Raw genomic sequence first — 72,089 nt, forward strand, 5'->3', positions numbered from 1 at the left:
TCTGCTCCCAGGATGATGCGTTCCACACCAGGGCATCTGAAATGTCCTCATTCTTCAGGGAACGGGGGTTCCCCTCCTCCATAGATGAGACTCGCACTAGGGTCTCTTCCATACCCCACAACACTGCTCTCTCTCCCCATCCCCCCACTCGCAACAAGGGCAGAGTCCCCCTAGTCCTCACCTTTCACCCCACCAGCCGTCACATACAACAAGTAATCCTCCGTCAGTTTCGCCACCTCCAACGTGACCTCACCACTCGCCACATCTTCCCATCTCCCCCCATGTCTGCCTTCCGCAAAGACCGCTCCCTCCGCAACTCCCTTTTCAATTCTTCCCTTCCCTCCCGTACCACCCCCTCCCCGGGCACTTTCCGTTGCAACCGCAAGAAATGCAACACCTGTCCCTTTACCTCCCCCCTCGACTCCATTCAAGGACCCAAGCAGTCGTTCCAGGTGCGGCAGAGGTTCACCTGTATCTCCTCCAACCTCATCTACTGCATCCGCTGCTCTAGATGTCAGCTGATCTACATCGGTGAGACTAAGCGGAGGTTGGGCGATCGTTTCGCCGAACACCTCCGCTCGGTCCACAAGAACCAACTCCCCCTCCCATTTCCAATCCGACCTCTCTGTCCTGGGTCTCCATGGCCAGAGTGAGCAACACCAGAAATTGGAGGAACAGCACCTCATATTCCGCTTGGGGAGTCTGCATCCTGCGGGCATGAACATTGAATTCTCCCAATTTTGTTAACCCTTGCTGTCTCCTCCCATCCCTCAACCCTCGGGCTCCCCTCCTCCGTGGCTTTTAACTTCCTTCTCCCACCACCCCCTACCAGTCTGAAGAAGGGTTTCGGCCCAAAACGTTGCCTATTTCCTTCGCTCCATAGATGCTGCTGCACCCGCTGAGCTTCTCCAGCATTTTTGTGTACCTTACTCCAGCATTTCTTCGGTTTAATGTGTAGTACACATAAGATGAATAAGAGAGTACGTGTTTTATTTTTGTTTTAAAATGGGAAAAGAACGGCAGACTGCCACGTGCAGTGCCTTACTTGGATGTGTCTGAAGTCTTGGAGCTTGACTTCCCTACAGTGATCCTACAAATGGTCTTGGAGGTTTAGTCTAGCAGGGAGAGTAGCTACGTCATATACCCTAGACCGGCGGAGCGGTCCTCTTCTAGGGGGCCATCCTCTGCGACCGAGCGCTGGGCTTCGGGAGGGACGCTGTGGAGCTGTGAGGGAAGGGGGACACCCGCCTAGCCAGCCAGATCAGCCGAATCAACCCTAGCGATCAATGGGGTGACAGATGTCGCAGCCAGATCGCCCTCACACCCGAGAAATACTATGTGCTCCATCGCTTTATAAACCACGGATCGTCGAGTCACTTTTAGGCTGTGGTGATGGTTGCTTTCCCGTGAGCCTTCGTGCGTAGGTGGGACGGGCGGCGGCGCTGATTGGTCGGCTCCTGCAACAAGTCTCTGTGTAGCAATGTACTTGCAACCAAAGATCATATAGTGTAGCAACATTGCTTGCAACAGTTGGTGCGGGAGCGACGGAGTGCGGAACACGGTGAGTGTGGGACAGGGTCTACCAGAGAGGGTGGGCATGCACACTTGGGGATCTGCAGTGGTTATAAAACTCTTTCTGTCTGGCCTGATGAGTTGTTGCAATTGCATTTAAATCTTCCTTCCGTCCTGAAAATTATCTGGGACTTTGATTTGATCTCTGGAGCTTGTTTGTGGGTGCATGGGACGTGGTATTTGAAGATGCATTCATCGACCTGACTATGTTTGTGATGCTACCAACTACCATGACTTTACTGTACAAGAAAGAGCTGTAGATGCTGCAAAAATCGAAGGTAGACAAAAATACTGGAGAAACTCAGCGGGTGAGGCAGCATCTTTGGAGCGAAGGAATAGGTGACCCTTCTTCAGACATTGCTACTAATATTTTGCTAGCATGATACTAACAACGAGAATTGGTGGGATCATGGTGGATGAATTTAATGTTAAAGGAGAGAGTGAAAGGCCTGGATAGAGTGGATGTGAAGATATGTTTTCACCAATGGGAGAGTCTAGGAGCAGAGGCAACAGCCTCACAATAAAAGGATGTACCTTCAGGAAGTGGAAAAGGAGACATTTCTTTACTCTGAGTGTGGTGAATCGAAGGAATGCAATGCCAAGTTGAGAACAAGTCAAAGGGTGTTAAGGCAGAGATTGACGTAAGGGTGTAAGGGGCTATGGGGAGAAGACAGAAGAAAGGGGGAAAGATAGATCAGCCATGGTTGAATGGCAGAGTAGATTTGATGGGCCGAATGGCCTAATTCTGCTCCCGTCACTTATGAAGTTTGGTCTGCTGCTGGGCGCCATAGTGAACAATGCTGAGGTTGCTGTCAACTTAGGGATGGTGGGAGGGTCAGCAGCTTCCCGCTTGCTCCTGAGGGTTGCTGCTCAATAAGGCTGAGCCCCTGGGGGCTGGACCCGGCTTGAGGGGCTTGGGGGAAGAAGTCCCAGCTGTTATCAGGCAACTGATCCATTCTACCAACAACGAGAGAGCAGCCCTAACCCGAGTTACTATCTACCTCCTAAGAGACCCTCAGACTATCTTTAATCAGACTTTCCTAGTTTATAAGTTCTATGAGCCAAATTAGTCAGTTGGCCCATCGAGTCTACTCCACCATTCAATCATGGCTGATCTATCTTTCCCTCTCAACCCCATTGTCCAGCCTTCTCCCCATAACCCCCGACACCCGTACTAATCAAGAATCTGCCAATCACTGCCTTGTGCTAAACATTATTCATGCTATTCCCTTTATCATGTTTCTGGCATAATTGTAGTTACATATTGTCTTTGCACTGACTGGTCAGCATGCAACAAGAGAGGTTTTCACTGCACCTCGGTACATGTGACAATAAACTAAACTCAAGCTCAACCCGCCAAGCTATCCATCCACTCCTCTTCCATTGACTCCATCTACACCTCATGCTGCCTCAGCAAGGCCACCAGCATAATCAAGGACCAGTCTCACCCTCTCTTCTCCCTCTTCCATCAGGCAAGAGTTATAGAAGTGTGAAAACACACACCTCCAGATTCAGGGACAGTTTCTTCCCATCTGTTATCAGGCAACTGAGCAATCCTCTCACCAGCTAGATAGGTCCCAACCTCCCACCTACCTCCATTGGAGACTGTCAAGCTATCTATAATCGGACTTTATCTAGCACTAAACATTGTTCCCTTTATCCTGTGTCTGTACACTGTGGACGGCCTGATTGTAATTATGTATAATCTTTCCGCTTGACTGGATAGCACGCAACACATAAATGCTTTTCGCTGCACCTCAGTACACATAACGATAATCTCAATTTACTGCCTCAGGCTTTGTCCCACACCCATCTTCCCCCGTACTAAACATCACATCCTCAGCAGCCAACACTGGTTATTCATTTATTACATAAACCCAACCAAAGATCTTATAGCAGAGTAAGATGGGCTACTCCTGTGAAATGCAATGGACTGACGTGTAGTACGCTATGGAGGGGATCCTGGGCATTTTTCCACGCCCATTTTAGTAACCCGAGCCTACCTGACCTGACCCGACCCGACTCGCAGTGTAATCAATGTTACGGGGCAACAGTTTGTGTGGGTTAGATTCATAAATCTGTCAGTTCATACTTCTTGTCAAGAATAAAATTTGATTCTGGTAAATGCCTTTTTTAATGTTTCTTTTTAAATGGCTCACAAGCAGTGTTTGAGTTGATTTTGTAGTAACCGGAACCGACCCGACCCGACTCGCAGGGTGGTTGACACTGCGGGGGAACTTTTTGTGCGTGATATAGGGTTAGATTCATAATTCTGTTAGTTCATAATTCTGTTAATTCTTGTTAAAGAATAAAATGTTTATAAACACACATACATGAAAATTATATAAATGTATATAATCATATAACACACACAATTATATTTCTTCTGATCCAATAATGAACTTTATTTCAGACTAGACAAGGGACATTAAATAAGAAACATTGTAAACCTCCCGGCAACTTCACACACAGTAGGCCTTATCCCACCCCCCCCCCCCCCCCCCCGGCACTCCCTCGCCTACCCCCTCACTACAATGTCTCCCCCCCTCCTATGCCCCTCTCCCCGCACTCCCTCTCCTCGCCAAAGATCTTATAGCAGAGTAAGATGGGCTACTCCTGCGAAATGCAATGGGCTGACATGTAGTACGCTATGGAGGGGATCCTGGGCATTTTTCCACGCCCATTTTAGTAACCTGAGCCTACCTGACCTGACCCGACCCGACTCGCAGTGTAATCAATGTTGCGGGGCAACAGTTTGTGTGGGTTAGATTCATAAATCTGTCAGTTCATACTTCTTGTCAAGAATAAAATTTGATTCTGGTAATTGTCTTTTTTAATGTTTTTTAAATAATTTCTTTTTAAATGGCTCACAAGCAGTGTTTGAGTTGATTTTGTAGGAACCGGAACCGACCCGACTCGCAGGGTAATTGACATTGCGGGGGAACTTTTTGTGCGTGATATAGGGTTAGATTCATAATTCTGTTAGTTCTTATTAAAGAATAAAATGTTTATAAACACACATACATGAAAATTATATAAATGTATATAATCATATAACACACACAATTATATTTCTTCTGATCCAATAATGAACTTTATTTCAGACTAGGCAAGGGACATTAAATAAGAAACATTGTAAATAAGAAACATTGTAAACCTCCCGGCAACTTCACACACACTAGGCCTTATCCCCCCCCCCCCCCCCCCCCCCGGCACTCCCTCGCCTACCCCCTCACTACAATGTCTCCCCCCCCCCTCCTATGCCCCTCTCCCCCTCTCCTCGCCAAAGATCTTATAGCAGAGTAAGATGGGCTACTCCTGCGAAATGCAATGGGCTGACGTGTAGTACGCTATGGAGGGGATCCTGGGCATTTTTCCACGCCCATTTTAGTAACCTGAGCCTACCTGACCTGACCCGACCCGACTCGCAGTGTAATCAATTTTGTGGGGCAACAGTTTGTGTGGGTTAGATTCATAAATCTGTCAGTTCATACTTCTTGTCAAGAATAAAATTTGATTCTGGTAATTGTCTTTTTTAATGTTTTTTAAATAATTTCTTTTTAAATGGCTCACAAGCAGTGTTTGAGTTGATTTTGTAGAAAGTTCATTTCAAATATCGCTATACATAAGCTCTTAGATACATCTTGTGGTGGGAGATTGCAATCTTCACGTGGTCCGCCCTGTTTCGACGAATGCAATCAACCTGGCGTGCACAATCAAATAGAACAAGTTGTCCTACAATTTTAGAATTTTAGAAGAAGATACATCTTAGATAAGCATCTCAGATACAGTACGTATATAGCTGTGACACTAAGAGCACTATTTTCAAGTCCCAGTTTGTAAGTGCAAGGTTCTATTGAAGGGTCCCAACCTGAAACATCACCTGTCCATATTCTCCAGAGACGCTGCTTGACCTGACGAGTTACTCCAGCATATTGGGTTTTATCTTTGGTATAAACCAGCATCTGCAGTTCGTTTTTATTATGTTATTATTTTCTTCTTATCTCGTCTTCACTGATCTCAAAGTGAAGCCATCTATTATTTTCTGAATAGAATTAAGCGTAGTTGGCCTGGTATGTTCAGAGTCACTCTCCAAGGGGGTCTGCTGACTGTACAATCAGTTTCAAGTTCTATGGGTGGTGCAGCGGTCGAGTTGCTGCCTCATAGCATCTGAGGCCTGGGTTTAATCCTGACCTCGAGTGCTGTCTGTATAGAGTCTGTGCCTTCTCCCCGTCACCACTCTCCCCGTCTCCGGGTGCTCCATTTTCCTCCCACATCCCAAAGACATGCAGGTTTGTAGGTTATTTGGCTTCTGTAAATTGTAAATTGTTCCTAGTGTGCAGGATTGTGTTAGTGTGCATGGTGATTGCTGATAGGCAAGGACTCATACGTGATAGGAGCAGAATTAAATCATTCGGCTCATCAAATCTACTCCGCCATTCAATCATGGCTGATCTATCTCTCCCCTCCCCCTAACCCTGTTCTCCTGCCCTGACTCGGTGGGCCAAAGGGCCTGTTTCCACACAGTATCTCTAAACAAAATTAAATTAAAGTCCTGGGGAGAGAGGCAACCAGAGAGGTGTGACCAGAACTACTCCATAGACATATAGGTTGGTAGCCTAATTGGCTTTGGTAAAATTGTAGACTGTCCCGAGTGTGTAGGATAATGTTAGAGTGTGAGGATTACTGGTCGGCACGGACTTGGTGGGGCGAAGGACCCGTCTCCGTGCTGCATTTCTAAACTAGCAAACATAGATTACGGTGCGATCTGTGTCCCAATGCCCATTTAAAGTACAGACAGGCAAGGGAGGCAGGGTGGGTTGTTGCTGCTGAACTCATTGTCTGTTCTGTTTCCAGGAAAGGATACCACCATGTCGAAGCCCAAGCTGTATTACTTTAATGGAAGAGGAAGAATGGAGTCAGTTCGCTGGCTTTTGGCAGCTGCTGGTGTAGAGGTTGTGTACACGATGATCTGATTTTTACTTAAAGTGGTGTATCCAAGTCAATTCCCATTTCAGCATAATGGCGCAGCTGGTAGAACTAGAGACCAGACACGAGCCCAACTCGCCTATGCCCCATCTAAGCTAGTCCCATTTGCCCATAGTTGGCCCATATCCCTCCAAACTCTTCCTATCCATGTACCTGTCCAAGTGTCTTTTAAATGCCCGGCATCAAATGGCAGTGGAGTTGCTGCCTTACAGCACCAGACGCCAGGGTTTGACATGGACTAGGTGTGCTGTCTACACGGAATTTGTACGTTCTCCCTGTGACTGCGTGGGTTTTCTCTAGCTGCTCCGGTTTCCTCCCACACTCCAAAGACGTACAGTTTAGATTAATCAACTTCGGCAAAATTGAGGATCGCTGGTCAGTGCGGATTCGGTGGGCCGAAGGGCCTGTTTCTGCACTGTATGTCTGAAGTCTAGGCTAAATGTAAATGTGCATGTCTCAGTTACCTCATCTGCAGCTCGTTCCATATAGCCACCATCCAGCTGATCAAGATCCTACTGTAATTTTGGATAAACATCTTCATTGTCTACTATTATACGTTCTTCATTATTATCTGCAAATTTGCTAATTATGCCTCATCTTCTCATCTAAAGGCACGGCCTCACATGGGGTTCAATTGACCTCTGTTGCTGTTTGTGGAGAGTTTGCATGTTCCCCCCTGTGACCAAGTGGGTTTCCTCTGGCAGCATCGGTTTCCTTCCATATCCCAAACATGGCGGCGTAGCGGTACAGTTGCTGACTTACAGCGCCAGAGACCCGGGCTCAATCTCAACCACGGGTGCTGTCTGTACGGCGTTTGTAGCTTCTCCCTGTGACTGTGTAGGTTATCCTCAGAGTGCTCCGGTTTGCAGGTTGGTAAAAGGTGGTAATGAGTAATGTAATGAGTTGGATGATCAGCCATGATCATATTGAATGGCGGTGAATGGCCTACTCCTGCACCTATTTTCTATGTTTCTATGTAAATTGTCCCTAGTGTGTAGGATAGTGCTAGTATACAGGGCGATCGCTGGTCGCCTCGGACTCAGTGGGCCAAAGGGCCTGTTTCTGCGCTGTATTTCTAAACTAAACATGGGTTTGTAGGATAATTGACCTTGTGTGCATAGACTGAATGAGAAAGTGGGATGACATAGAACAAGTGTGAACAGGGGATGGATGTTCGATGTGGACTCAGTGGACCTGTTTCCGTGCTGCACCTTTCAATCAGTGACTAAATGTTAACAAGATGATTGTATTTAAGATAAACTTCATCACTTGCATCAATACAGTCACCAGGCTTTATGGCACTGATTGTCTGCAACTATTATCCCACACAACTTATCTGGGTTCTATTTGGACCATAGAAACAACCATTAAAATGTAACCCATGTTCTCCAGAGATGCTGCCCGACCTATTGAGTCACTCCAGCACTTTGTGCTTTACACAAGATTCCAGCATTTGCAGTTCCATGCATCTCCTTTAACATTAAACTTATGTCCATAGGTTCTAGGAACAAAATACAGCCATTCGGCCGTTCGAGTCTACTCCGCCATTTAACCATGAAAGATCTATCTTTCCCTCATAACCCCATTCTCCTGTCCTCTCTCCATAACACCCTTACTAATCAAGAATTTGTCAGTCTCCACCTTAAAAATAACCATTGACCTCCACAGCCTTCTGTGGCAAAGAATTCTGGATTTGCCACCCTCTAACTAAAGAAATTCCCCTCATTATTCACCTTGATCCCTGTAAGGAAAGAAGAAAAAACAAACCAGCAGCCAGACTTGCAATTACTGTGCAACAAGACTGTGATTGGAAAGTCAACTAAGCAAAAGTCCTTAATTTGCAATTAATTGCCTTCTGATTAGGCTGCTCCCAATCAATACCACCTTGCATTAACTGTTGCAAAGCAAAGGCAGTTCAAATAAGAATTTCTCTCAACTTCAAAATGTCAGATCAGTGCTGTGATGAAATAAGTTTGCAAATATCCGTCATTCTGTACCAGTTGGACTGAGCAAATATTTCATAACTTTCCAGCCCTGATGCACTGTCCTAGGGCAAGAGGTGTTTGAAACAATTGCAGTACATCCGAGGAGATTATCACCCTCCCAGGCAAAGCCAACATTAGTTGTCGAGTTACTGCCTGCATTAAATCCAGGCTGTGCACGCCCTGTACTCCCCTCATCCCTAGCAAAATATAATTACAGTTCTCAAATTGCCAGATGCAGTCAATACTGGCTCTGCTCTCAGATTACGTGGATTAAAGATGCAACAAACACAGAGCCTCTGGTTTGCCCCAATGGAGGTTAATAACCCAAAATCAAGTGGTAAGGTAAAGGCTCACGACTTATCTGTGCAGTCGGTGAAATGAACGCCCACCTCATTGAGGAATCGTTGCAAAGTGTGTTCTCAGTTTGGACTATGAACAAGCTCAATGCACTGTGTTGGTCCCTGAGATGTTACTCTGAGACCCGCTACCATGCGGCTGCAAAATCTCTCATCCCGTGACGTGGCAGAGAACAGTATTGAGATTCAGAACACACTTGCCACACGTCCAGGGCAGCACGGCGGCGAGCGGTAGAGTTGCAGCCTCACAGCGTCAGGGACCCGGGTTCCATCCTGACTACGGGTGCTGTCTGTCCATACGTTCCCCATGTGACCTCGTGGGTTTCCTCCGGGTGCTCCGGTTTCCTCCCACACTCCAAAGACATACAGGTTTGCGGGTCAATTGCCTTCACTAAAAATAAAGCAAATTATCCCTAGTGCGTAGGATCAATGGCGGACTGGCCAGGGTGTCAGCTTGCCCGATGGCAAGTGGGCCCCTGATGAAGTGATGGCAAGTGGGCCCCTGTTAAATGATAGCATTGTGGTTGTGGGTGGGCCCCCTTTGTCTCCTGGCAACCAATATTTTTAGACCCCGTCCGCCACTGCGTAGGTTAATGCTATTGTGGGGATCGCTGGTCGGCATGGACTTGGTGGGTCAAAGGGCCCGTTTCAGTGCTGTATTCCTAAAGTCCACATTTTACAATACATGTTCTCCGTGTGACCGCATGGGTTTCCGCTGAATGCTCCGCTCTCCTCCCACACTCCAAATCATGTGGGTTTGTAGGTTAATTAGTTGCTGTAATGTTTTGGTTCTAATATGTAGAACTAAATGGGATAATATAGAACTAGTGTGATCAATCGTTGACGTGGACTCGCTGGCCCGACAGGCTGTTTACAATGTTAATTTAGGTGGGTTTGTTGGTTAATTGGTCACTGTAAATTTGACTGGAGTGTACAGTGTAGGGGATAATGTAGAACTAAACAGCTTAATGGAAAACTACTGTGATAGATGGCCTACGTGGACTCAATAGGCCAACAGGCTGTATCTCTAAACTAAATATACTACACAAATGCTGTGTCCAGACCTGCACACTCCAAACATCTACCACACCCCCAGTTCCAGGAAGCACAGGTAGGCATGGTTCAAAGAAATAGGGCAATGCAGAGGGGAAAATGCTGACAATTAAGATGTCATCAGTACACTGTAGGAAGGAACTCCAGATGCTGGTGAAATGTCACCTATTCCTTTTCTCCAGAGATGCTACCTGACTCGCTGAGTTACTCCTGCATTTTGTGTCTGTCCAATCTTTCCTTATAGCTAATACCCACTAATCCAGGTAGTACTCCAGTAAACCTTTTTTGCACCAGGTAGTACTCCAGTAAACACTTTTTTTGCACCAGGTAGTACTCCAGTAAACACTTTTTTTGCACCAGGTAGTACTCCAGTAAACCTTTTTTGCGCACCAGGTAGTACTCCAGTAAACCTTTTTTGCGCACCAGGTAGTACTCCAGTAAACCTTTTTTTGCGCACCAGGTAGTACTCCAGTAAACCTTTTTTTGCGCACCAGGTAGTACTCCAGTAAACCTTTTTTGCGCACCAGGTAGTACTCCAGTAAACCTTTTTTGCACCAGGTAGTACTCCAGTAAACCTTTTTTGCACCAGGTAGTACTCCAGTAAACCTTTTTTGCACCATTTCTAAACCTTCCACATCCTTCCTGCCTTGAGCAGACCAGAACTGCCAGGGAACCATAGGCCAGTGAACCGCCCTTCACTGGTAGGGAAACTACTAGAAATAATTTTGAGATAGGATTTACAGTAAACCCTCATTTTTACAACGGCACAGTTGGTGCCTTACAGCACCAGAGACCTGGGTTTTATGTCTATCTTCAGTGTAAACCAGCATCTGCAGTTCCTTCCTACACAAATAGCCCTGCATGCTGTTCAACAACTAACACAAGTGAAACCCGTTTGTAGTTCTTTACCAACAGAGAACATTTACGGACATCCACTGAGCAAAGCAAAGGATTTCCAGCACATAGAAAGCATACAATGAAGGCAACACGATAACTTCACCACATATAAACAGGTTACTTATTCCAAAAATTCCAGCACATAGAAAGCATACAATGAAGGCAACACGATAACTTCACCACATATAAACAGGTTACTTATTCCAAAAAAGCAAATGGACAAGATGGCTGCATATAAATGGTGCAATGAGATTAAATGCTTTACTTACATGAATCCAGTCACCAAGCTTCAGACACTGCACAGTGTGCAGCTGCTTTTCCACACGAGTTGTCTATGCTCTGTAAGGACCCTAGAAGCAGTCATTACAACTCAGTCTGCATCCTCCAGAGATGCTGCCTGACCAATTGAGTTACTCCAGCACCTTGAGCTCCACATAAGAATCTAGCACATGCCGTTCACTGCCTCTCCTTTAACATTGAACTTATCCACCTTGATCCCAAAGAGGAACGACCAAACCCGAGGCCTGGCCTGCAATTACTGTGCAATCAGTTCTAGATTGGAAAGTCAGCTGTGTGGCAAAGGGCCTTAATTTGCAATTAATTAATTTCTGATCAGGCTGTGGTCCCAATCAATGTGTGCAGGAAGGAACTGCAGCAGCTGGTTTAAACCGAAGATAGACACAAAATGCTGGAGTAACTCAGTGGGTCAGGCAGCATCTCTGGAAAAAAAAAAAAAACAACAACAAATATACAATAGGTGATGTTTCAGGTCGAGACTCTTCTTCAGATTGAGAGTGAGGGGAAAGGCATTCGGGTCAAAACCCGTCTTCAGACAAAGGGCCTCAATCCAAAACAACACCTATTCCTTTTCTCCAGAGATGCTGTCTGACCCACTGAGTTAACCCAGCATTTTGTGGTCCACTCCCAATCAATACCACCTTGCATTAACTGTTGCAAAACAAAAGGAGATCAGATAAATATTTATCTTGATGCCAAATAAGTCGGGTCAATGCTGTGATGACATAGGTTTGTGAATGTCCTTCACTCTGAACCTGTTACAGTGAGTAAATATTTCATGACATTCTAGGCCTGTTCATAAGTGATAAAAGCAGAATTAGACCTTACGGCCCACCAAGTCTACTCCACCATTCAATCATGGCAGATCTATCTTTCCTTCTCAACCCCATTCTCCTACCATCTCCCCATAACCCCTGACATTCTTACTAATCAAGAATCTATCTACCTCTGCCTTAAAAATATCCATTGACCTGGCCTCCACAGCCTTCCGTGGCAATGAATTCCACCGATTCACCACCCTCTGACTAAAGAAATTCCTCCTCATCTCATTCCTAAATGCATGTCCTTTTATTCAGAGGCTGTGACCTCTGGTCCTAGACTCTCCCACTAGTGGAAACATCCTCTCCACATCCACTCTATCCAGGCCTTTCACTATTCAGTAGGTTTCAATGAGGTTCTTCTCCCTCATCCTTCTAAACTCCAGCGAGTACAAGCCCAGTGCGGTCAAACGATCATCATATGTGAGCCCACTCGTTCCTGGGATCCTTGTTGCATTGTCGGTTGATAAGATAAGGGCAGAGGAACCGGAATGGTGTGTGAAATGATTGCAGTACATCTGAGGAAATTATCACCCTTCCAGGCATAGTCATTAGTTGTTGAGTTACCTTCATTAAATCAATGCCGTACACGCCCCTGATTCCTATTAAAATGTAATTACAATTCTCAAATTGCCGGATGCAATCAATGCTGGCTCTGCTCTCAGCTTACGTGGGCTAGAGATTCAACGAACACAGAGCCTTTTGTTTGCCCCAATTGAGGTTAATAACCCAATATCAAGTGGCAAGGTGAAGGCTCACGACTCACCAGTACAGTTGGTGAAATGGACACTCTGCTCATTGAAAAAGCTTTGCAAAGTGCGCTCTCAGATAAAATAAGAATTTATCTTAACTCCAAAATGGCAAGTCTGTACTGTCGAGGTAATCCAAGGAACTATAGGCTAGTAAACCTCAATTCGCTGGTAGGGAAACTACTAGAAAGAATTCTACGAGATAGAATTTACAGTAAACCCTCATTTTAACAGATCCCTTTGTAACGGCACAGTGGTGAAGTTGCTGCCTTACAGAACCAGAGACCGGGATTCAATCCTGACTACATGTGCTCTCTGTACAGATTTCTCCAGGTGTTCCGGTTTCTTTCCACACTCCAAAGATGTACAGGTTTGTAGGCTATTTGGCTTTGTTAAAATTAGAAATTGTCCCCAGTGTGTGTAGGATAGTATTAGTGTGTAGGGATCGCTGGGCGGCGCGGCCTAGGTGGGCTAAAGGGCATGTTTCCACGGTGTATCTCTAAACTAAACTGAACTAAAAGGCAATGGGGTTGCTTGGTGAGCAAGCATAGATTTGAAAGGCCAATATTACTTCCTCCTTTGATGAAATGAAATACCACAAGACACAGGAGCAGAGTTAGGCCATGCGACACTTTGAAATATGCATCCAATATTGGTCGCTTATTAGGTAATGTCTTTGCATTAATGGATAAGATTAGATCAACTGACTTCAGACTTTAGAGATACAGCGTGGAAATAGGCCCTTCGGCCTACTGAGTCCATGCCGAACAGCAACCTGTACACTAGCACTAACCTACACACCAGGGACAATTTACAGAAGCCAATTAACCTATAAACCTGAACATGGAATGAAACCGGAGCACCCAGAGAAAACCCACGCAGTCACAGGGAGAATGTACAAACTCCATACACACACACCCGGTCTGAATCGAATTTGGGTCTCTGACGCTGGAAGGCAGCAACTCTACAGCTGCGCCATAGTGTGACCAAATTACTATGGACAAGAAAATATGTCTTTGCAGTTATTGTAGGGGTTGATTCAACATCATTCATTCACTAACAACTAATCTTAGAATTATTCTCCTATGGAATTTTTCATCAGTTTCGTAGTGCATGATCCAGAAGGGGTCCAGAGGAAGAAGTGATTGTTATTCAAACAATGATGTGGTAGCAATTGAAGAATTTTATGATGATGCTGTTTTATGGCTTCTGTGGTTTAGATCAACACCAACAACCTTATACACGTCATCCCCTTTATCATGTATCTGTACACTGTGGATGGCTCGATTGTAGCTCGACTGGTTAGCACGCAAAAAAAGCCTTTCACTGTACCTCAGTACATGTGACAATAAATTAAACTAAATATTAAATTCACTGAAATTTTGAGAGAACATTTATCAGTTTTCGATACTTGGGTGAAAATGTCAAAGTGGTCAATAAATATTCATGTACCTTGGGGAAAGAAGATGTGAAAAACGTTTGGATAAGAGAGGTTTAGAGTGATAAGGGCCAAATATGTTCAAATGGGACAAGCTCATTAAGCATCTTGGTCGGCATGGACGAGTTGGGCCGAAGGGCCTTTTTCCATGCTATATTTCAATGATTCTGTTAAGGAAAAATCTGACCGACCGCATGTTCGATGCATTTTCAACAACTATATTTTGTTGATCTTTCTTTTCAGTTTGATGAAGTATTCCTTAAGACCAGGGAACAGTATCAACAGCTACTGAAAGGTAGGAAGATTCTACTCTGAGTTACTGGGCTGGAAGGGTGTGTACGCTGTGGCTGGTGTTTGGGGATAAGCCGGTTCTGAAACGCTCACTGATTTATAAACATCTGTGCAGCCACTGGATCCGGTCTCACCCCGGTCACTCCCTCTTCTCTCTCTCCATTCATGCAAGAGTGGAAATCATGGAAGTATGAAAACACACACCTCCAGATTCAGCGATAGTTTCTTCCCAGCTGTTTTCAGGCAACTGAACCAACCATTCGCTAACTAGAGAGTGGTCCTGACATCCCATCTACCTCATTGGAGACACTCGGACTATCTTTAATTTGGACTTTACCTTGCACTAAATGTTATTCCCTTTATCCTATATCTGGCCAGCTTGATTGTAATTATGTAGTCTTGCCACTGACTTTATAGCACACTAAGTATTGTACCTTAAGATACGTGACATTAAACTTAACTAAATTCTTATAAAGCTGCATCATGACTTCCCGACTCTTATCTTCAGTGTCCTTCGCAAGGAGTACAATTAAACTAAACTAAACAGCTGGTAAAAGAATGGTCTTGGTCCGAAACGTCACCCATTCCTTCTCTCCAGAGATGCTGCCTGTCCTGCTGAGTTACTCCAGCATTTTGTGTCCACCTTCAGTTTAAACCAGCATCTGCAGTTCCTTCCTGCACAACTGGTAAATTTGCAGGGTCTGGTTCTTCTAGATAATGTGGGTGCCGGGCAAGACCAGCCTCTGCAAAAACCTTGATCTCTGCTTTGTTCAGAGGCCCAGATGAAAATAATTTGAGTGTCCAGGAAGATTTATTTTTTATATAGTTACATTTGATGGATTCACCATTTTGACTCTGAGCCACACTTCAGTTTTCAATTGTATGCCTGTTTCTTATAAATTGTAATTATATTGGCCCTCAAAAACGTACAGTTTTGTTCCTGTTGGCAGATGGAGCTCTACTGTATGAACAAGTCCCAATGGTGGAAGTTGATGGGATGAAACTGGTGCAGACTAATGCCATACTGAATTACCTTGCGGCAAAGCACAATCTTTACGGAAAAGATATCAAAGAAAGAGCATTGTATGTCAACTTTCATCCTTTCCATTCAAGAATCTGATCATTTCATTTTCACTTCAACTTATGAACTTACTCCAGAGGAGGTTTACGAGAATGATCCCGGGAATGGTCCAGAGGAAGTTTACGAGAATGATCCCGGGGATGATTGGGTTAACATATGATGAGCGTTTACCATCACTGAGCCACTGGGCCTCTACTCACAGGAGTTGAGAAGGATGAGGCGGGACTCATTAAAACCTACCGAATAGTGAAAGAGTGGTCTATCCTGGATAGAGTGGACGTGGAGAAGATGTTTCCACTAGTGGGAGAGTCTAGGATCAGAGGACACAGCCTCAAAATAAAAGGACGTGCCTTTAGAAAGGAGATGAGGAGAAATTTCTTTAGTCAGAGGGTCGTGAATCTGTGGAACTCATTGCCACAGACTGCTTTGGAAGCCAAGTTAATGGATATTTTTAAGGCGGAGATTGACAGATTCTTGATTAGTATTGGCGTCAGGGGTAATGGGAAGAAGGCAGGAGAATTGGGCTGAGAAGGAAAGATAGATCAGCTATGATTGAATGACGGTGTAAACTTGATGGGACAGATGGCCCGAATCTGCTACTTTGACATGAACGTGTTCTAGAGCACTTGAAGGGTTGAGAATGCAGAGCAGGCGAATAATCCTTTACAGTCCGTAGTGAGTGGTGCCCTTCATGTTAACATCAAACCGTTCTGCAGTGTCACTTCTTAAAGTTTCCATAAGATTCATCTGATATGAAAGATGTTATTACTATACGATATAATACGATAGAACTTTATTTATCCCAGGAGGGAAACTGAGCTTGGTGATATTTCAAGATGAGTACGGTGAGCATGTTGTAGAACATATTTGGCCATAGCACTCTGAACCTTACTTCTCCACAGTTTAAACCCAAGGCCGGGAGGAGGTGTAAAACAAGCAGGAATTCACCGGCTGGAGAACCACCGAGCTGCTTAATGCTCTCCACTCCCACAACTGGAAGCTCACACCACGTGGTGGGGGGGGTGGATGGGGAGGTATAATGGGGGCCTCGGTCCGTGATAACCAACATCCACTGCACAGAGGTCCGTTATTGGGGATTGCCTGCAAAAATAGACTAATTGCTGACACATTTGACACAGCTAATAATAATAATAATAATATCTTTTATTGGCCTGTCTCCTTTATCATTGTTACTTTTTTGCATATCTTTCATTCATTTGTTCCAGACTCTCTATATCACCATCTATATCTTTTGTTTCCCTTTCCCCTGATTCTCAGCCTGAAGAAGAGTCTCGACCCGAAATGTCACCTATTCCTTTTCTCCAACAGAGTTGCTGTCTGACCCGCTGAGTTACTCCAGCTTTTTTGTGTCTATATTCACATTTGACACCAGCTTAGTTTAGTGCAGAAACAGGCCCTTCGGCCCCTCAAGTCATCACCGACCAGTGATCCCTGCCTACACACACTAGGTAAATTGTAAATTTATACTAAGCCAATTAACCTACAAACCTGTATGTCTTTGGAGTGTAGGAGGAAACCGGAGCGCCCGGAGAAAAACCCACGCGATTACAGGGAGAACGTACAAACTCCGTACAGACAGCGTCCGTAGTCAGGATCGAACTTGGGTCTCTGGCGCTGTAAGGCAGTAGCTCTAACGCTGCTCCACTGTGCCAAACTAGTTGTTTGGCTTCTGGCGACCATAATGATGATTTAATCGAAATCACTGCATAAACTCTTTTGGAATTTGAGGAAGCTCATCTTGGATCATTTGGGCCACCATTAAGCCCCTCCACCCCCCCCCCCCCCTACTCGCTCACCTCTCAGCTGTTTCTTGAGCTGGAAATTGGATGGGTATAAAAGGACCATCCGCCTGCTACCACACAGGTTGAACGTCATCCTTTGGATGATGCTGTCTTATTCACAACATCTTTGGCATCTTCCTAAGTAAGACACTTAGTGCCGGAGTAACTCAGCCGGTCAGGCAGCATCTCTGGAGAATGTGGATAGGTGATGTTTTGGGTCAGGAACCTTTTTCAGACTGAAATATAAAGAGGGGGGGGGCAGCAAAACTGGAGGTGAGAAAACCCCAGAACAGATCAGGGGCGGCAACAAATGACCTCAGGAAGGATGGAGTCACAATGGCCCATTGTTGGCTGGGGAAGATGTGCTAATGAGAAGGACACAAGGTTGCACACAATGGAACTGATCAGACCACTAGGTTGGGGAAGGAATGCAGGAGTTACTTGAAATGAGAGAAATCAACGTTCATATATGCCCTCTCGTCTTTGACATTTCCACTCGGGGGAAAAGGTTCTGAATGTCTATGCCTCTCATAATCTTTATATACTTCTATTAGGTCTTCCTTCAACCTCTGGCATTGCAGAAGAAACAATCCAAGTCTGCCCAACCTCTCCTTTTCCTAATACCCTCCAATCTAGGCTACATTCTGGTTTAATAAAAGAGTAACTCAGTCAGGCAGCATCTCTGGAGTGCAGAAAAAAGACACAAGGTACTGGAGTAACTCAGCAGGTCAGGCATTTTTCTCCAGAGTTGCTGCCCAGCCGGCTGAGTTACTCCAGCACATGATGTCTTTTTTCTTTGTAACCAGCATCCGCAGTTCCTTGTGTCTACATTCTGGTAAATATCTTCTGCACCCTCTCCAAAGTCTCCACATTCTTTCTGTACCTTTTGGGAGGTATGTAGTGATTGGGAAACTCCATGCCATCAGCAGCCAACCTCATTAACAACAAATCATTTGGTCTATCTCAGGCTTGCTTGTCTTCATTCTCCAGACAAGTCTCCACACTATTTACCTGTCCCACCTCAGGCTCTCCCTGTTCCCTCTTTATCACAAGATCTTGCAGGTTCGCAATTAATAATTCTGCCACGGCAAGTCCTGTATTCTAACCTGCCTCTGATCAAAAAAACTTCTGTGATCTCCTTTTGAATTTATTGTCCACCACCTTGTCTTTAGACTTTAGAGATACAGTGCAGAAACAGGCCCTTCGGCCCACCGTGTCCATGCCGACCAACGATCACCCCGTATTATTATGTCCTTTAACCTCCAAACCTGTACGCCTTTGGAGTGTGGGAGAGAACCGGAAAACCCACAGTCACAAAGTCTGTACAGACAGCACCCGTCGTCAGGATCGAACCCGGGTCTCTGGCGCTGTAAGGCAGCAACTATTGTTGTGGCACCGTGCCGGCCCTGAGAGGTGCCTTGATTTTAGTTTTAGTTTAGAGGTGAATTGTCGTCCTACACACTGGAGGCAATTTACAGAAGCCGATTAAACTACACAACCCTGTACATGTGTGGAATGTGGGAGGAAACTGGAGCACCCGGAGAAAACCCACGCGGTGAATGTACAGGGAGAACGGGCAAACTAGGTCAAGATCAAACCCGGGTCTCCGGTGCTGTCGGGCAGCAACTCTACCACTGCACCATCTCTATGGCCTCTACATTTGGAACCTCTCTGTCAAATCAAATCCATTAAAAATCTTTATCTGCATCACCTCACCAATCTTTCCCAACTGCTGCAAGCCACGGATTCTGGTGCCAACATCATAACTTGTTTTGCATGTCGTCGGGATCTGGCACAAACCTCGTGTTCCCTGAATGGGGGACAAACAAGTTTCACACAAGTTCGATTCTTGTGAGTTCTGTGTGCCCAGAATTAAATCCTACTCCTTTGTGCTGTCGGAATGAAATCTAAAGGATATTCGGTAATGAGAGAGAGATACAAGGAACTGCACCTGCCGGCTTACCAAATAAACTCACAAAGTGCTGGAGTAATGCCCCTGTCCCACTTAGGAAACCTGAACGGAAACCTCTGGAGACTTTGCGTCCCACCCATCCGGTGGTTGCCGGAGGTTGCAGGTAGTGGAAGCAGGTAGGGAGACTGACAAAAATCTCCTGGAACCGCATGGAAACCTTGGGTAGGGCGCAAAGTCTCCAGAGGTTTCCGTTCAGGTTTCCTAAGTGGGACAGGGGCATAACTCAGCGAGTCAGGCAACATTTCTGAATAACATGGATTGGTGACGTTTCAAGTTACACTTCTTCTACACCTATTTCTCCCACTATCCCACCCCCTTCCCCCCGCCTCCTGTTCCCTTCCCCCCTTCTGTCCCCTTGGACATTTCACTCCTTTCCTTATCATACACCCTTCTTCATCTCTGGCCTTTGTCCACTCATCTACCAAGCAACCCCCCTCTCACCTGTATCCACCGATCACTTGCCTGGCTTTGACCAGCCACCAGCCTTCACCAGCAGTCAGTCTGAATAGTTCTGATGCAAAACGTCACCTAATTTTTAATTTTAATTTTTCTATGGATGTACAGAAACTTTATTATTTATTTTATTATTTATTTTATGTAAAGCACTTTGGTTTCAATGTGAGTTGATTTAAACGTGCTATATAAATAAAATTTTACTTACTTACTTACCTATCCACGCTGCCTGACCCACTGAGTTACTCCAGCACTTTGTGTCTTTTCAAGACAAGTGAGGGGGATTTGATTTGCAGATGGGAAGTCAAAGGCTAGAGATAAAAAGGAGACAAATGGTGTGTGACAGTGGGGTGAGGGGGGGGGATGGAGGGTAGGAGGAAAGGGGGCAGGATTCGAACAACGGGGGCTGTCTGTACGGGGGTGTTCCGGTTTCCTACCACACTCCAAAGATGTGCAGGTTTGTAGGTTAATTGGCTTCTGTAAATTGTAAATTGTCCCTTGTGTGTGGGATAATACTAGTGTACGGGGATTACTGGTCAGTGCAGACTCAGTGGACTGAAGGGCCTGTTACCGCGCTGTATCTCTAAACTTAAAAAAAGAAGTTAGTACAGCCATAGCACTGAGGGCTGCCTGGACATTCATTGGATTTAATGTTATCCTTTTTATCCCAGGATTGACATGTACTCGGAGGGAGCAAAGGACCTGATGACGTTTGTGATGCGCCACCCATTCCTCCCAGCCGCTGAGAAGGGCGGTAACCTGACCCAGATGGAAAACAAGGCCAAAAACAGATACTTCCCTGCATTTGAGAAGGTATTCCACCATCACAGTACGGGGAGAGTATCGACCAGGGGAGCCCATCCTTCCCCTGACTGTCCCGCAGGGCAGTGCCAAGAAGCATAGAGATTAGATTGGGTGTTAAAGTCACATAGAGTCTTACAGCGGGGAAACAGGCCCATCAGCCCAACTTGCCCACAACGACCAACTTGTCCCATCTACACTAGTTCCACCTGCCTGCATTTGTCTTTTATCCATCTAAAACCAGTCCTATCCATGTACACGTCTAATTGCTTCTTAAACATCTTATGGAGTTGTTAAAACATTTTTGAGGGGACTTAGAGAGGGAGAATGCACAGTCTTTTTTATCCAGGGTAGAGGAATTGTAAACCAGAGGACGTAGGTTTTAGGTGAGAGCGTCAAGATTTAATAGGAGACTGAGAGGCAGTTTTCACTCAGAGAGTGGAGGGTATATGGAATAAGCTGCCACAGGAGGTAATTGCGGCAGGTAATAACAACATTTAAAAGTGACTTGGACAGGTACATGGATAGGAAAGTTTGTGGGATAAGGGCCAAACACTGTCAAATGTGCCTATCTTAGATGGGGCACTTGGTCAGCATGGCCGAGTTGGGCCAAAGGGTCTGTTTCTGTGCCTTATGTCTCGAATTGGCCATAGGGACAAAAGATCAAACCAGCATGAAATAAGTCTAAATAGTGGACATGTAAAAATACTTACCGTCAGAGTTATCTGTAAGGAAATCTTTCCAATTTGCACTTTTAAATATGTCTTTAATACCTATGATTATTTGCTTTACTTTGTAACAACTGCCCAAATCTTGCTCAATCATGACTCAACTGGAACAAAAAAAACACTAGGACTAATCCTACTTGTCTGTTTACAATCATGAAACTATTCTAGCCAGACTGAATTAACCGCTTCAACTGCTTTTCAATATGACCGGCATAAACCTGGGCCACAAGCAAAAGACACAAAGTGCTGGGGTAACTCAAATGGGTCAGGCAGCATCTCTGGGGAACATGCATTGATTGTAAAGCATAGTCTGCAGTTCCTTGTTTTTACATTTCTCTCACAAACCTAGAGAAAACCTTTTCCCCTCTCCCATCAGACAAAAGGTACAGAAGTGTGAACATCCATTCACCCAGATTCAGGGACAGTTTCTAGCCCAGATAACTGGACCATCCTATCACCAACTAGAGAGCAGTCCTGACCTACCATCTACCTCATTGCAGACCCATGGACTATCTTTAATCGGACTTTACCTTGCACTGAACGTTATTCCCTTTATCCTGTACACTGTGGACGGCTTGATTGTAATCATGTTTAATCTTACCGCTGACTGGATAGTATGCACCAAAAAACCCTTTTCGCTGTACCTCAATACACGTAACGATAATAGACTAAAGGCAAGGCAAGGCAACTTTATTTAAATAGCACATTTCATACACGAGGCAGACTCAAAGTGCTTCACATAAAAACATGTCATACAATAAATGAAATAATAAAATGAAATAAAATAGAAGAACTAGAAGAAAAGAAAAACTAAATTAAAAATGCATTATAAAAAGTGCAAAAATTAAAAGTGCAATGTAGTTAAGATTTAGCTGAAAGCTAAAGTAAGCATAAAAGTTTTCAGTCTTGTTTTAAAAGTGGTCAAAGTTGAGGCAAGTCTTAAATCTTCAGGAAGTTTATTCCAGCTATTTGTTGCATAGTAACTAAATCCTGCTTTCCCATGTTTTGTATTTACTCTGGGAATCACTAGCAGATTGGTTTCAGAAGATCTTAGCGGTCTAGAAGGCTTATATAGTGGAAGCATGTCAGTGATATACTTTGGCCCTAAACCATGTAGTGATTTATAGGTGAGCAGCAGGATTTTAAAATCAATTCTCTGACATACAGGGAGCCAATGTAAGGATTTAAGAATTGGTGTAATATGCTCAAATTTTTTGGTCTTTGTTAGAACTCTAGCAACAGCGTTCTGAACAAGCTGTAGCTGCCTGACAGTTTTTTTGGAAGACCTGCAAGGAGACCGTTGCAATAATCTAGCCTACTATTAATAAAGGCATGTACAAGTTTTTCTAAATCTTGAGCTGACATGAGTCCTCTTAATCTCGCTATGTTTTTGAGGTGATAGTAGGCCGATTTTGTTACTGATTTGATGTGACTGTCGAAATTTAAATCTGAATCCATAATGACCCCAAGATTTCTGGCTTTGTTTGAAGTTTTCAGGGACAGAGAGTGAAGGTGTTGGGTTACTTTAAGCCTTTCTTTTTTAGCACCAAAAACAATTATCTCCGTTTTGTCCTTATTTAGTTGGAGAAAATTTTGGCACATCCAGTCTTTGACTTGCTCAATGCACTGGCACAACAGATCTATGGGGCGATAATCATTTGGTGATAGCGCTACATAGATTTGAGTGTCATCGGCATAGCAGTGGTGGTCAATATTATTATATCGCATGATTTGCCCTAGTGGGAGCATGTAGATGTTGAATAAAGAGGGCCCTAAGATCGAACCTTGCGGTACTCCACACGTCACGTTGGTTGGTTCTGATACAAAGTCGCCAATGGAAACAAAATAGTTCCGATCTTGTAAATATGACCTGAACCAACTTAAGACTGTGCCTGAGAGCCCCACCCATTTTTCCAACCTGTCCAAAAGTATTGAGTGATCAACAGTGTCGAATGCAGCACTGAGATCTAATAGCATTAATATTGAAACTTTGCCAGAGTCTGTGTTAAGACGGATGTCGTTTACAACTTTAATAAGAGCGGTCTCGGTGCTATGAAGAGGTCGAAATCCTGACTGGAAGTTGTCGTAGCAGCCAGTTGAAGCCAGGAATTGATTAAGTTGCTGGAGGACAACTTTCTCAATGATTTTACTTATGAAAGATAGGTTTGAAATTGGTCTATAGTTGTTAATAATAGAGGCATCTAGGCTCCGCTTTTTTAAAAGAGGTTTAATAACTGCAGTTTTCAAGGCTTTTGGGAAATTGCCTGATTGAAGAGAGCTGTTAACTATTTGCAGTATGTCTATTGCTAGGCAGTCAAAAACATTCTTAAAGAAGTTGGTAGGTAAAGCATCAAGGCAGCAGGTGGATGGCCTTAGTTGTGTCACCGTTTCCACAAGAGTTTTAGAGTCTATGACATTAAAGCATGTCATCATTGCCACGTTACCTTTGCCTAAACAGGGTGGTGATCCAACATTTTTGTTTGAAGCGGTGATATTGATGGCACGTCTGATGCCTTCAATTTTATCTGTATAGAATAATGCAAACTCATTGCATTTCTGCGTGGAATGGAGTTCAGGTGGTAATTGTGTTGGGGGGTTGGTCAGTCTGTCAACAGTTGCAAATAGGGTTTTTGCCTTATTAGTGTTGTTGTTAATGATATTGGAGAAAAATGTTTCTCTAGCACTTTTTAAGTCTAAATTGTAGGCACGGAGGCTCTCTTTATAGATGTCATGGTGAATATGAAGTTTTGTTTTCCACCAGATGCGCTCAGCTTTCCAGCATTCTCTTTTCTGGGCTGTTACAAAAGCAGCTTTTCTCCAGGGTGCCTTTTGCTTACCAGAAATCGTTTTAACCGTAACAGGTGCAATGACATCTATAACTTTCACAATTTTGGAGTTAAAGTTATCTACAAGATCATCAGCAGAACATGGGTTTAGAGGTGGTAAGAGGGAGATGGCATTTTTAAAGAGTACATTAGAATGTTCATTTATATACCGTTTTTTGACAGTATTTGATTTTGTCTGTATGTCGGAAATAAAAGATATATTAAAGAAAACACAGAAGTGGTCAGACAATGAAGGATCAGTCACGAAAATATCAGAAACAATGAGACCCTTTGTGATAATCAAGTCAAGGGTGTGCCCATTACAATGAGTAGCCTCTTTCACATGTTGAGACAGGTCAAATGTGTCTAAAATAGTTTTAAATTCTTTTGCACCCTTGTCGTTCAAATCATCAGTATGAAAATTAAAATCACCAGTTATAACTAGACAGTCAAAGTCAGTGGAGATGCTAGACAATAATTCTGTAAAGTCATCGAAAAAATTAGCATAATATTTATGAGGCCTGTAAATAATTAATAGGAGAACTCTGGGGGAACATTTCAATACAGCACAAAGGTATTCGAATGATGGAAAATCACCAAGTGACATCTGTTTCCCCTGAAATACATTTTAAAATATAGCAGCAACCCCTCCACCTCTTTTTCCAGATCTGCATACATCAAAAAAGTTATAGTTTGGAGGAGCTGTCTCGATCAGAATGGTTGCACTGTTATTTTGTTCTAGCCATGTTTCAGTTAAAAACATAAAATCCAGTTTAGAGGTGGTAATAAAATCGTTGACTAAAAATGATTTGTTATTAAGAGACCTAACATTAAGCAGACCCATCCTGATGGTATTATTGATAGGCTTTATGGTTGGTTTAGGTTTGGAGGTAATAGGTATTAGGTTTGTTAGGTTAGCAGTGTGTCTAAGTTTCCCTTTGTTTACTCTCTGAGTAGTCACAACAGGAATGCAGAAGGTGCCATAGTTTGACGTAGGCGACCTTGGGTTCAGCTGATTATGCGGAACTTCCTTCGTAATGTGTCTACGGCTGAACCCTTTCTTGTATCAGTAATATTCAGGACTGCTATCAATACAGGAGGGGGGCTGTGGCGCCCTCCGCTTGGTTGTTATCTCCCTGCGGCCGTGACGTGGCGATGGTACTGATATGGGGCGTGGGCTGAGCATCATAGACAGAGATGCAAGTTTAATGCCACCCTTTTCCTGTTTCTTCAATTCATAGGGAAAATCATAATGGGAGGAAACAGTGGAGCTGGTGTTGTTATGGCTATGGGAGAGATGAGGGTGGAGGTCATCGTCGATGGGCGAGTGCAGAGGAGGGTGGTGGCCGTTCCTCTCCAAGCCAGCATCAGCAGTGGGGGATGGTAGGGAGGGTAAGGGCGCGTTGATGGGGATGGGTGGGTGGGGGAGGCTGTTGTCTCTCCTCAACGTCTGTGGTCTGACTGCGGCCTGTGTGTCAGACAGTGGCAGGGTAGATGTGTTCCTAAAAGCTTATCTGCCATGACACATGGCGAGGTTAAGAATGACGTGTTGATATTAGGAATGAGCAATTGGTTATTTTGGCCTTTTCTTTGAGAGGACTTGAGGAGTTCAAATGCTTCGATACAATTACAACAAGTCTTGCTGGGAACGGAAACACAAGGAAGTACAGATGCTGGAATCTTGAACAAAACACAAAGTGCTGGAGTAACTCACAAAGTGAGAAACACAAAGTGCTGGAGGCGCAGCAATGGTGCTGATGCCTTACAGCACTGGAGATGTGTGTTTGATCCTGCCTACGGGTGCTGTCTGTACGGGGTTTGTACCTTCTCCCTGTGACCGAGTGGGTTTTCTCCCAGATCTTCGGTTTCCTCACACACTCCAAAGATGTACAGGTTTGTAGGTTAATTGGCTTGGTAGAAGTGTGAATAGTCCCTAATGTTAATGTGCGGGGATTGCTGGTCAGTGCGGACTCGGTGGGCTGAAGGGTCTGTTTCCACGCTGTATTTCTAAACTAAACTCAAGGGTTCAGACCGCATCCCCGAAGGGAATGGGTAGGCCACGTTTCAGGTCAGGTCCCTTCTTCAGACTGAGAATACTCCTTAAATACTCTGTAGAGTTTCCTTCAAAAATGGATATAGTTTGCACAGAGAGGGTGCAGTGAAGGTTCACTTAACTGACTTCAGGGATTAAGAATTTGCCATATGAGGAAAGAATATAGAACAGTACAGCATGGGAACAGACCCTTTGGCCCACAATGTGTGCTGAACATGAACATGATGCCCAACTGTGGAAACAAAGAAATGCAAATGTGTGTTTATCCTAAAGAATGGGCACAAAGTGCTGGAGTAACTCAACGGGTCAGATAGCATCTCTGGAGAAAGACGTTCGGTGACGTTTCGGACATAAGATGTTCTTCAGACAGACAGGATCGAACCCGGGTCTTTGGCGTTGTGAGGCAGCTGCCCTACTAGCTGCCCAATGATGTTGCCCCTTTATAAGGGAAATGGATGAACAGTTCTTAAAGTCGTAATGAGATGAATGAATGACTTTAATCAAGTGTAATTCTTTGCTTGCTTACCCAAGGTATACAATAGTCGCCACTTATAAAGTTACAAAGTATCCTGTGCCAGGTCTACCTTTGTTCTCTCTCCCCCCCCCCCCCCCCCCTGGTTACCATCCTGTTTGGCAGTACCCAAGAGAAGGGCACATCCCTTTGAACAGAGCAGCTTGTGGGAAGTGGAGGAAGGGAGGTGAAATTCTATTTTTTAAACTATTTCCTGCTCCCAGCACTCAGAAAGCTGCACATCCATCCACTGACGCCAAGGTTTGTAAATAAACTGGTGTGAGGCATGCAACAAAAAATGTCATTTTGTTGAGGTACTTGGTAACAGTTATGAGCATTGTTGAAACATTGAGACAAGATTAAAATGGATACTTAGCAGAGAGGAAGGTTATAATACAGAAAATGTTATCTTTGCAGCATAGTTAGCTTGCCGAGCAGTTTGAGAGTTTGATAATCTTCTGCCTCGAATATAATATATTCGACGTTAACACACAGAACTGACCTGGCTCCTTTCACTTGTCAGAGATGAATATAACAGATATCCAGCATATGATTTCTGGACCAAAAAAATAGACAGTGTTGGAGTAACTCAGCGGGTCAGGCAGCATCTGTGGAGAACATGGATAGGTGACGTTTTGGGTTGGACTGATTGTGTATGGGAGGGTGGGTAGGAAAGCTGGAAGAGAGAAGGTCAGGACAAAGCCTGGCAGTAATAGGTGGACACAGGTGAGGGAGGGAGTTCATAGGCAGATGGTTGGACAAAGGCCAGAGATGAATAGACAGAAGGTGTGAGATAAAAGGATTGAATATTTACAAATTGTAAAGAGTTGCGAATTGTGAAGCTAGAGGAAGGAGGGAAGATTCGTATCAGAAATATAATCAATTCCTTGAGTGTGTTTGGGATAGTTTTTGCAAGAAAAAACAGAGCCCAGGAAGAGTCGGGTTTCTAAATGTCAGAAAAAGCAATGAGCGAGATTTATCATTGGAACTGTGCCGAATTTTACAGTGCTATTATATGCAACATAGTGTCAAAAAGACTCGAGGCTGCTTCTGAGCTGATGGAGAGAAGGAAATCCTACTGCATTGGGAGAGTGTGCTGTAGGATGAGTATATTGGGTAGATAGGAAGTTCATTGGACAGGTACATGGATAGGATAGGTTTTTAGAGGGATGTCATGGAGTGATACAGCGTGGAAACAGGTCCTTCGGCCCAACTTGCCCACACCGGCCAACATGTCCCAGCCACACTAGCCCCACCTGCCTGCGTTTGGTCCATATCCCTCCAAACCTGTCCTATCCATGTACCTGTCTAACTGTTTCTCAAACGTTGGGATAGTCCCAACCTCAACTACCTTCTCAGGCAGCTTGTTCCATCCATCCATCGAGTGAAAAATTTACCCCTCAGATTCCTATTAAATCTTTTACCCTTCACCTTAAACCTATGTCCTTTGATCCTCGATTCACCAACTCTGGGCAAAAGACTCTGTGCATCTACCCAAACTATTCCTCTTATGATTTCATACACCTCCCTCATCCTCCTGTACTCCAAAGAATATAGTCCCAGCCTACTCAACCTCTCCCTTTTGCTCAGACCCTCTAGTCCTGGCAACATCCTCGTAAATCTTCTCCGTACTCTTTCCAGCCTGACAACATCTTTCCTATAAGGGCCAAACGCTTGCAGGTGGGACTAGTGTAAATGGGGTATCTTAGTCAGCGTGGACGAGTTTGGTCAAAGAGCCTGTTTCCATGCTATATGACTCTTATAGAACCAGTTTGTAGTTTAGTTTATTATTGTCAAATGTACTGAGGTGAGGTGAAAAGCTTTTTTGTTGTGTGCTAGCCAGTAAGCAGAAAGACTATGCATCGCTACAATCAAGCCGTCCACAATGTGCAGAAACAGGATAAAGGGAATAGTGATTAGCGCAAGCTAAAGTCCAATAAAGGATACCTGATCGCATGCAACAAAATCCTTCCACTGTACTTCGGTACACATGACAACAGTAATATGCTTAAGAGGCAAGATGTCTCTGGGTCAAAAAGAAAGGCAGCTGTACAAAGGGAAAAAAACTGTACAAAAACTATCACAGTTCCCTGTTACCAAGAGAGGTAAAAAGCCCCGAAGTTTTTATAATAAAGTTCCTGACCCGAAACGTCACCTATCCATATTCTCAGAGATGTTGCCCGAATTACTCCAGCAATTTGTGTCTATCTTTGATATAAAACAGGTTCTACAGTTCTTTGTGTTAATAAAAAAAATCTAGGCGTGTGAATGTGGAGTTGCATATTTAGACTAATTCCCTTTCCTTTCAGTAGATTATGCTTCAGTCTGGTTCTCTGCTGATCCCTGCACTGTGTGTTATTCCAGTTTGGTTGAATTAGCAGAATGCAAATTCCCTGGCAGTCATGAACTACAGGCTTCCACAGGTTTTGTCTCAGTACCACAGTGTCACCACATCCCCTCGGGCTGGAGATGCTTTCCAGTTGGAGCCCGTTTGTGCAAATTCTTAATCTGAGTCTGAAGAAGGGTCCCAACCCAGGATGTGATTTATCCATGTTCCCCAGAGAAGTCGGCTAACCTGCTGAATTACTCCAACATTTTGTGTCCATCCCTTTATGTAAATTCTTTACTTTCAACCACCAGTTCTTCTGCATTTCATGGACCTATCTGCAGTGTGATCTTGGTACAGTGCAGAAGTTTATGTTTTCGGAGCAGAATTGGGTCATTCAGCCCATCAAGTCTACTCCGCCATTCAATCGTGGCTGATCTATCTTTCCCTCTCAACCCCATTCTCCTGCCTTCTCCCCATAACCCTGACACCCGTACCAATCAAGAATCTGTCAATCTCCGCCTTAAAAATATCAATTGATGGCCTCCACAGCCGTCTGTGGCAATGAATTCCGCAGATTCATCAGCCTCTGATTCAAGATTCAAGAGGCATTTATTGTCACCTGCACCAATTGGTACAGTGAAATTTGGGGTCACCCATACAGCAATACCAATTAAAAAAAGAACACAACACACGATAGACTTCAAGAAATTCCTCCTCATCTCCTCCCTAAAGGTATGTCCTTTTATTCTGAGGCTGTGTTCTCTGGTCCTAGACTCTCCCACTAGTGGAAACATCCTCTCCACATCCACTCTATCCAGGCCTTTCACTATTCAGTAAGTTTCAATGAGGTTCCGCCCTCATCCTTGTAAGAAGGCAGGTGTTAGGAAAGACCTTTTTGACACCCACCTTGTAATTGAAACTACCAGCCACGGACGTTTGAAACAGCTTATTCTTGCATGTGTTACAGTACATACACGGTTTCAACACCCACTGCACGCTCTCTGCCGAGACTCCATTCTGCTGCCAGTAGAAGAGATCACACACGCCTGATTGTCAATCCTTTTACAGAATATATTTCTCCCTTCTCAGTCTTGCCGTGATAAACCAACCATTCCTGCCTCCCTGTGACCGCACACCGCTCCGGAGATTGCCAATGCCTGCGGGATATCCCAAACTGCAATCTGAAGAGTTTGGAGAAGGGTCTCGACCCGAAACGTCGCTTATTTATTTTCTCCAGCGCTGCTGCCTGACCTGCTGAGTTACTCCAACATTTTGCATTGATCTGCAATCCAGCAAGATGTGTTACATTGGGAAAGATAGGCATAAAGTGCTGGAGCAACTCAGCGGGTCAGGCAGCATCTCTGGAGAAAAGGGATAGGTGAAGTTTCGGGGCGAGACCCTTCAAACAAAGGCAGACAGAGTCTAAAAATGGGTGTGAAGAAGGGCCCCGACTCAAAAGGACAGGTAACTGTTCGGGGCAGGACCCTTCAGGCTGAAGAAGGTCCCAGGAACATCACCTGTTCATGTTCTCCCAAGATGCTGCCTGACCCGCTGAGTTATTCCAGCACTCTCTACCTTTGTCAATCAGCGCCTCCAGTTCCTTGTATCTGCATGTTACATAGGAATGGAGTTGTTTGTTGAAATAAATCTCTTGATTGGAAGTTTATCCGGAGAGCACTTTGTGTTTTACACTGGCTGCTGTCCCTGGGGAAGGTTAGATCTGATGCATGAACACTGAGTGGGGGGGAGACACTGAGTGGGGGGGAAGACTCAAAGTGCTGGAGTAATTCAGCAGGCCAAAAATGATGGGGATTATTCAGTCTGAAGAATGGTCCCAACCCAAAATGTCACCCATCCATGTTCCCCAAACATGCCACCTGACCTGCTGAGTTAATCCAGCTCTCTGTATCTTCTCTTGATTGTAAATCTATCCATGTTCTCCAGAGATGCAGCCTGACCCACCGAGTTACTCCAGCTCTTTGTGTTTTGTTCCTGATTGTAAGGTTCATTCGCAGTTTAAATAAAATCAAATCTGACCAGGATTTTGTTTTGGGTCTCGCAGAGCGTTAACCAACAAACTGGATACATGGTTGGGGACCAGCTGACTGTTGTTGATCTTCAAGTTCTGGAGGCGATCTTGATGCTGGAAGAGAAGTTTCCACACATCCTGGCGGACTTCTCTATTCTGCAGGTACGGTTCACGTTTCGAGTCTGAAACTTTGCGAGATGGAGGAGATGGGGGTATGAGAAACCAAGCAACTAAAGGCATATAACACTCAAAATGTTCAGCTGTATCAAGGGCAGAGGTAGAGTTGCTGCCTTGCAGCACCAGAGACCCGGGTTCGATCCTGACTACGGGTGCTGTCTGTACGGAGTTTGTATGTTCTCCCCATGTCCACATGGGTTTCCTCCCACATTCCAAAGATGTACAGGTTTGTAGGTTAATTGTCTTTGGTAAATTGTAGATTCTCCCTGGTGTGTAGGATGGTGCTAGTGTATGGGATAATTGCTGGCCAGCATGGACACATTGGGCCGAAGGGTCAGTTTCCACGCTGCTTCTCTAAAGTATCAGGATACTTTCCTACCCTTTTTCTCAAGGTGAAGGTGGATGTGTTCATTTTTGTCTATGTTACTGAATCATCCATTGCAAAGTGCATCCATTTAAATGTTAGAGTTCAGATTATAACACCCAGGTTGTAATGTAGAAACACGGAACTGCAGATGCTGGTTTACACAAAAGGACACAAAGTGCTGGGATTGAAGAACGGTCGCGACCCGAAATTTCACCTATCCACCACGTTCTCCGGAGATGCTGCCTGCCCCGCTGAGCTACTCCAGTCATAGAGTCATGGAGTGATACCGTGTGGAAACAGGCCCTTCGGCTCAACTTGCCCACACCGCCCAACATGTCCCAGCCACACTAGACCCACCTGGTCCATATCCCTCCAAACCTGTCCTATCCACGTACCTGTCAGTTTCTTAAATGTTGGGATAATCCCAGCCTCAACTACCTCGTGTGGCAGCTTGTTCCATACACCCACCACGCTTTGTGTACCCTTCAGATTCCTGTGAAATCTTTTCCCCTTCACCATGAACCTATGTCCTCTGTCCATGATTCCCCTACTCTGGGCAAGGGAGTCTGCATCTACTCGATCTGTTCCTCTCATGCTCTTGGTCAATAGGTTTAAATAAATAACCCAAGCATTTTGATTAATTGCAGAAGTTCAAAGCAAAGATCAGCAGCATCCCGAGCATCCAGAAGTTCTTGCAACCGGGGAGTCCCAGGAAGCCACCACCAGATGACCATTACGTCCAGACGGCAAGAGAGGTCCTCAACTTCTGAAAGGCAAAGTTGTAGGAGGAGTTGCTTGCATCTCAGATGTTTGCAAATGCTGTTTTAGATTCTTATCTCTGAAGCCATAGAGAATATATCAAATATACTTCACAGGTAAGGGGAGGGAGATCACAATAAAACTAATGGATCCAATTAACAACTAATAAGTATTGTCACTCACCTGAGCATTTGTTCTTGCACCCTGTGAGTTATAAAGACATGAAAATGTAACAGAAACAGCAAAACAAAAACTGAGGAAAGTAAAAAAAATAAAAAGCTTCATTGTCATTTCTGTACTTTGACATTCATTGGCATCATTTTGTGATATTAAAACAAATGTAAACAACTTTGAACACTCCGCTGCTTCTCTGCTTGGCTTTTGTTGAAAGCTGCTGATGTCTGATTAGCAGCTACCGCCATAGAAACCATATTTTCGCTGCTTTTACCGAGGCACATCCATGGAGTAGTTTAGTTTAGAGATACAGTTTGGTTTAGAGGCTCAGCACAGACACAGGCCCTTCGGCCCACCGAGTCGGTGCCGGCCTGAGATCCCCGCACACTATCAATATCCTACAAAAGATTAGGGACATTTTATAATATTTTCCAGCCAATAAACCTACATTGTTGTGCGTCTTTGGAGTGTGGGAGGAAACCGGAGCTCCCGGAGAAAATCCATGCAGGTCACAGGGAGAATGTACAGACAGCACCCATAGTCAGGATCAAATCTGAGTCTCTGGCACTGTAGTTTGTGGATGTCTCGTAGCGGCTCGTACGAGTAAAAAATAACAAAAACGTCACGAGTTTACCGGATTTTCCGAGTACCGTTACTCGTACGAGCCGCTACAAGACATCCACAAACTCCTACGGACCCGCTACGGACATTCTCCGAGTTCGAATCAGGGGAAAACTCGGGAGAACTCTTGAATTACCCCGTACAGTGGGACAGGCCCTTAAGGCAGCAACTCCACCGCTGCACTGCCATATTGCCCGAAAAAGTTATGAAGCTCACATGCACACTTTCAATATTGTCGATTTGTTTTCCATTTACTTAAGGATGGCACTTCAGGTGCAAAGTTCCCAGTAGATTTTAGACCATGTGGCAGCATCAATCATGACACCAGATCATAAGTTGTAGAAGCAGAATTAGGCCATTCGGCCCATGAAGTCTCCTCCACCATTCAATCACGGCTGATCTCTTTCCCTCCCAACCCCATTCTCCTGCCTTCTCCCCATAACCCCTGACACCTGTACTGATCAAAAATCTGCCAATCTCTGCCTTAAATGTATCCACGGAATTGGCCTCCACAGTGGGCACAGATTCACCACCCTCAGACTAAAGAAATTCCTCCTCACCACCTTTCTAAAGGGACATCCTTCTATTCTGAGGCTGTGCCCTCTGGTCCGAGACTCTCCCACTAGTGGAAACATCCTCTCCACATTCAATCTATCCAGGCCTCAATTCATCATTAATGAACACGAAACACACACGCACATGCATGCATGTGTGAACTCACCTGATGGACTTGATTTCCAGCAACAAACAAGAGCATCTAGAATCATTACAGCACTCTCCTCTCTCTCCTCTGTTTATAAGGACAAGGATCAGATTTATTGCTCCATTGGCCATGAACCAGATCCGGCCGTGGTTTATTTGCCTGGGGACGGGATCAAAGTGAACCTTAAAGGGTGTAAGAAAGAATTGCAGATGCTGGTTTAAATTGTAGGTTACTGCTGCAGTAACTCAGAGGGTGTGGCAGCATCAAAGGGGACCTTGGACCTTAAAGGGGGATGATGCAACACAACTGCATGTCATTACCAGAATGCTGCCTGGATGAGAAGGGAAGATTGGACACACATTCAATGGAGCTTTTATTGTCACGTGTGCAAATGCACAGTGAAATTATTTTCTTATTATAGAGCACAGTACAGTGTTCCCATACCTAAGCACATTCTCCATCTGCAAGTGTACAGAAATAATCCAATGAACCCGCATGCAAGAGGCTCCATGTTTTTGAGCCATTTTCCAAGCCCAATCCATGCTCTTGGTTTTATGAGTGTTGCCCGATCCAGGAGAGCCCCAGGCTGCTGCAGGGCCTCCAGCCCTCGCCTTCCCTTGTACGTGTGGATCGTCCAGCGATCCGACGTCCCTCTCCTCGCCATGATGTCACAAGTGATAGGAGCAGAATTAGGCCATTCGGCCCATCAAGTTTACTCCACCATTCAATCATGGCTGATCTGTCTCTCCCTCCCAACCCCATTCTCCTCCTTCTCCCCATAACCACCGACAGCTGTGGTAATCAAGAATCTATCTATCTCTGCCACTGACTTGGCCTCCACAGCCTTCTGTGGCAATGAATTCCACAGATTCACCACCCTCGGACTAAAGAAATTCCTCCTCACCTCCTTCCTAAAGGAACGTCCTGTAAGTGCCCGTCCACCTTTCCTGATCTGCAAGTGTACAGAAATAATTAATAAAGAAAGAAATAATAAAGAATGAGCCCGCATGCAAGAGGCTCCATGTTTTTGCGCCATTTTCGAAGTCCAGTCCATGCTGACCATGTAATGAGAGTAGAGAGTGACTTTCCGGACTCCATGGTCATTGTACGGGGGATTTTAACAAGGTTAATCTCAGCCGAGAGCTTCCAAAATATAGACATCACATTACCTACCCCACCAGTGGGGTGAGAACACTTGATCATTGTTATACTACAATCAAGAACGCATATCGTTCTGTTCCCCGTGTGTCTCTGTGACTCTCTGATCATTGTTTAGTTCACCTTATACCGACCTACAGGCCGTGGCATGAATAGGATCAGTTGAGGAAGATATGGGCCAAACAAGGGCAGGTGGGACTAGTGTGGGATGGGACATCTCTGTCGGCAATGACAAATAGACGTGGAATGTTTTCTCTGGAACATCAGATGGAAAATCCAATTGAAGTATATATAATTATGAAAGGCAGAGATAGACAGTCAGAATCTTTTTCTCAGGGTGGAAGTGCCAAAGACTAGTGGTCACAGCTTTAAGGTGAGAGGGGAAAGGTTTAAAGGAGATGTGCGGGGCAAGTTATTTTTTGTTACACAGAGGGTGGTGGGGGCCTGCAACATGCTGCCATGGGCGGTGGTGGAGGCAGATACAATAATGATGTTTAAGAGGCTTTTGGATAGGCACATAGATATGGATCATGTGCAGGCAGAGGATATCAGTCCAATTTGGCATTATGTTAGGCACATGCTTTGTGGGCCGAAGGGTCTGTTCCTATGCTGTACTTTTCCATGTTCTATAACATTTCTTTAGTCGGAGGGTGGTGAATCTGGAATACGCTGCCTCAGAAGGCTGCGGAGGCCAAGTCAATGGATATTTTTAAGGCGGAGATTGATAGATTCTTGATTAGTACGGGTCTCAGAGGTTATGGGGAGTGGGCAGGAGAATGGGGTTGAGAAGGAAAGATAGATCAGCCATGATTGAATGGCAGAGTAGAATTCATGGGTCAAATGGCCTAATTCTGCTCCTAGAACTTATTAACTTGCTTTTAATCTGCACTCTGGTACAGCAAGCAGTGACCCAGGCTTCTATCTGCACTCTGGTACAGCAAGCAGTGACCCCGAACGCAAACTTTAGAGTTGTTCACCAAACAAGCAGAGGCTTGCATTTTGCAGCGCTAAAACTTGCAAAGGTAAAGAGACAAACCGTTCTGAATGGAGTGATTTTAACCAGAACAAGACTTGGCTTTGTGGGAATCAAGCAAAAGGATTCAGACAAAATACAGTGCCCTCCATGTTTGGGACAAAGACCCATCATTTATTTATTTGCCTCTGTACTCCACAATTTATGATTTGTAATAGAAAAAAAATCACATGTGGTTAAAGTGCACATTGTCAGATTATAATAAAGGCCATTTTTATACATTTGGAAACGTTTATTGCTGTTTATCAACATGAGGACCAAAGTTGTGCCAATGAAAGTCAAAGAAGCCATTATGAGACAAAGAAACAAGAATAAAATATCATATCTGCTCAAGTTCAAACAAATGGCTCAAAACTCATTGACCGGCGGTTCATTCCACAGTAAGACAATGATCCCAAACATACTGCTAAAGCAACAAAGAAGTTTTTCAAAGCTAAAAAATGGTCAATTCTTGAGTGGCCAAGTCAATCACCCGATCTGAACCCAATTGAGCATGCCTTTTATATGCTGAAGAGAAAACTGAAGAGGACTAGTCCCCAAAACAAGCATAAGCGAAAGATTAGTCTGAAGAAGGGTTTCGGCCCGAAAAGTTGCCTATTTCCTTCGCTCCATAGATGCTGCTGCACCCGCTGAGTTTCTCCAGCTTTTTTGTGTACCTTCGATTTTCCAGCATCTGCAGTTCCTCCTTGAACACATAAGCTAAAGATGGCTGCAATACATGCCTGGCGGAGCATCACTAGAGAAAACACCCAGCAACTGGTGATGTCCATGAATCACAGACTTCAAGCAGTCATTGCATGCAAAGGATATGCAACAAAATACTAAACATGATACTTTCATTTACATGACATTGCTGTGCCCCAAACATTAAGGTGCCCTGAAATGGGGGGCCTATGTATAAACACTGATGTAACTTCTACATGGTGAAACCAAAATGTATAAAAATAGCCTTTATTAAAATCTGACAATGTGCACTTTAACCACATGTGATTTTTTCTATTACAAATCTCAAATTGTGGAGTACAGAGGCAAATAAATAAATGATGGGTCTTTGTCCCAAACATTATGCAGGGCACTGTATACAGTTTTCAGAATCTTAACATCTTGGATGGGCAGATGGATATGAGTAGGGGCAAGGTTGAGAGAGACAGTAAGTATTTTATTGTCAAATGTCTTGAAACAGGAGCAATGACATTCTTACTTGCAGCAGTGCTGGAGGGTTCTATTGGGGAACAAAGAAGGTGCCCTGTGGGTTAGAAGGAGGATGAAATACTGTAGTAATGAGTGTATTAATCTGTTTAAACTGAGTGGCACTGCTTACCAAAGATCATCTCTATGATCTTTGCTGCTTATCCCAGTGAGACCTGCCACAGGAAATGTCTCAGGAAACCACAGTATATTTTAACAGTTTCCTGTTTTTAGTTTAGAGATACAGATTGGAAACAGGCCGTTCTGCCCACCGTGTCCATGCCAACCAGCGATAACCCCATCACATGAGTCTATTTTATCCCACTTTCACATCCACTCCCTACACACTCGGGACAATTTACAGAAGCCAACTAATCTATCAACCCGCACATCTTTGGAATGTGGGAGTAAACCGGAGCTCCTGAAGAAAAGCCATGCAGTCACAGGGAGAACGTGCAAACACTGTGCAGATAGCACCCATAGTCAGGATCCAATCCAGGTCTTTGCGCCGATGGGTTAGCAATCTTTCACTGTATGATCCTGACCTAGTTAGATTTAGTTTTGTTTGGAGATACTACACGGGAACGGGCCCTTCGACTCACCGAGTCCGCACCAACCAGCGATCACCCCGAACACTGGCACTATCCTACACACACTAGGGACAATTTACAATTTTTACTGAAGCCAAATTAACCTACAAATCTACATCTTTGGAGTGTGGGAGGAAACCTCTGGCACCCGGTGGAAACCCACGCGGTCACGGGGAGAACGTATAAACTACGTACACACAGAACCCGTAGTCAGGATCAAACCCGGGTCTCGGGCACCGTGAGGCAGCAACTCTACCGCTGCGCCATTGTGCCACCCATTACTGTAGTGATGATTGTTTTAATTTTAACTTGTTTAAGTTGAGTGGCACAGCTTACCCCCCGCATTGTGACCCGCCACAGGAAATGTCTCAGGAGGAAGCCTCAGTATTAGCAGCACTTCCCTGGTTCTCTCGCTCTGAAAAGCAGATTGTAATGTGACATGCAAATGGTTCCACTTTGCTGCCACTGTGCATGTTTCAGCAGGCCATCAGGAGTTGCTCAGTCTGAAGAAGGGTCTCCATCCGAAACCACACATATTCCTTTTCTCCAGAGATGCTGCCTGACCCGCTGAGTTAAGGGCCTGTCCCACTTTCACAACCTAATTCATGACCTCTGCCGAGTTTGCCCTTGACTCATACTCGCAGCATGGTCAGCACGAGGTCGTAGGAGGTTGTAAGTAGGTCGTAGGAGGTTGTGATGCTAGTCATAGGTACTCGTGGCATCAAGTAGGTCGGGGCGTTTTTTCTAGCCTGATGAAAAATGTCCGCGAGTAAAAAAGGTGGTGAATTAGGTTGTGAAAGTGGGACAGACCTTTTACTCCAACCCTTTGTGTCTATCTGAGTAGTTGCTCAGGCGCCCATTACTAGAACCGAGTGGGCCTGACCAGGGAACTGAGCACCAGCAATGTTTAGATTCAAAATAAAACTAAGTGCTGGAGTAACTCAGTGAGTCAGGCAGCATCTCTGGAGAACGTGGATAGGTGATGTTTCAGGTCGAGACCTTTCTTCAGACTGTCCAATTCAAAAACGTATACAAGATCTAAACATGTAAAATGGCTGGGAGGTTGAGTAGGCTACGACTCGATACCTTGGAGCGCAGGAGGATGAGGGGTGATCTTACAAAGGTGTACAAGATCATGAGAGGAATAGATCAGGTAAATACTCTTTTCCCAGAGTTGGGGAATCAAGAATCAGAGGATATTGGTTTGAGGTGAGGGGGTAAGATTGAACAAGAATCTGAGGGGTAACTTTTTTGCACAGAGGGTGGTGGGTGTATGGAACGAGCTGCCGGAGGAAGTAGTTGAGACAGATACTATTGCAATGTTTAAGAAACATTTGGACAGATACATAGACAGGATAGGTTTAGAGGGAAATGGGGAAATGCAGGCAGGTAAGACTAGTGTAGATGGGACATGCTAGTCGGTGTGGGCAAGTTGGGCCAAGGGGCCTGTTTCCACACTGTATCACTCCTTGACTCAAGTGATCAGTTTATTGGACAGCAGAGATAGATCACTGATTCAAAACTTTAAAGACAAAAGTACACCAGCAAATGCAAATACTTCTAAAATTGTTCCATTCAGGGGTCCGTATGATTAACTTTGTGAAGGTTACCATCCATGCACATGACAGTGAAGGAATTTGTTTCCATTGTAATCCGACTCAAACCCGGACACATTCAGAAGTACATTGCATGAGACCAATGCAAAGAGCAAGTACTGTTACAATTACCCTTGAGCCTCACATCCGCCATGTCATTAAAACCTCCTTCTTTCATCTCCGCAACATCGCCAAGCTCAGACCCTCTCTCACACCTCCCGCTGCTGAAAGACTCATCCATGCCTTCATCTCCTCCCGACTGGACTATTGCAACTCACTTCTCCTTGGCATCAGCTCCACCTACATCAACCGACTCCAACTGGTCCAGAACGCAGCCGCCCGACTCATCACCCACACCAAATCCTGGCATCACATCACTCCAGTCCTCAAACAACTTCACTGGCTTCCCATCTCCCACCGGATCACCTACAAAATCCTGATCCTCACCTACAAAGCCTTTCCACCATCTGGCCCCCCCATATCTCACTGACCTCCTCTCCCCCTACCAACCCTCACGGTCCCTCAGATCCACATCAGCCGGTCTCCTCTCCATCCACAAGTCCAACCTCCGCAGTTTTGGGGACAGAGCCTTCTCCAGGGCAGCTCCCAGGCTCTGGATCTCCCTCCCCCAACTGATCCGCAATTCCGTGTCCCTCACCATCTTCCAGTCCCGCCTCAAGACCCATCTCTTCACCTCTGCCTATCCTTAGTCCCACGTCCCCCTCCCTTTTCATCTGTGCATTAATTGCCTCATATTGTGTTTTGAATTGTATTCTGTCTTTACTTTGTGTACTAGTCATGTCTCTACTATTTATTTCATTCCCCTTATTTGTAAGGTGTCCTTGAGACTCTTGAAAGGCGCCCATAAATAAAATTTATTATTATTATTATTATTATCCTTATCGGAACTTCTATTTTGCAGCAAGTTTGACAGCAGTTAGAACCTGTTGGAGCAATTCCGAGCTACATTGTAGCGAGCTGATTTAAAGGATCACCATTACTTGCTGCGGAAGTACAGAATAAAGCTACAATGAAGATAAGTAAATAACATATTTGTGGATACATACAGACATTAACAAGGACACCAATTGTAACAAGCTATGTTTCAAAGACCTCTGTTAGCCAAAGAGGTGGGGGAGGAATTGTACTTTGACGGTGTCAATAATTCCTGAGCACTGAATTTATTTGGTGCTCTGTTTATTCCTACAAGACCTTAACTTGGGCCAGTCTAGAGTCACGGAGTTATACAGCACGGAAACAGGGCCTTCAGCCCAACAAGTTCATGCTGACACTGAGCCAGTGCCTGCATCTGGCAAATATCCCTTTTCTGAAGTTTGAGGAAGGGCCCCGACCCAAAACGTCACCTATCCATGTTCTCCAACAATGTGGCCTGTCCTGCTGAGTTACTCCAGCACTTTGTATCCCTTTTCTAACCGTGAGTCTGTCCAACTGTAGCCGTTGTGTCCACCTCTGCCACTTCCTCTGGCAGCTCATTCCATGTACCCATCACCCATGTACAAAACATGCACCCCAGCTTCCCTTTAAATCTTTCCCCTCACCTTAAAACTATGACCTCTAGTTATAGACTCCCCTGAACTGGTGAAAAAGACTGTGACCATCCACTGTTTCCATGCCCCTCGTGAATTGCTAAACCTTTATAAGGCTTCTCGTTCTCTTAGCCAAGAGAGAGAAAGTCAAGAGTGTTTTATTATCATATGTCCCAGACAGAACAACGATATTCTTACTTACAGCAGCGCAACAAAATATGTAAACAGAGTACACTGTAAACAAATAGAATAAACAGGAATATATATATATATATATACAAACACACACACACACACACACATATATATACACACATATACACATACACACACATATACCCACACAAACACACGTATACACAAACACACATACACACACACACACACACACACACACACACACACACACACACACACACACACACACACACACACACACACACACACACACATACAAATACACACACATATACACACACACACACACACACACACACACACAAAACAAATAGAAGTGCATAAAGACAAAATCATTGCAAACAAGTCTATGTAGTTCAGAACTTAATTGGAGGTTTTTGGACCTTCATTTGAGCGAGCAAACTCCCATTTTATCTCATCTCTCATAACTCAAGCCCTCCAATCCAATCAAGCCCTCCAATCTTGGCAACGCCCTTGTGAATGTTTTCTGCACATGTTCGAGCTTAATGACATCCTTCCTATAGCAAGGCAATTAGAATTGCACACATTACTCCATGTGTGATCTCACTGACAATTTGTACAACTCTAACATGATATCCCATCTTGCACTCAGTGCCCAACAGATGGTTAGCATGCCATATGCCTTCTTCACCATCTTGTCTCTGTGTGTCGACATTTTCAGGGAACCATGTACTTGTGCTACCGCCTGGTGTCTCTGTTCTACAACACTCCCCAGGTTTCTGTCTTTCACTGTCTTAAGATAGATACAAAATGCTGGAGGAACTCAGCGGGACAGGCAGCATCTCTGGAGAGAAGGAGTGGGTGACATTTCAGGTTGAGACCCTTCTTCAGACTGAAAATCATGGGAAAGGGAAACGAGAGATATACTGTAGATGACGATTATCGAGAGATATAGAACAAATGAATTAATGATATGCCAAAAAGTACCAATGATAAAGGAAACAGGCCATTGTTAGCTGTAGCTTTGTGAGAACGAAAGCTGGTGACTTGGCTGGGGGAGGGATAGAGAGAGAGGGAATGCTGGGGTTACTTGAAGTTAGTGAAATCAATACTCATGTCACTGCCCAAGTGAAATATGAGATGCTGTTCCTCCAATTTGTGTTTAGCTTCACTCTGACAGAATGTTAGAGACCTAGGACAGAAAGGTCAGTGTGGCTCTGGGAACGGGAAATAAAGTGTTTCGCAGCTGGTCGTAAGTTCTGCCCTGCCTTAACTTTGCAAAATGCATCACTCCAAGATTGTCCAAGTTAAATTTCATCTGCCATTCCTTCACCCCCCAATCTCAGTTGTAACCTTAGACAACCTTCAATGGCGCTTTATTGTACAAAGTACAAATGCACAGTGAAATTATTTTTCAAATTAAAAAAAAAAAAAGTTCAAGGGTGCGGGGGGGAGGGACAAAGAGGGTGCAGGATAAGGCGAGATGTAAGGAGAGATTAAGACTTTTGCCTTCCATGACAGTGAGGAGGTGTCTGGTGAACTCACTGTGGTGGATGTTCAATTTGTGTTTATTGTATGTTTTGTTATTTTCTTACATGTATGACTGCAAGGCAACAAAATTTCTTTCAGACCGAAAGGTCCGAATGACAATAAAGGATACTTTACTTTAAAGCCAGAGGGAGGAATGTTGGTGGAAATGTGAGAGGAGGGGGGGGGGGGGGGGGGGGGATTCTTTGATGGCAAGGACCGAAGCCTGGGTTCAGCAAATCTGTGCCAACATTTTGAATCGAATCACAAAATAACACAACAAATCCTTGTTGGAATGCAAGAAGCTACTACTTAATTTCGGAATAAGCTTTTTGTAATATTCCATCTTTGCATAGGGCGACTTGCATTGAGACTTGGCATTCAGTAGTGAAAAGCAAGCCAACTATGTTACTCTGGAGGTTGTTGAGCCAACAAAGTTGGACTTGTTAGTGATCATTAGACAAGCTGAAATAAAGATTGCTGCAATATTGCTCCTCTTCCTCAAGCACTTTTGGCAGTTTTACGTTGCTGATTCCTTTCTCCTACCTGGTACGGATTTATATAGCCAGAGGCATTAACATGCTTGATAACTCAATTCTTCCATTACTGACAAAGACAACCTTCACCGGCCGAGGCAAAGGCACAAGTGTGTCACATCTGTGACATCACAAGTCAGCCTGGAATTTTCCCCACTTTGGCTGCATGAGGTGGTGAATTTGCAGAATTCATTGCCACAGACCGCTGTCGAGGCCAAATCTTTGAAACATAGAAAATAGGTGCTGTGGTAGGCCATTCGGCCCCTCAAGCCAGCATCGCCATTCAATGTGATCATCTAAAATCAGTACGCCGTTCCTGCTTTTTCCCCATATCCCTTGGTTTCTTTAGCCCAAAGAGCTCTATCTAACTCTCTCTTGAAAACATCACAGTCCTAAATGGCCTACCCCTTATTCTTAAACTGTGCTTCCTGGTTCTGGACTCCCCCTACATCGGGAACATGTTTCCTGCATCTAGCCTGTCAATCCCTTGAGAATTTAATATGTTTCTTTGGGTGCTTTTAAAGTGGCGATTGCCTTGAATAGTAAGGGTGTCAATGCTTACAGGGAGAAGGCAGGAGAATGGGGTTGAGAGGGAAAGATAGATCTGCCATGATAGTTCATGTTCATATGAGCAGAATTAGGCCATTCGGCCCACCAGGTCTACACCACCATTCAATCATGGTTGATCTATCTTTCCCTCCTAACCACTTGAATTGAATGGTAGAGAAGATGTGATGGGCCGAATGGCCTAATTTTGCTCCAATTACATGAGCTTTTGGAGCAAGTTAGAGAGCTCACATTCACCCTTCAATGTTGTTGATTTTTCATTTACTTCAGGATTGTATTTCAGGTGCTGGTTGATTGTTGACTGCAAGTTATTACCAGAACGCTTAGTTTAGTTTAGAGATACAGCACGGAAACACGTCCACTCCGACCAGCGATCCACACACACAAACATATCCTACATGAACAAGGAACAATTTTACCAAACCAATTAACCTACAAACCTGCATGTTTTTGAAGTGTTGGAGCGAACCGGAGCTCCTGGTGAAAACCCACGCATGTCACGGGGTGAATGTACAAACTCCAAGCAGTCAGCACCCATAGACAGGATCGAACCCGGCACTGTGAGGCAGCAACTCTACCATTGCATCACAGTGCCACCCATGCTGCCTGGGTTGAGATTTCCATTCTCTTGCCTTTCCCCCATAACCTTTGACACCCCTGACTAACCAAGAACCTATCGATCTCCGCTTTAAAAATACCCAATGCCTTAATCAGCTACCATCGAATGGCGAAGCAGTTTCAATAAATGGGCTAATGAATGGAGAAGATGGTTTCTCCTGGTACGCTTGCATTTTTTTTGTACCCTTCAATGAGGCAATTTGGCCTCTCAGGTTTATGCCAATTTTCAGAACAACCGCGGTAACCCCAAAGATAGATACAAAGTGGTGGAGTTATTCAGCGGGTCAGGCAGCATCCCTGGAGATCCCAGGAATAGTGACGTTTCTGGTCGGGACTCTTCTTCTGACATCAACCCCATCAATTCACTGGAGTTTAGAAGGATCTTATAGAAACATATAAAATTATTAAAGAACTGGACAAGCTAGATGCAGGAAAAATGTTCCCAATGTTGGGCGGGTCCAGAACCAGGGGCCACAGTCTTAGAATAAAGGGGAAGCCATTTAAGACTGAGGTGAGAAAAAAACCTTTTCACCCAGAGAGTTGTGAATTTATGGAATTCCCTGCCACAGAGGGCAGTGGAGGCCAAATCACTGGATGGATTTAAGAGAGAGTTAGATAGAGCTCTAGGGGCTAGTGGAGTCAAGGGATATGGGGAGAAGGCAGGCACGGGTTATTGATTGGGGACGGTCAGCCATGATCACAATGCATGGCGGTGGTGGCTCGAAGGGCCGAATGGCCTCCTCCTGCACCTATTTTCTATGTTTCTATAATCCCATTTCACTGCTTATCTCTCTACTCTGCCTCACATGCCAGCCCATCAACTCCTATCATGCACCAACACTAACCAATTAACCTCGCACTGATGGGTCTTCTCCCTTCTAGTTGAGCAAAATATACCATCCATCTTGCCCCCTGTTTCAGTTCTCTCCCTGCCGATTGTTCCCTTACCTGATTACTTCAAACTGTCCTGGTGCTTCAGACTAATACACCAAATGGATGAACAACCTTTAATCGTTTTCACACAAAATCAACACTAACATTGTGAGCCGTTTGGGGGCTCATATCTGAGGATGCGCTGGCGTTGGAGAGAGTCCAGAGAAAGTTTATGTGAGAATGATCCCAGGGATGATTAGGTTAACATATGATGAGCGTTTGATGGCACTGGGCCTATACTCGCTGGAGTTTAGAAGGACGAGGGAGGGACCTCATTGAAACGTACCGAATAATAGAAGGCCTGGATAGAGTGGATGTTTCCACAGGTGGGAGAGTCCAGGACCTGAGGGCATTGCCCACGAATAAAAGGACACGCCTTTAGAAAGTAGGTGAGGTGGAATTTCTTTAGTCAATGGGCGGTAAATCTGTGTAATTCATTGCCCCAGGCGGCTGTGGAGTCGAGTCAACGGATATGTTAAAGGTGGAGATTGACAGATTCTTGATTAGTGTGCGTGTCAGGGGTTATGGGGAGAAGGCAGGAGTATGAGGTTGAGAGGGAAAAATAGATCAGCGATGATTATATGATGGAGTAGACTTAAGGGACTGAATGGCCTAATTCTGCCACTAGAACGTATGAACAATCTGATGTTTGGCAAACCCTGGCTGTGTGCTGAACAATTCTCTGGTTGACGCACTCAAGAGATCTTGCAGAGCTATGAAAGCCCATCTCTCAAGTCAAGTCAAGTCAAGTCAAGTCAAGTCAAGTTTATTCGTCACATACACATATGAGATGTGCAGTGAAATGAAAAGTAGCAATGCTTGCGGACTTTGTGCAAAAAGACAAACAAACAAACAACCAAACAAACTACAAACAGAATGTAACATAATCACATTTTCTTTTTCATATTAAATATTGTGGGCGGAAGGAAAAAGGGAAAAAAACAGCAATTTAAAAAAAAAGCAGTAGAGTGGTACAGTAAAAGTTAGTCCCTGGTGAGATAGTAGTTCACAGTCCTAATGGCCTCTGTGAAGAAACTCCTTCTCAACCTCTCCGTTCTCACAGCATGGCAACGGAGGCGTTTGCCTGACCGTAGCAGCTGGAACAGTCCGTTGCAGGGGTGGAAGGGGTCTCCCATGATTTTATTGTCTCTGGAGTTGCACCTCCTGATGTATAGTTCCTGCAGGGGGGGCGAGTGAAGTTCCCATAGTGCGTTCGGCCGAACGCACTACTCTCTGCAGAGCCTTCTTGTCCTGGGCAGAGCAATTCCCAAACCAGATTGTAATATTTCTGGACAAGATGCTTTCCACAGCCGCTGAGTAGAAGCACTGGAGGATCCTCGGAGACACTCTGAATTTCCTCAATTGCCTGAGGTGGTAAAGGCGCTGCCTTGCCTTACTCACGAGTGCTGCGGCTTGTGATGTCCATGTCATATCCTCAAAGATGTGGACTCCCAGGTATTTAAAACAGCTCACCCTATCCACAGTATCCACATTTATCCTCAATGGAGTGTACGTCCTCGGATGATGTGCCCACCTAAAGTCCACGATCAGCTCCTTCGTTTTTTTGATGTTCAAGAGGAGGCTGTTGTCCTGACACCAGAGTGCTAGATCAGCTACCTCCTCCCGGTAGGCCTTCTCATCGTTGTCTGAGATCAGACCCACCACCACAGTGTCATCAGCAAACTTGATTATTGAGTTGGAGTTGAACCTAGTTACACAGTCCTGTGTGTACAGGGAGTACAGTAGGGGGCTGAGGACGCAACCCTGGGGCGATCCTGCGCTCAGGGTGAGGGACATCGATGTATTCCCTCCCATCTTGACTACCTGGGGCCTGGCGGTGAGAAAGTCCAGGACCCAGGCACACAGGGAGGTGTGGAGCCCTAATTCCAGTAGCTTCTTGGCCAGTCTGATCTCATCAACGTCTGTTATCAACAGTGCCTTTGACGAGATGAAGTAGAAAAGGGAGGCATTTTCTCAGAATTAAATCAAGCTTTCGGGCCTTTCTTCCGAAGATACAGAAGTTGCAGACAATGATATTCTTGAAACACATTGATATTCTTACCATTTAGTTTACCATGACGAACAATGCTACTCCTGTACAGAATTCATCCAAATGCCACTGAAAATAGATTAGCTGATCATTCATTTAGATCCTTTTTCTAGGATACAGAGAGAGAGAATACGGAGAGAAAAGTAATGTGTGTCAAAGTGATAGTCTGTGTACAAAGTGTTTTGGGAGGCTTGAGCTGAGGCAAGGGTGAGCTTGATTCTAAAATTGGAACTCCATGTTGTCAGGCAGGGCAAGACGGAGAGGTGGTAAGGAGAAGAGAGAGATGGGGCAGAAATTACTCTTTTAAAAATGTCTGACAATTTTAGCTGACTATGGGAAAAAAAAGAGAGCTGCAGGAGCAACTGGGTGGGTCAGGCAGCAACTGTTGGGTGGGTCAGGCAGCAAATGTGGGGAGAAATGAACAGTCGATGCTTCAGGTCAAGATCATTCAGGTTAAAGGGTGGCACGCAGCACAGTTGCTGCCTTGCAGCACCAGAGACCCGGGTTTGATCCTGACCACCATTGCTGTTCGTACAGGGTGTGCATGCTCTCTCAGTGGCCACGTGGGTTTTCTCCGGGTGCTCCGGTTTCACCCCACACTCCAAAGTCATACAGGTTTGTAGGTCAATTGGCTTCTGTAAATTGCAACTTGTCCCTAGTGTGTAGGATAGAACTAGTGTACAGGGTGATTGTAGGTTGTTGGCGCGGACGTGATGAGCCAAAGGGCCTGTTTCCACGCTGTATCTCTAAAACTAAAACTAAACATGGATAGGAAAGATTTAGAGGGATGTTTACTGTTGCACTTCCTCCATTTAAAGATGTATTAATATGCCAATTTCCACAAATCCAGATGGCTTAGGAAGGAGCTGCAGATGCTGGCTTACACTGAAGATAGACACAGAAGAGAGAGTCCAGATGGCTTTGCGCCCAAGAAATTTCTCTTCCCTCTGAAGATAGACAGAAAAAGCTGGAGTAACTCAGCGGGTCAGAGAGCATATCTGGAGAGAAGGAATTCTTCGGGTCCTAGACTTTCCCACCAGTGGAAACATACACTCTATCCAGCTTTTTGTGTCTATCCAGTTTAAACCAGCATATGCAGTTCTTCTATACATTTCTCTTCCCTCTTATCTTGTAATAGTTTTCTCATCATTATTCTTGATTCCGTCAGGAATTTTCATAAAAATGCATTAACATATCATAACTATATTCCCTAACGTGTGATGTTATCAACATAAATTGCTGTGTGTGTGTGTGTGTGTGTCTGTGTTATAAAAGCATAAGTAGCTTTTTATTATGTAAAATTCAACAACTATCTCGACTGTACTCATTCCAGAGTGGTTTTCACGGTGCTTCATTTTCTAGTGACTTTCACTTACTTTTGTTGTTTTATTTATATTTGCCTTTTTTAACATTTCAATTTCTAATTCCGATCGGGTACTGGTCGCCTGATATCACAAACCCCTTGTTTTGAGGACACATGGAACTGCAGATGCTGGAATCTTGAGAACAACACAAAGTGCTGGAGTAACTCAGCAGGTCAGGTGGCATCGGTGGAGGGATTTGCTGCCTTACAGCGCTGGAGACCCAGGTTCGATCCTGACTACGGGCGCTGTCTGTACGGAGTTTGTACATTCTCCCCGTGACCTGCGTGGGTTTTCTCAGAGATCTTGGGTTTCTTGCCACACTCCAAAGACGTACAGGTTCGTAGGTTAATTAGCTTGGTAAATGTAAAAATTGTCCCTAATGGGTGTAGGATAGTGTTAATGTGCGGGGATCGCTGGTCGGCGCGGACCTGGTGGGCCGAAGGGACTGTTTCCGTGCTGTATCTCTAAAACTAAAAAAACAGACTGCTGGAGTAACTCAGCAGGTCAGGCGGCATTGGTGGAGGGAATGGACAGGCGATGTTTCGGATTGGGACCCTTCTTCAGTCTGATTGTGGAAGAGGGGGGGGGGGGGGGAAGCTGGAAAAGAAGGGGGGGGGGTGTGGCGGGACATAGCCTGGCAAGTGATAGGTGGATACAGGTGACGGGGGGAAAGGAGACAAAAGGGTGTCAGATAGGGAGAGAAGTGAAATGTAAAGCCAGAGGGAGTGGCGGAAGTGGCGGCGCTGCCTTGCAGCTGCGGCTCGCCTGCAGTCCGTTTGTCTTTTCTTTTTTCGTTTTCTTTTGTCCCGTTTTTAGTTTCTTTCGGTTTATTTAGTTGTGTGTGTGTGGGGGGGTGGGTGTAACATGTTTTTTGACTCTTCCTTCGGGGGGGATGCAACCTTTCTTGCCGTATCCCCCGTCTCCGTGTCTGTCTGCGCTGAGGCCTATCGCGGAGCTGGCGGCCTCCAACTGCGACCGACCTCGAGGCTGCGGAGGCAGAGCCAGGACTTACCAACGCGAGGCTGGCCGACTTCGGGGCTGTGGTTGCGGTGCGACCCGACTTTGGAGCCTCGGAGGCACGGCCGCGGGCCAGTGGACGACATAATCGGGAGCTCGCAGGTCCCAGGTTGGTGACCGGTTTTCTGGAGCTCCCGCAACTACAGCTGCGTCCGCTGGACTGGAGGACGGCAGCTTCGGCAGCTTCGACCGCCCCGGGCCGCGGAGTTTGAACCGGCCCGTTTGCAGAGCTTGGATTCAGCCGCGGGACTTGCACACCATCATCCGGTGGGGTCATAACATCGGAGGCTTGGATTGCCTCGGCACAGAGGGAGAGCAAGGAGGGAAGAGACAATGACTTTGGGACTTTAAACTGTGTTGAGTGTGTGTTTTGTTATTTATTCTATGTTATGACTGCAGGCTAAACCATTTTGTTGCACTGAAAAGTGCAATGACAATAAAATTGAATCCAATCCGAATCCAATCCAATAAATGGAAGAGAAAGGACAGTGAGATAGTGGGTGAAATGGCTACACACCTGGGTAGGGAGGGGAGAACGCAGGAAAGGAAATGAGGGGTTTGGTTGTGACCTAAAATTGGAGAATTCACTGTTATACTGCTAGGTTGTTTGTAAGCTGCCCAATGCAAAGTGAAGTTCCTCCAGTTTACTTTTAGGCTTTAGTCGTTAGAGATAAGGTGTGGAAACAAGCCCTTCGGCCCACTGACCAGCAATCTTCCCCGTACACTAGCACTATCCTACACGCACGGGGGACAATTTACAATTAACAGAAGCCAATTAACCTACAAACCAGCAATGCTTGAGTGTGGGAGGAAACCACAACACTCGGTGAAACCCCATGCGGTCACGAGGAGAACGTACTAACTCCGTACAGACAGCACCCATAGTCAGGATTGAACCCGGGTCTCTGACGTTGTAAGGCAGCAACTCTACCGCTGTGCCACTGTGCCACCCGATGGCCCAGGACAGAAATCCATGCCTACATTCGGTACCTGATAATGTTCGTGCAGATGAATATGGTGCCTTTGTTCACTGATATTTGCACGCAGCATAATTAATAATTGCTGTGATGTGATTTGTGGTTTTGCAAAACATTAGTTAAGAGTTGTTGCTGTGTTAGGTCAGGCTGCAAATCGTCACCTTTGGCCTGCTACCAAAGAGAAGGCAGTAAAGTTTGACTGGATTTCGGATAACAAAAGCGAGTTTACTAACCTGGCCACAATGCAGTGAGTTAAATAAATGACAAAAAGCACTGGAGTAACTCAGCGGGTGAGGCAGCATCTCTGGAGAACATGGAGAGGTGACGTTTCGGGTTAGGACCGTGTACTGAGGTACAGTGAAAAGCTTTTGTTTAGTGCTATTCAGTCAAAAAGACGATACATGAGTACGATGAAGGTGTCCCCAGTGCACAGATAACGGGTACAACTTTCAATGCAAGATATAACATTAGAGTCTGAAGAAGGGTCCCAACCCGAAACGTCACCTCTCCATGTTCTCCAGAGATGCTGCCAGACCCGCTGAGTTACTCCAGCACTTTGTCTCATTTTTTGCAAAGCAGCATCTGCAGTTCCTTGTTTCTGCTCTATAAATGCGAGACGGCACAGTGGCGCAGCAATAGAGTTGCTGCCTTACAGCTCTTAGAGTCCCGGGTTCGATCCTGACTACGGGTGCTGTCTGTACGAAGTTTGGACGTTCTCCCAGTGACCAACGTGGGTTTTCTCCGGGTGCTCCGGTTTCCTCCCACACTCCAAAGACGTACAGGTTTGAAGGTTAAATGGCTTTGGTAAAAAAAAAAGATAAATTGTCACTTGTGTGTAAGGTAGTGTTAAGTGTGTGGGGGTTCACTGGTCGGCGTGGACTCGGTAGGCAGAAGGGCCTGTTTGCGCACTGTATCTCTAAACTAAAAACGAAACTAAATCAATTACATTTTTGTGAACCTATAGAATAATTCACACACATTTCTCTTTGCTCTTTCCTGGAAATAAATGTGAGGGAATTAACAGAGCATTGAATTAAAAGAATAAAATGCCTGTTTCAGGAGATTGTGCACACGCTGACCTTTGATTTGTTTTTGCTGATTTTGATTCCTATTCCCCACTATCTCCATGCAGAAACTGCTGAGTCATTGATTCAATTTTTAGACTTTCTGTTGCAATTCTGTTCCTTTCACTGCTCACAATTGTTGTTCATGTATTCTCCACTAATACAGTTCGTAAGTTCCTAAATACCATTGAGTTACCAAGGTGACTTCAGGACCAGCTTCTTCCCTACAACCATCAGGCTACTGAAGACTCCGACCTCCAACTAAGCTCTGATCTTACAATGTGTGGGAAGAAACCGCAGATGCTGCTTTACACCGAAAATAGACACAAAATGTTGGAGTAACTCAGGGGGACAGGCAGCATCTCTGGAGAGAAGGAATGGGTGACGTTTCGGGTCGAGACCTTACTGGTCTGAAGAAGGGCCTCGACCCAAAACATCACCCATTCCTTCTCTTCAGAGATGCTGCCTGTCCCGCTGAGTTACTCCAGCTTTTTGTGTCTACCTTCTGAACTACATAGACTTGGGGGGTTTTATTTTTGTCTTTCCACTATTGACTGTTTTCTATTTTAATATACATACTGAACATTATTATGGAGTCCGAAGAAGGGTTTCGACCCGAAACGCCACCTGTTGATGTTCTCCAGAGATGCTGCCTGAACTGCTGTTACTCCAGCACTTTGTGTCTTTTTTTGCAAACCAGCATCTGCAGTTTGCTGTGTCTACACTCCACAACATTTACCATTTCTAATACAGAACTCAAATTGTCACTGCTGCCCTCCAGAGGGAATGCTTTGAGAGAGATCACTCAAACTCCAGATTTGGTTCATATGTTGCTCAATGACCCAGTGGAGCCAGAATTTCCTTGTTATCTGCAAGAATTCTTGACAAAGCCCGAAAGCCTTGCAGTCCTGACCCACCAGAAAAGTGTCAGAGAAGGGAACCTAATGAGGGGCGGTGGCAGGTGGAAGCAACAGTGGGGGTGGGGTGGGGCGGGAGGTGGTTTGGGGGAGGGATTAACAGTGGGGAATGGAGCAATGGAGCAGGAGCAAAATGTGTTGCCCCTTGCCACTGCCAACATCTCCTGGAGGTTGATAGACACAAATTGCTGGGGTAACGCAGCCTAACTCTCTGAATAAATTGCTCTGGAGAGCATTTTGTGTCTCTCTTGTGTAAACCAGCACCTGCAGTCCTTTCCTACAATTGAGTCTGAAGAAGGGTTCCAAACCGAAACGTCACCTATTCCTTTTCTCCAGAGGTGCTGCCTGACCCGCTAAGTTACTTCAGCACTTTGTGTCTATCTTCGGTGTAAACCAGCATCTGTAGTTCCTTCCTACCCGTCACCTGGAGATTGATGGGCCTGGCAAAACCCCTCAACAATACCATTCCTTAGGGGAAGTAAACAAGAATCAAGCTAATTTATTTCTCAGGCTGTAGAGTCAAGGAACTGTAGATGTTGGTTAACATACAAGGGGGCTCTATGTGCTGGAGTAACCACGTGGGTCAGCAAACGTCTCTGGAGAACATGGATAAGTGACATTTCGGGTCGGCTCATAAGTGATGGGAGCAGAATTAGGCCATTCGGCCCATCAAGTCTACTCCGTCATTCAATCATGGCTGATCTATCTCTCCCTCCTAACTCCATTCTCCTGCCTTCTCCCCGTAACCTCTAACACCTGTACTAATCATCATAATCATAATTTATTAGCCTAGTATGTTTTGCAACATACGAGGAATTTGATCTGCCATACAGTCATACCAATAAAACGCAACAGAACGCACAAAATACATTTTAACATGAACATCCACCACAATGACTCCTCCGCATTCCTCACTGTAATGGAAGGCGAAAAAAGTTAAATCTCTCCCTTCTTTGTCCTCCAGCGGTCGGGGGCCTCTAACCTTCCGTTGACGGGACGATCTTTCTCCTATAGCCGGCGGGGGGCCTCCTTGTCAGGGTGATCAAGCTCCTGCATTGGGGGGAATCTCAGCTCCTCCGCGCCGTGCGATCTACCCCGGGTCGGGGCTAGTTGAACGTTGTGTGGCTTTTGGAGCTTCCCAACGTTGGTCTCAACCCGAGACTGCGAGCCCCTTGATGTTAAAGTCTGCAGGCTGCGGTTGGAGCGTCGATCCCAGGCAAGGGATCGCAGGCTCCGATGGTAAGTCCACATCCCCGCGGTGGGTCTCAAAGTCAGTCCCGGGCAAGGCCGCCAGCTCCATCGATGTTAGGCTGCAGAGCGACCGGAGATATGATCCGGAAGACAAGGTAAGAGATTGAAAAAAATGTTTCCCCCACCTACCACATAAAACAAACCAGAGAACATTAACACAAACTTTTATAACACACAAAAAATAACATAAAAAAGACGAAAAGGACAGATTGTTGGCGACATTGCCATCGAAGCGCCACCTGGTGGTCAAAATCGAGAATCTAATTATCTTTGCTGTAAAATTATCCACTGGTACACAAAAATGCTGGAAAAACTCAGCGGGTGCAGCAGCATCTATGGAGCGAAGGAAATAGGTAACGTTTCGGGCCGAAACCCTTCTTCAAAATTTTCCAGCATTTTTGTGTACCTTCGATTTTCCAGCATCTGCAGTTCCTTCTTGAACAAATTATGTACTGACTTGGCCTCCACAGCTTTCTGTGGCAAAGAATTCCACAGATTCACCACCCCCTCTGACTAAAGAGATTCCTCATCTCCTTCCTAAAGGGTCGTCCTTTAATTCTGAGGCGATGACCTCTAGTCCTCGACTCTCCCCTTCTTCAGACTTCCCAGGTTGTCAGTTTATCTTAGTTGCAGGAAAAATGGAGATGGTTTTTCACAGCACAGGATGGGCCAGACTAAATAAAGAAAGTACGTCAATTTGATTGATTGAGGAGCTACATGACAAAATATGTTTTTGCTGTTTTAAAAAATATTTAATTAGTGGGGGCACAGTGGCGTAGCGGTAGAGTTGCTGCCTTACAGAGTCAGACACAAGCAGTCCTGCAGGTCAAGAGGGTTAAGGCCAGCTTACTGTCCTCTGGTTAATTGCTAACTAAACTGTTTGTGCTTATTGAACCTTTCAAGATTCATTTGAAACTTTCACCCCAGATTAATCAATAACTAAGTACAAAGTTTAAAATCACTATCTCAACTAAACAGTAAGTTTGTGTGGCACACTGGTGCAGACACAGACACACTCAGACAGACACAGATAGACATCAAATGCTGGAGTAACTCAGCAGGTCAGACAGAATCTCCGGCGAAAGGAATAGGTGAAGTTTCAGTTCGAGACCTGTCTGAGGAAGGGTCTCGTCCCGAAACATCACCTATTCCTTTTCGCCAGAGATTCTGTCTGACCCGCTGAGTTACTCCAGCTTTTTGTATCTATCTTCGGTTGAAACCAGCATCTGCAGTTCCTTACTGCACAGACAGACACAGGAACACACACAACATGCTGTTGTGTCCCAGACACAGAAAAATGCACGCAGATACACGCTCACACAGACACATGCTCACTCACTCATGCACCATGCCGCCCTTAATAATGCATCTCACCTGAAGAGTGAAGTGTGATCTGCGGACTGACGAAGAGTGAGATACAGCCACCACCTTTGCTATCTGCTCCAGAGGGTCCCCAACGCGTGACGGTATTCTGTCCACCGAGTGCTGTGGAACTGTGCATTCTACACTTGAATGACACAAGCTCTCCGCTTCCCCAATTGCCTTTAGCAATCATTTCATGTCATAAGTTGCTGGAGTAGAATTAGGCCATTGGAACCGTCAAGTCCACTCCGCCATTCAATCATGGCCGATCTATCTTTCCCTCTCAACCCCACTCCCGGAGTTGTCGGCCCGGGCCTGCAGCCGGCGCTGGCTCCAGCTTGGTTCTCTGGGGGATCGCTGGGCGGTGCGGACCTAACTCCCAGTATAATCCCTGATAGACTCTATGGGAGTGATGTCAGATAAGGAAACAGGAGGAATGAAATGTAAAGCCATAGAGGTATATAAATGGAAGAGGACAGGCGACAGCAAAAGAGGGTTAATAAAGGTGAGATGATCCCTCATTTCCCTTTTATCCCCCTCATTCCCCGCCCCTCCAACCCGTGTCACCTATATCCCTCTCCCATCACCTGTCCTTCTCTCCACAGATTCTGCCTCACCCACTGAGTTCTTCCTACATTTGGTGCTTTGACCTTAAATTTTAGGTTTGGATCTTTCGGATTAGGTTTCTGCCCTACCTTTGAATCAAATCACTAATGACATCTTTAATACTGTGATAAGATGAACGACCCCACCTCAGTGTTCACAGGCTGCCTACAGCTTATGAAATGAGATCTCCCTTCAATGTCTCTCCTGTTGTCGACTTTGGAAGGACCACACTCTCCTCATTCCATTCCTTCTCCAACAGTCATAGCACAACGTCTTTTCTTCTTGCATCTACAACTCTTCTTTTATCTTATAGACACTTTTATTAGATTAGATCCTTTATTTGTCATTCAGACCTTTCGGTCTGAACAAAATTTCGTTGCCTGCAGCCATACATATAATAATAAACAACAAAACACACAATAAACACAAATTAACATCCACCACAGTGAGTTCACCAGGCACCTCCTCACTGTGATGGAGGCAAAAGTCTTAAAGTTACTGTCTCTTCCCTCCTCTTCTCCCTCTGCGCTGAGTCTTAAGATCCAGCTGGATTAAGATCCAGCACAAAAGTGATTAAACACACTTATGGGGCACACTTATTACAAAAATGTACTAAATATATAATGTGGTCCTCATGCTGAAAAGTTTGGAGGCCCCTGCTCTAAACTAAACTATTAAAAAAACAAGTAGCATTTACATTATTCCTCACCGCGCCAGAGACCCAGGTTGGATCCTGACTGTGGGTGCTGTCTGTACAGAGTTTGTACGTTCTCCCTGTGACCACATTTGTATTCTCTGGGTGCTCCGATTTCCTCCCACACTTCAAAGATGTTGCTTGTAGGTTAATTGCCTTCTGTAAATTGTCCCTGGTTTGTAGGATAATGTTAGTGTCTGGGGTGATCGCTGGTCGGCACGGACTCAGTGGGCCAAAGGGCCTGTATCTGTATCTCTAAACTAAACATTGCAGTTATCATTCTCGTCAAAAGTTGATGGTTTGATAAAGACACAAGTCTTCCTTCCACCACCATACATTTCATTTTGCTTGTTCAAGGTTTTGATCATTTGATTAAGTTTCAACACACACAAGTCCTAGAGGTCAAGAATTTAAGGCAAGCTTGCAATTCTCTGGTTAATTCCTTACAAAACTGCATGTGATTATGCAACCTTTCAAGATTCATTTCAAACTTTCACCCCATAATAATCACTGACTAAGTAGGAAGTTTAAAATCAATATCTCATATAAACATAATGTTTGGGCGGTACAGTGTCGCAGCGGTAGAGTTGCTGCCTTACAGCGCCAGGGATCTTGACTTTAGATGCTGTATGTACGTAGTTTGCACGTTCTCCCCGTGACCTGCGTGGATTTTCTCCGGGTGCTCCGGTTTTAACCGACAAACCCCAAAGACATGCGGGTTTGTCGGTTAATTGGCTTCTGTAAATTGTCCCTAATGTGTCGTGTGTGTGTTAGTGCATGGGGTGATCGCTGGTCGAAGGGCCTATTTCTGTGCTGTATCTCTAAAGTCGAGTTGAGAATAAACCGTCCCTGAATCTGGAGGTGTGCGTTTTTCCCTTCTGTACCTCTTGTCTGATGGGAGAGGGGAGAAGTCTCAAGTCAAAAAGCAAGCATTGTATTGCATTGATCAATATTAGTTTAAAAAGTAAGAAATCTTGATAACGGGGTATGTGCATCTGATAATATTATGCTTTTTGTTCTAAAAAAAATGAATTTAAGCAAATTAATTTTGTGAATGAAGTGCTTGATAAAGAACAACAAATTCCTGTCTACATAATTTGTAACTTAACTACAGTCCAAAGCGCACTAAGTAACAGAAACACAACGACCAAGAATTATTATAACAGATATCACAATGATTATTTACTTTCTATCAAGTTTGTACATTCAAGAATTTTTGTGCAGAATAATTACCATTTAAAAGATGGTCAAAGATTAATTATGTTGAAGCAGAACTCTGAACAATATTGTAGCGAGTTGCTTGTAGATTTAAAACATCATGATTACAAGTCGCAAAACCATAAAAAGGCTAGAAGGAAAAGGAAAACATTAGATATTGAGTGCAGGCACGGAAATCGTTTTCAAAATTTGGAGGGGACCGGGGGACAGGGGGGACAGAATTTCTTGGCGGCCGAGCGCGCATGTGCACACTCACACACGCGAGGCTTCGGAGGCTCAATCCAGCGCTAAATGCAGCTCAACTCTGCCTGTCTCGCCGGGTTAACCTGCAGCACTGCCTGGACTGACGGGACATCAGCCTGGAGTCGTGGAGCTAGCGTTACTTCTCCACGCTGGCTGTAAACCTGGGCCATATTTCCCATAAATCCAGGTAGGGCTGTTGGGTAAATCGGCCCAACTTGTCCATACTAACCAACATGTCCCATCTACATTAGTCCCACCTGCAAGCGTTTGGCCTGTATCCCTCTAAACCTGCCCTATCACTGTATCTGTCCAAATGTTTCTTGAACGTTGTGATATGGCCTCATTCTGCTATCACTTATGAACATGAAATGGCCACTGTGAATTGCTGTTAACGATCGCAGGTGGACTCGGGGAGTTGAAGGGCATCTGAGAGAGAATCAGTGCAGGAATAAGCAATTGATGCATCTCTCTGAGCGTCAGCACAAGCTCAAAGGACCAAACATGCTCCTGCAGTATTGTAAGAAAATACGAGAAAGATGTGAAATGTAAAAGTCGGGTTACAACTTTATAAAACTTTGGTTATCCCTTTTCTCCAGAGATGCTGCCTGGCCCGCTGATTTACTCCAGCATAATGTATCTATCTTTGGTGTAAACCAGCAACTGCAGTTCCTTCCTGCATCAATGCTCATACTGTTGGGTTGTAATCTACCCAAGCGGAATATGAGGTGCTGTTCCTCCAGTTTGCATGTGCAGTTCCTGAAGGCCATATGTGACAGGAGTAAAATAGTAAGATTAAACGAGAACTTACCAGTTTGAAGTTTGATCTGTATTTTATGAGGAGTTACGATGAGGGATTACGTGAAGAACCCGCTCAGCACGCATGCGCGGCATACTTCAAAGCAGCGGTGTGGAATCACAGATAGACACAGATATTGAAGTAAACATAGTAAAGAAACGGAGACATCAGTTTATCAGTTTGACCCATATTATTGAGGGTGGGAGCGGAGGGCACGTAATCCCTCATCGTAACTCCTCATAAAATACAGATCAAACTTCAAACTGGTAAGTTCTCGTTTAATCTTACTATTTTACTTCGGAGTCACGTGAGTGACTACGTGAAGACTTCAAAGCTCTGTGATTTCAAACCGTGTAACAGGTATTACTTCACTCACTGCCGAAGTCCTTGAGGGAGGAAGTGTGTTATCGTAATCAACCAATGAATCTGTTTGTAGAAAAACACAATGGTATTTTTTAACAATAACAACAAAGAATTTAAATTGCTCCCCTGGGCTTAAATTAAATATTTGCAGTCTGTAAAAAAAATGTCTGCAAATAAAGCAGGTTTTGCCAACGGCTTATTATAAAATTTCTGAACGGTCTTTCCCCCGACCATCCTGCTGTAGCCAGGATGTGGTCTATAGGCACGTCCATTCTTTTGGCCGTTGTACATGTTAGTGTTTATCCCAGCAGCTTTTAGCACCTGCTTGAGCCATCTCGAAATGGTTTGGCTTGTTACCCGACCATAAGGTTTTTTATGACTGACCCACAAGGCTTTTCATCTCCCTCGAATATTTTTGGTTGTGTCTATGTAGGATAGTAGGGTCATGGCACATAACTGTGCTTCTGGCGGGTAAGCCCGGAATTCCACGACTAGATTAGGTGTTCCTGGTCTGCTCTGTTTGATCATTCCCTGGATAACGACAGAGATCTGGTCTGGAGCTGTGAGCATGCTGTCCAGTCGCAATAGGTGTAGTGACTGGACCCTCTGTGTAGATACAAGTGCCATCAACATGAGTGTTTTGAGCATAGATTGTTCCAGGTTGAGGGATCTGGCTGGTGGCCATCCCCTGAGGTATATCAGGACCACACTGACATCCCATGTATGGGTGTACCTTGGTCTAGGGGGTTAGAGTTGTAAATACCCTTCATTAGTTTGACCACCAGCGGATGGGACCCCATGGCCTGTTGTCCTGGAGCTGGCTTTAAATAGACAGACAGGGCACTTCTAGCTGTGTTGATGGCTCTGTAGCTGAGTCCTTCATCGTGGTGAAGGTTCGCCAGGAATTCCAGTACGTTGGTAACTGTAGCGGTTGAGTAGGTGGTCCCTGTATCCAAGCAGTACTTCTCCCATTTTTTGATGCTGGACAAGTGCTGTTTTTTAGTGGATGTTCGGAGGGATGCTGACATGGTGTCGACGGTTTGTTCTGATAATCCCAGTCCCAGAAGTGGTTTGTGCAGAATCTGCAACCCAGGAGTTTGATTTTTTCATGGCACGGGTGGCTTGTGCCCGACACTGGGTGTTAATAACTCTGGGTCACTGGGGAATACCATCGGAGTTTCAACAACCATGTCATGGAGTATTGGGAACCATGGCTGCGTAGGCCAGTCGGGTACTATCAAAATACCTGAAGCAGAGTCCATTTGTATTGTGCGTAGTCCCCGACTGATGAGGCAGAAGGGAGGAAATGCATAGAAGAAGAATTTCCCCAATCCAGCGCGAACGTATCTACTGCTGCTGCCCCAGGGTCTGGTTCCCAAGCGACATACATAGGTACCTGGTGATTTAGCCTGGATGCAAATAGGTCGATATCTGGCGTGCCATATTGCTTGATAACTTTTGCAAAAAATTTTGGGGTTTTAACATCCATTCGATGTTGTCATTAAATTTACGTGACCTGGTGTCTGCCACTGTATTTAGCTTACCTGGCAGGTAAGTTGCTGATAGCCAAATATGTCTTTCGACACACCATTGCCAAATTGTGTTGACCAACTTGTCGCATGATACCGATTTTATGCCGCCCATATGGTTAATGTAGGCCACCACCGTAGTATTATCTATTTGTAACCGTACATGCAAGTGATGCATATTTGTGCATATGCTTTAAACCATAAAAGTCACCCAACATCTCTAGATAACTAATGCCCAGTGTAAGTGGTAATGATGACTCTGGGTTAGTCCATCTATTACCTGTGCTGGATATAGTTAGTTGCTCCCCAGCCTTGAGCACTGGCATCTGTTTGGATAACTAACATAGGGTTAGTGATGATAATAGGGCTGAAACTATGCCAAACGTTTTTTGCCCACCACTGTAGTTCTGATATTGCTTCAGTGGGTAACTTCATGACACGATCATAATGACCTGTATGTCGTTTTTGGTGCCTGTACCTTTGCTACTTGCAAGTTTTGACAGTGCAAAGGTCCGAATTATGTAGCCGGAAATGCTGCTACCATTTTCCCCAATTACTCTGTTACTTGTCGAATAGTTGGTAGTTCGTTGACCATTAAATTGTTGCATGATTGTGCCAATTCAACTATTTTGTCTCTTGGCAATGTTACAGTCACGTAGACTGAATTAATTGTGAAGCCCAAGTAGCCCATGATAGTGGATGGCTTCAACTTAGATTTATCTGGATGTAAGACAATCCCAGAGTTTCGAATAACTGTTTGGTAGCTGATACAGCTAACATAGTCAATTCCATGGTCTTGCCTATCATTTAAGATATCATCAAGATATGCCATGACAATATGTTTTGTCTTGTGAATATTGCTAGAGCTGGTTTTAGTATCTTGGTGAACTGTTGCACTGCTGAACGTAATGCCGCGCATGCATGCTGAGCGGGCTCTTCACGTAGTCACTTATGTGACTCCGAAGTAAAATTAGGCCATTCGGCCCATCAAGTCTACTACGCCATTCAATCATGGCTAATCTATCTCTCCCTCCTAAACCCCATTCTCCTGCCTTCTCCCCATAACCCCTGACACCTGTACTTGTTTGTACAATTGTGTTCAGTTTGCCTTTCATTATACTAAGGTGTGGAGCAGAGTTTGAAGTGTTACCTGATCCCAGCAACAAGACCGGCAGGTATTAACCGTCTAGACTTCCGGTATCGCATTCCCATCGCCACTGTCAAAATCCCAGCGGTGACTGTCAGTAAGGAAAAGGAAGACTTAGACATCTACTTAGTTGTAGGGAATACATGTACAAATTCCACACAAAACATACTGGGTTACATCGTCACGTGCACTGGGATGCAGTGAAGAGCGCTGCGTGCATGCTATTCTGTCAATTCACAAGGCCATGAGACATAGAAGCAGAATTCTGCCTGTGGCCCAAAAATTCAACCATGGCTGATATATCTTTCCCTCTCAACCCCATTCCCCTGCTTTCTCCCCATAACCCCTGACACCCGTACTAATTAAGAACCTGTCCATCTCTGCTTTTAAAATATCCTTTAACTTGGCCTCCACAGCCGTCTGTGGCAAATAATTCCAGATTCACCACCCTCTGACTAAAGAAATGAATCTCCATTTTAAAGATACGTCCTTTTATTCTGAGGCTGCACCCTCTGTTCCCCCACTCTCCCACTACTGTCGATGGCACGGTGGCGCAGTGGTAGAGTTGCTGCTTTACAGCCCCAGAGACCCGGGTTAAATACAACAATAGAATATTCATTCAATGTCATTTGAACATCAGTGAGGCTCAAATGAAACTCTGTTTCTACAGCCATACAAACAAAACAATTCCTACAAGACACACAAATAATTCAATTCACACAAACATCCATCACAGTGAATCTCCTCCTCACTGTGATGGAAGGCAAAGTCTTTTCTCTCCCCTGCACCATTTTTCTCCCGATGTTGAAGCCCCAGGTGGGTGATGGTAAGTCCCACGGCCATTAAGGCCGCGCCGGGCGATGTACCGCCCCACTCCAGGTCTAAATGTCACAAAGTTGGAGCCCCCGGCGGGCGTTGGAATGTCCCGCGCCCATTAAAGCCGCGCCGGGCAATGTATGGCGAGCTGAAGGACCTGTTTCCACACTGTATGTGTAAAGTAAACTAAACTGCTGGAGACACTTCAGTCAGGCAGCATCCCTGGCGTACATGGAGAGGTGACGTTTCGGCTTCCTTCACACACTCCAGCACTTTGTGTCTTTTATTGTATTAAGCAGCATCTGCAGTTCTTTGTTTCTACATTTTGACTGCGCCACTGCGAAACCTCCTCAAGGCATGCTGACTTGGAAGACGTTCTCCTCCTCCCTCTAGTGGGTGCTCTGGGTGACCAACCCTCCCCCTCTGGGATTCCTGCCGTGCTCCGACTCTACATCCGCAGACATGCTGCCTGACCCGCTGAGTTACTCCAGCACATTGTGTCCTTTTCTGTATTAACGAGCTTCTGCAGTTCTTTGTTGCTGTATTCTGTATTAGTGACAGCCATACTTTTGTGTGGAAAGCAGTTGTATGGAGAGGTGAAAGATTGTTGTCTTGAGAGTACAGATATTTTGATCAAATCTGCCTATGTCCAAGTGCCAATATTTATTTAGTTTAGAGATTTAGCGCAGAAACAGGCCCTTCGGCCCACCGAATCCGCACCGACCAGCGATCCCTGCACACTAACACTATCCTACACACAGCTGGAGTAACTCAGCGGGACAGGCAGCATCTCTGGAGAGAAGAAATGGGTGATGTTTCGGGTCGAAACCTGTTAAACGAGAATGTTCCCGAACAGTCTGTGACCCGTAGCACTGTGGCGTAGTGCTATGTGTAAAGCCCATAGCGCTGCAGCCGGCAGCTCTTTGTTTAAATTCCCACGCTTTAAGACAACAGCGTCCTTTTAAGCCTTTGCGTGCCAAACTGGCAGCGCTGTGTGTATTGATTTACGCGCCAAGTTTGTAGCACCGTGTTTGGCTTTACACGCCAGTCTGCGGCTGATAGCGCTTTGTTCCCTTCTAACGCTGCGCCACCGTGCCACCATCACGCCACTTTTTCCCCACCATCCTATTCAAGGCAGGAATGGAGTGTTTGTTCTGTGCATCACTTATGAGGCACTTCACATTCAGGTGATCAGTCTGAAGGCGTTCTTCAACGACTCCATTGCAAGACTTCACAGTACATGGCAAAGAGTGTTGTAGAGCAGAGGGACTGAGGAGTGAATGTACATCGATCCTTGAAAGTGGGGTCACAGGTAGATGGGGTAGGCATGCAGGCTTTCGGTGCATTGGCCTTCATTGGTCAGGGTATTGAGTGTAGGGACGTTACGTTACAGGTGTACAAGACATTGATACCTATTTGGGGGTATTTGGAGTACTGTGAGAACATTTGGCCACCTTGGGAAAGAGTGCATTTACAAGGGTGGTGCCAATACTTCAGAGCCTGAGGTACAGGGAAAGTTTGGGCAGGCTAGAACTTTATTCCTGGGGATTCAGGAGGCTGAGATGTGATCTTATAGAGGTGTATAAGATCATGAGGGGACTAGATCGGGAGAATGCAGTGTCTTTTACCCAGTTTAGGGGAATCGAGAACCAGACGTTAGTTCACTGGCACTATCCAACACACTGGGGACAATTTACAATTTTTTTTAACCAATGCCAATTAACCTACAAACCTGTATGTCTTTGGACTGTGCTGGAGTAACTCAGCGGGTCAGGCAGCATCTCTGGAGAAAATAAATAGGTGACTGTTCAATCTGAATGTGGGTCCTGACCTGAAACGTGAACTATTCCTTTTCTCCAGAGATTCTGTCTGACCCACTGAGCTACTCCAGCATTTTGTGTCTACCTTCGGTGCAAACCAGCATCTGCAGGTCCTTCCTTCACAATACTTTGACTAAAATTGGAGAACTCCGTTTACCGACTGTTGTTGCCTGACCCGCTGTGGTTACTCCAGGACTTTGGGTTTTACTCCAGGTTCCAGCATCTGCAGTTCCTCGTGTGTCCATTGCAGCAGCAGAGGCTGGGGACAGCTGACCTACAGCGAGCTCTGGGTCTCTGCACAGTGGTGCACGAGAACTGTGGACGGCAGTGTGCAGACACTGCCCCCTGCTGGACCCTCCACACCCAACATGATCACACCCAGTGTGGGGGCTGTTGGAGCACCCCTGGCCCATCAGATATCCTGTGTAGGGAGGAACTGCAGATGCTGGTTTACGCCGAACACAGACATAAAATGCTGGAGTTACTCAGCGGGACAGGCAGCATCTCTGGATGGAAGGAAGGGGTGATGCTTTGGGTCGAGACTTCAGACTCCATCAGATATCCTCATTCTGTTTGAATAAAGATTCAAGATTCAAGAGAGTTTATTGTCATGTGTCCCTGAAACGATAATGAAATTCTTGCTTTGCTTCAGCACAACAGAACATAGTAGGCATTGACTACAAAACAGATCAGTGTGTCCATATACCATTATATAAATATATACACACATGAATAAATAAACTGGTAAAGTGCAAATAAACAGATAATGAGCTATTAATGTTCAGAGTTTTGTCCGAGCCAAGTTTAATAGCCTGATGGCTGTGGGGAAGTAGCTATTCCTGAACCTGATCGGTGTAGTCTTCAGGCTCCTGTACCTTCTACCTGAAGGTAGCAGGGAGATGAGTGTGTGGCCAGGATGGTGTGGGTCCTTGATGATACTGCCAGCCTTTTTCTGGCAGCGACTGAGATAGATCCCCTCGATGGAAGGGCAGTATTTACTACTTTTTGTAGTCTTTTCCGCTCCAGGGCGCTCAAGTTGCCGAACCAAGCCACGATCCAACCAGTCAGCATGCTCTCTACTGTGCACCTGTAGAAGTTAGAGAGAGTCCTCCTTGGCATACCAACTCTCCGTAATCTTCTCAGGAAGTAGAAAAGCTGATGTGCTTTCTTAATAATTGCATCAGTGTTCTCAGACCAGGAAAGATCTTCGGAGATGTGCATGCCCAGGAATTTAAAGCTCTTGAAACGGGACTGTGGGTCCCCATCCTACCCCTACCAAAGTCCACAATCAGTTCCTTGGTTTTGCTGGTGTTGAGTGCCAGGTTATTGTGCTGGCACCATATGGACAGTCGCTTGATCTCTCTTCTATACTATATACTAATCTATAATAGCATATTGGGACCAGTACTGTTTTCTGGAATTGTGCTTGGAAAGCTATGGAAAGGAAAGACGAAGACTGATGAAACAGAAAAGGCGCAGTGCTGAATGGCAGAGTAGACTCGATGGGCCAAATGGCCTAGTTTGGCCTTGGTGACCTAGGCTCGAAACCTGGCTCTTGATGGCCAAGTTGATCTGAACACAAATGCATGAGATGATTCTACACCCAGTCCCAGTCTTTCCTCTGAGGGGAAGAATGGGTCAGGAACCCTGATGATCCAATGACCAGCTGGAGGAATGGATGGCACACATGGGGGACCTTGAGTATAGCCAGAGTTTGGTGCAGCTCTAACAGAACACCCCAACCTGCTTTAGTCACGCATACACGTGCACACATGTACACACACATAAGCATGCATGTACACGCACACACATGTACACGTCCACATGCATGCATGCACCGCTGCACACACACACACCCACAGGCACACACAGACGCAGATACATACATGCACACACACTCACTCATACACTCACACACACGCATACAGAATGATCGCTCAAGCAAGACATCAGAAGATAGCTCACGTCAAAAGCACCCTCTACCCCAACAATATAACCCGCACTCATTTAACTTTAGGTATTCAATGAGATTTTCTTTCATTCACAACGACGCTGAAGAGAGGACTTACTGAGAGAGATCTTCACATTATGCCGGTCGTTGGAGATTTGATAAGCACCGTACCCTGCCAAGGATCCGAAAATCACTCCAGTGATCAAAGACATCACACTCCCTGGGAACAAAAATATTACATCTCATTATAGAGTCGTACAGCATGGAAACATTCCCCACGGCCCAACTTGCCCACGTTGACCAACATGTCCCATCTACATTAGTCCCATCTGCCCGCGTTTGGCCCATATCCCGCTAAACTATCCAATTCATGTACCTGTCTAATTGTTTCTTAAACATTTCAATAGTCCCTGCCTCAGCTACCTCCTCATCCATACACCCTTTGTGTGAAAAAGTTTACCTCTTAGGTTCCTATTAAATCATTCCCCCCTCACCGTAAACCTATATCCTCTGGTTCTCGATTCCCCCACCCTGGGCAAAAGACTGTGTGTTTACCTGGCCTATTCCTCGCATGATTTGGTACACCTATATAAGATCACCCCTCATCCAAGGAATAGAGTCCTAGCCTGCTCAAACTCTCCCAATAGCTCAGACCCTGGCAACATCCTCGTAAATCTTCTCTGCACCCTTTCCAGCTTATCGCCTTTCACTTTTTCTTCTCGAAGATCTTTAGCTCTCTATGTTTTCTTTTACCAGTACATCAGACAGGAAAATGCTATAATGTTGCATGTTTGTAGGTTGATTGGCCTTTGTAAATTGTTCCTAGTGCGTAGGATGTGGATGAGAAAGTGGGATAACACAGAACTAGTGTGAACGGGTGATCGATGGTCGGTGTGGACTCCATGACATCAGGTGTGATGGTATAAAAACAAATGCGGCACTGTGGCACATAGTTGGTCGAGTTGCTGCCTCACAGCACCAGAGACCCGGGTTCGAACCTGACCTTGGATGCTGTCTGTACGGAGTTTGGATGTTCCCCCAGTGACTGTGCGGGTTTTCTCAGGGGACGTGCAGGTTTGTCGGTTAATTGGATGCTGTAAATTGCCCCGAGTGTGTAGGGAGTGGATGAGAAAGTGGGATAACTTAGAACTAGTGTGAACGGGTGATTGATGGTAGATGTGAAGACAGTGGGTCGAAGGGCCTGTTTCTATGCTGTATCTGCAAATTTAAAACAAAAAAACTAATACTAAGCACTACAGTAAATGTCAGGACCATAATGACCAAGACAAATATGTTTAGGGAGGCGCAGTGGTAGAGTTGCTGTCCTACAGCGCCAGAGAATCGGGTTCAATCCTGACTACAGGTCTGTCAGTATGGAGTTTGTACGTCCTCTCTCTGACCGTGTGGGTTTTCTCCGGGTGCTCCAGTTTCCTTCCACACTCCAAAGATGTGCAGGTTTGTAGGTTAATTGGCTTCTGTAAAGTTGTAAATTGTCCCTGGTGTGAACGGGACGGGACAATCGCTGGTCAGCACGGGCTCGGTGGGCCGAAGGGGCCTGTTTCCATGCTGTATCTCTAAACTAAACTAAATTTACAACAACCTAATAAAATACAAACTGCGGATGCTGGTTTATACCAAAGGCCGACACAAAATGCTGGAGAAACAGGTGATGTTTCAGGTCGGGACTTCGGACTCCAACCTCTTTTTCAGCTTTCTCTCCTCTGTAACAGTAGGTTTGAAGATGGGTCACGACCCCAAAATGTCACCTATCCATGTTCCCCAGAGATGCTGCCTGACCCACTGTGTTACTCCAGCATTTTTTTTCTGTCTAAACAAAATTTGGTCTTGCCTGGCTTTTGAGCATTTTTAAGGAGCAGACATTGCACTGCAAATAATGTTCACAAAATACTGTACCTCTTCGAGTGTATCCAAGGATACCACTCACCGTCACCACGGCAGCATAAGAGCAGCTTATCCAATCAACTGGCATACTGAAAGCCTTGGGGTGGGGAAGAGAAGGAAGATCTCAGCTTCAGTTCCTGGTTTTGAGAACTGAAATAGAAACAAAAGATTTAGTTTAGTTTAGCCTGTTTCCATGCTGCATGGCTGTAGGTGATACAGAACCAGTTTTATAGTTTAGTTAAGTTTATTATTGTCACGTGTACTGAGGTACAATGAAAAGCTTTTTTGTTGCGTGCTATCCAGTCATTGGAAAGACTATACATGATTACAATCAGGCCGACCACAGTGTACAGATACAATATAAAGGGATTAACGTTTAGTGCAAGTTTAAGTCCAGTTAAGTCCCATTAAAGATAGTCTGTGGGTCTCCAGTGAGGTAGACGAGTGGTCAGGACCGCTCTCTAGCTGGTGAGAGGATGGATCAGCTGGGAAGAAACTGTCCCTGAATCTGTAGGTGTGCGCTTTCACACTTCTGTACCTTTTGCCTGATGGGAGGGGGGAGAAGAGGGAGCAGCCAGGGTGAGACTTGTCCCTTAAGTAAAGAGTATAACATTTAGCGCAAGATAGAGTCCAGTAAAGTCTGATGAAAGGTTGTCCGAGGATCTCCAATGAGCTGGGTGGTAGGTCCAGCGAGTGTAGAGCAGTCAAAAATCAGCACTCTTCTCATTTAATTTTTGTTTCCGATTTGGACTCTTGCAAGAGCCACAGTGCGGGCAACTCAGATGAAACGTCACCTATCCACCTTCTCCAAAGGCGCAGCCTGACCAGCTGAGTTTCTGCAGCACTTTGTGTCTTTTTTTAAGTGATAGATGGACACAGGCGAGGGGGGTTTGTTGATCGGCAGATGGGTGGACAAAGGCCAGAGGTAAAAGAGAGATGAGGTCGCTCGGTCAGTCTGTCAACCCCTGGGCAGGCACGGGCATGATCCCGGGGTCAAGGGCCAGGAATGTTTCACTGGGGCCCGGGACATGCTGTGTCTTAGCCATCATGCAGCACCCATATTCCGTCATTGTGTCTCATCACTTCAGTGCAAGCGGAGCACTGACAGGATCATGGAGATGGAGACACGTGTATAATGTCTTGGTACGAAATGTAATATATGTAATATAAATATATGTGTGTAATCTAAAGTGGAAACTCGTGAAACACGTGCCTGAGCCTCGTGACTGAGGCCAAGCAAATAGATTGTGTAATCTAAAGTGGAAACTCGTGAAACACGTGCCTGAGCCTCGTGACTGAGGCCAAGTGACCTTCAATTATAAAAAGCAGTGATTGCTGAATAAAGAGGCTCTTAACTCTTACTCGGTCGTGGACGTGTCTTCTTGTGCTAGTCACAACAGAGCCTTGCCTTCATCAGAAACGTTTACAACGTGGAATTGCAGATGCAGGTTAACAACCCCCCCTCACCTTCCTCCCTCTTCCCCCGACCCAGTTGCATATCTTTCTCCCATTAACCCCACCATCACCCCTTCTCCCTTTCCTCCCTCTCTTCCTTTTGCCCTACCCAGTTGCACACCTATCTCCCCCCGCCCCCTCTCCTACATCCCTTGTTATGGCTTCACAATTTACGCCTCTTCTCTCCTTATTTTCCCATCCTTTTATCTCCTTTTCACTTCTGGCCTTCGTCCACCCATCTGCCAACCAATCATCTCCCCTCGCCTGTATCCACCTATCACTTAAAAAAGGTACAGAGTGCTGGAGTAACTCAGCGGGTCAGGCAGTGTCTTTGGAGAACATGGATCGTTTCATCTGAAGAAGGGTCCAGGCCCGAAACGTCACTTATCTTTGTTCTCCAGAGATGCTTCCTGACCCGCTGAATTACTCCAGCATTGTGTCTTTTTTCATTAAAAAAAAGCATCTGCAGTTCCCTGTGTCTCCACCTATCACTTGCCAGACTTTGTCCCACCCCCACTTCTTTTCCAGCTTTCTCCTTCCTACTACAATTGGTCTGAAGAAGGGTCCAACCCGAAACGCACCCATCCATGTGCTTTAGTGCCTGAGACCCGGGTTATACCTAGTGATCATGCAGTGGACAATGGCATAAGACTGAAAAGTATTTTTTAACATAATATTGGGGACAACCGCATGACTCTCTGTTCTGCTCAACCAAAAGGCACCTCCTTCCCCCTTTTAAACATGCTTCAAGTAAAACTGGGGGGAAAAATCAAAAAAATCACACTATTTATAAAACAATGCATTGCCAATTTTTCTTTAGACAATAGAGCCTACACGCTAGGGACAATTACCAGAAGCTAATTAACCTACAAACCTGCACATATTTGGGATGTGGGAGGGAAGTGGAGCACCTGGGGAAAACCCACAAGGTCACAGGGAGAACGTACAACACAGTATCGAACCCTTGGCTCTTGTGCTGTGTGGCAGCAACTCTACCGCTGCACCGCCGTGCCACCCCAGTCTTCCGGATTCATTGCAATAAAGCCCAGAATGCTCTGGTTTCCACCAGCATCCTAGACATGCGGGTTTGTAGGTTAATTGGCTTCTGTAAATTGCCTCTAGTGTATCAGGAATGGATGAGAAAGTGGGATGACATAGAGCTAGTGTGGATGGGTGACTGGTGGTCGGCCGGCCGAAGGGTCTGTTCTTGTGCTGAAAATTCCAAGCAACTGTACACCGCCAGCTCTGAACGGCAAAGGGCAGATGTTGAACAAGCAGCAAATGTTGATGCAGCAAAAAAAAGTTTGCAGTTCATGCCCTCACAGTGGATGTCCTTTGATGATACCCATTTGACATAGGCGAGCTGATGGTTCAAGCAAGGGCAGGGAGGAGGGGAGGGAGGGAGCGAGGAGAGAGAGAGAGGGGGGGGGTGAGAGAAAGGGGAGGTGAGAGAGAGGGGAAGGGGTGAGAGAGGGGAGGAGTGAGAGGGGAGCAGTGAGAGAGGGAGGGAGAGAGAGGGGAGGGGAGAGAGAGGGAGGAGGGAGAGAGAGAGGGGAGAGAGAGAGAGAGAGAGAGAGACGGGACGAGAGAGGATGGGGAGGAGAAAGAGAGGGGAGGAGAGGGGGAGAAAGAGAGAGACAGAGGGGGAGGAGAGGAGAGAGAGGGGAGGAGAGAGAGGGGAGGAGAGAGAGAGGGGAGGGGAGGAGAGAGGGAGGGGAGGAGAGAGGGAGGTGAGGAGGAGAGAGGGAGGGGAGAGGAGAGAGAGAAGGGAGGAAAGAGTGGGAGGAGAGAGAGCGGGGAGGAGAGAGAGAGGGAGGAGAGTGGGGAGGAGAGAGAGGGGAGGAGAAATAGGAGAGGGAGAGGGGGCGGAGAGGGAGGGGGGTGGAAAGGGAGTGGAGAGAGAGAGTGGGGAGGGAGAGGGAGGAAGGGATGGAGAGGAAGGAATGGAAGGGAGAGGGGAGGGTGGGGAGGGGGAGAGAGGAAGGGAGGAATGGAAGGGAGGAATGGAAGGGAGAGGGGAGGGTGGGGGAGAGGAAGGGAGGAATGGAAGGGAGAGGGGAGGGTGGGGGAGAGAAAGGGAGAGGGGAGGGTGGGGGGAGAGGAAGGGAGGAATGGAAGGGAGAGGGGAGGGTGGGGGAAGAGAGGGAGAGAGAGAGAGGAAGGGAGGAATGGAAGGGAGAGGGGAGGGTGGGGAGGGGGGAGAGAGGGAGAGAGAGGGAAGGGTGGGGGGAGAGAGGGAGGGAGAGGAAGGGAGGAATGGAAGGGA

General features: G+C 45.4%; 2 protein-coding genes across 3 annotated transcripts in view; one reads left to right on the top strand and one right to left on the bottom strand.

The window, feature by feature from the left end:
- Positions 1-1,432: 1,432 nt before the first annotated feature.
- Positions 1,433-32,692, top strand: LOC116973036 (glutathione S-transferase alpha-4-like). Its single transcript, XM_033020677.1, has 7 exons — positions 1,433-1,561; positions 6,430-6,527; positions 14,398-14,449; positions 15,396-15,528; positions 20,425-20,566; positions 31,063-31,191; positions 32,221-32,692. The coding sequence occupies exons 2-7, from the start codon at positions 6,444-6,446 to the stop codon at positions 32,341-32,343; spliced, it is 663 nt and encodes a 220-aa protein (XP_032876568.1). The 5' UTR covers positions 1,433-1,561; positions 6,430-6,443; the 3' UTR covers positions 32,344-32,692.
- Positions 32,693-57,737: 25,045 nt separating this feature from the next.
- Positions 57,738-72,089, bottom strand: part of tmem14a (transmembrane protein 14A) — a 14,856-nt gene continuing 504 nt past the window's right edge. The window contains exons 1-5 of one of the 2 annotated variants that reach the window (XM_033020679.1): positions 70,523-70,578; positions 68,381-68,518; positions 66,585-66,686; positions 61,883-61,970; positions 57,738-57,931 (exon numbers count right to left, since the gene is read on the bottom strand). In XM_033020679.1, coding sequence (XP_032876570.1) covers positions 57,892-57,931; positions 61,883-61,970; positions 66,585-66,686; positions 68,381-68,456 — 306 coding nt within the window. In that variant the 5' untranslated portion in view covers positions 68,457-68,518; positions 70,523-70,578 and the 3' untranslated portion in view covers positions 57,738-57,891. Of the gene's footprint in view, positions 57,932-61,882; positions 61,971-66,584; positions 66,687-68,380; positions 68,519-70,522; positions 70,579-72,089 lie in introns of those variants that run through there. The other variant, XM_033020678.1, reaches the window with a different exon arrangement.

This window comes from Amblyraja radiata, chromosome 5, assembly GCF_010909765.2.
Source record: "Amblyraja radiata isolate CabotCenter1 chromosome 5, sAmbRad1.1.pri, whole genome shotgun sequence".
In the NCBI taxonomy this organism is placed as follows: Eukaryota; Metazoa; Chordata; class Chondrichthyes; order Rajiformes; family Rajidae; genus Amblyraja; species Amblyraja radiata.

Excerpts from the sequence above, each read along its gene's own strand:
- LOC116973036 (XM_033020677.1), top strand. The coding sequence starts at position 6,444 with ATGTCGAAGCCCAAGCTGTATTACTTTAATGGAAGAGGAAGAATGGAG. Across the intron at positions 14,450-15,395 it reads GTATCAACAGCTACTGAAAG|ATGGAGCTCTACTGTATGAA; the intron begins GTAGGAAGATTC and ends TCCTGTTGGCAG. Across the intron at positions 31,192-32,220 it reads CGGACTTCTCTATTCTGCAG|AAGTTCAAAGCAAAGATCAG; the intron begins GTACGGTTCACG and ends GATTAATTGCAG.